Raw genomic sequence first — 72089 nt, forward strand, 5'->3', positions numbered from 1 at the left:
ATTAAAATAAAACTACGCGAGGTATAAATTATATTAGTTATTAGTTCATTGGAACTTTTAAATTTGGTTTTGTTTGGATGCTTTGAACTTTGAAGTACTTAATATATTTAATTTTGATGATTTCCTTGAGTTTAGTTAATTGTTACTATTTTTAATATTTGTTTAAGCTAATATGATTCTACGGTTTGATTTGGTGTTTCGGAATGTAATTGATCAGTTTGGTTTTATTTGGTTTAATAAAAACTTTGTTTGAAATTGGATTGAAAAATGGAAAAAAGCAAATTTGATTTAGTTAGAGTTGATGAATCGAATTAATATAAAAAATAAATTAAATATCAAACATACACCCCTACTTATTTCATGCTCGTCTAATTTACTTCATTTGGCTTGATCTTACAATACTATTTCCTCCTATACTAATCAAATGTGTTTCCTCCTATACTAATTAAATGTGTTTGTTTCTCTTGGCATATTCATATTAAATATTTTATAGGAAAATTTACCCAGAATAATCCAACCTATTCACGATTTTCCTACAATAATCCCAACTATCGATTAACCATGAATAATCCGAACTTAGGAGGGTCTTTGCCTTGGGTACACCCGGGTGACCTGCTACCTATTGTAGCAAGTCATTTTGAATATAAAAAAAAGATAAATATTTTAAAAAAGGGAAAATTTACCCAGAATAATCTAACCTATTTACGATTTTCCTACAATAATCCCAACTATTGACTAAATTTCAGAAAATTACCTGTTGCACCGGTAAAAACAAGAGCAACAACAGCACAGGTTAAGTGAGTCAATAGTTGGGATTATTCATGGTTAATCGATAGTTGAGATTATTGTAGAAAAATTGTAAATAGGTTGGATTATTCTGGGTAAATTTTCCTATTTTATATGTTTTTTTTTTTTTTTTCATTTGGTAAACATTTTGTCTATAGTGGCAAATCAAATAGAGCATTAAATGAGAATACAAGCAATGCAATAATATAGAATTTTGTATTATTTACTAAGTCGCCATTACCCCTATGAGAATATTAATGTAGACTTTTGGTTTATATCAACTTATGAGTGTTCCCCACTTGTTGGCTTGGTGTTATAAATAGAGCTTTTTGGCTATTCTTATAAACACAAACTAAGTAAGCGTAGCAACGCATATCACTGGCAATACTCTAGCTTTTTTGTAAGTTTTTTTCAAGTTCCTTCTGTTTTAAAACCTACTCTAATTACTATAAATCTTTGAGCTAATTTTGCGAGTTGCGAGAGACCATCTTTTGATGGGAAAATCTTTAAATAAAAAATCTATATGCTAATAATTTGCATTATTAGGTTATTTAACCCATGCATGAAATATATCTTGCAGTGAGACTGTTTCATACAAAAATATAAGTAAATCTTTTTAAGGAGATATTCCTTCCTATGTAATTGATTTATTTAACATAGTTTTAGTAATATCACTTTTTTTAAAAAAATAAATTTATTGTCCATATTTCATCTCATAGATTATACTTATTTATAAGGGCTTGTTTATATTATTGTTATTTTCTATTTTTTGGAATTTTAATTTTTAATTAATGTGATATATGCTTATAATGAATTAAAAAATAGTCAAAGTGATTGAAAACAAAACCACCTTAGCTTTTTTTTTTTTTTTTTTAAAACTAACGGGAAAATGGGAATAAAAGGATAAGAAATGTATACTTATTTGTTGGAAGCTTATCTCAAAAAATAAAAAAATAAAAAAATAAAAAAAAATTGTTGGATGCTTAATTATTCTCCACTTGTAGGTGATGCTTCCAAAGATTAGGGGTGAAACACCCATTTCCAAGGATGACTTGAAACCAGGAGATCACATTTACACGTATAGGACGGCCTACACCTATTGCCATCACGGTCTCGTTCTCTGTCCCAACTCTACATCAAAGATTGTTCACTTCTAATTTGTTGTTTTAAGTCAAAATTGAAAAATAAAGATAGATCATATATTGTTCTTCCTCGTTATGAAATAAGTTTTTGGTGAATTATGGAGATTGATTCTAGCTCTGTTTTAGTGATTTTGTCCCATTTAATTTTTAGATTATATTCACAGTTCATTCTTAAATTTGAATTTTAATATATAATTTAAAATACAGTTAAGTGAGATCCTGTTTGATTCGTCTTAACGCAAAGATTATTAATATCAAGTACTTTTTATAATTTTTAACTATGCACCGTTAGAGATATTAAAATTTCAAAATATGACTTGGCAAACGTGCCAAAATAAAATGGGACAAAGTCATCGAAATGGAGGAAACACTATTTATTATCGTTTAAGTTTATTTAATATATGTAAGCATGATTTTTTGTGAATCATATTATCGCATACGTTTATAATATAAATTTATATAATTTTTAGATATGCTTAGTTTAAAATAGAAATGATCAAAATAACTTAATAAATTACGCAAAATTTCAATTGTAGCAATTATAATGGAACTGAGAAATTATATGTTACTTGATGACTGGTGCACGTACATAAAGAAATTGAAGTTAAATTGGAAAAGGAATTGAAGATGAGGAAGAAGAATTTTTTCTTTTGACCAGTCAACCGTTATATTTAACGGTCAAATGAAGAAATACATTACTTGGTACTCTTTGGAAAAGAAAAAATTTTATTAGGTAATTTTTGGAAAAAAAATTTTATTAGGTACTTTTTGAAAGAAAAATTTATTAAGTAGTTTTTGACACTTTTCCCAATTAATTAACATATTTTAATTCAAACTAGTTATTTTCTAGTTAAATACCAACAAGTCAAAGTAATAATACTACTCATTTTACATCTGCGGATTTTTTTTCATTAATTTACTTCAACATATTGGTGCGACCTATGATTTTGAGTTTTGGATTCGCCACTATTGACAGGTATATACGAGGGCAATGGAAGAATAATACATTTCACGGGTGACATGTTGGGAGGAAATTCATTATCCTCATTCTCAAGTAGCTCGTCACATCACAAAAAATGCTCAAACTGCGGCTACCAATCAAATGTTATGGGAGTGATCCGTACATGTTTTGATTGTTTCCTCCATAAATTTAAAAATCTTTACCTGTATGTATATGGTAAGTGTGACCCACCTGAAGAAGTTTTAAGTCGTGCTCGTTTTCTCCTACAGAAGTATAAGGGGTTCGGTGATTATAGTTTAACAGAAAACAACTGTGAGGATTTTGCCATTTACTGCAAAACGGGATGTCTCTTGTTTGATCAGAATGGTAAACATGTGTCTAGAAGCACCCAGGTTCGAAAGGCAGGCCTTGTTATTGATGGAGTCACTAGCGCTATAAGTCCTCTTGGAGCTGTGCTCAAGTTGTTGAAGAATTCTAAGTATACAGAGAGGAGGATTTCTGTTGAGGTCTTTTATGATAACTATCGCTATAAAGCTTAGTCATTGGAGCACATTTTAGTGCTTCCTATGTTCCAAGTAATAAATTCTAGCTCACTTACAAATAAAGTAAGACTACTAGAACTCATGTTGAATAACGGATCCACACACACACATATATATATATATATATATATATATATATATATATATATATATATATATATATATATATATATATATATATATATATCATGTACGACTTTGTTTAATTAAATAAGACTGTTTGTACCTTGTATGTTAGTACGTTAACTATTTTTAACATCTTTTTCTATTTAGGGAAATAGATGCTCTTTACAAATATATAAATCAATACAACGTACATGTTAATTAAGATAAATCATAGTCACCAATGTTGTTTCTTCGTTTATTAATTGGAAGCAAGTGTTGGATGGTTTATCTCATATTAATGAAATAAAGTTGATGTGTATATTTTCAGAGCGGTCTTGAAAACTTTAGAGGCCTTGTGCAAAACTTTTATTTCGCACCTTATTTATAGTAAATATATTTATTTTATTAATATACTTAACATATTTCTTTTTTTATTAACTTTTTTATATACGAGAGAGTGGGCCCTGTGCGGTTGATCACCTCGCACACCCTCAACGGCCTCTCTGCATATCTTATAAGTTATGGGAGCCCTTTCTTTCGTTATTATATGATTTTATGATGGTATCTTTTTGACATATGAAATGTGTATGCCTCGCGTTACTCCAATAATATGTTTGAATTCACAATAGTTCCAGCCTAATTGAAGCCATAGTATCGAGTATCAACTACCGAGAAGGAACATCATTAGAGACTTGAATAATCTACAAGAAACTGCCATTTCAATGTTTTATGACAATGTCATATCCAAATAGCCAATTTTAGAAGAAAAGAAATTCATAAATTTGTTAGGGTATATAAATTAGTTGGTTAAAGTTTGCTATTAATATATCTTTTCTCCCATTGTTGATCAAGAATCACCTATCATTCATTTTTTTTTCTATTAACATATTACTATAATTACTGTAAATCATGTATGTGGGTGGTAGAACTTTGAGTATGATTGTGAGTAGGGTGGGTGAGTTCAAATAATCGAGTGGTTGGATGAGATCAAATTCATGGGTGAATAATCTTGCTTTGATGGGCGTGGGCTGTGGTCTGAGGCGGTTCTGGGCCGGTTCAAAATGCCTAACTACTTAGGGCGCCGAAAATAGAGCCAATATACTTAAGGTGGCCCTATGGTGTGATGGGGACATGGTTGGTGCATTGGTGATGGGTGGTGCACCAGTGGTAATAGGGTTACGATAGGTGGTGATCGAGGTCTTAATGGTTTGTCTAGCTAGTGTTGTTAGCTGGTGGTTGATGGGGCAGAGTAGATGAAGATGATGTGAGTGAAAAGATTAAATGCAGAGAAATAAAGTAAAGATTATAGTTTGGGTTTGGAATCCTGGTTTTATTAATCATAATGAAAGACATAAGCTGAAATTTATACATAATTTTAGAATCAAATTAGGAAACTAAATAATAAAGGAATCATTTATAATAATTCTGATGTCCTAAAATATATAATTTCCTACATTCCCCCTCAAGTTAGATCTTTGGGTCACCAATACCTAACTTGCATAACATTTGCTCGAATGCTTCTTATGTAATCGCCTTTATGAGAATATCAGCTAGCTGACCTTTTAATCTTACAAATGGAAGGATTATAATCTTATTTTCAAGTTTCTCCATTATGAAATGTTTTTTGATCTCAACATGCTTAGTGCGATCATGTTGCACTGGCTTTCCGGATATACTATTAGCTGCTTCATCATCGGAAAACAATTTACATGCCTTCTTTTGTGGAAAGTCAAGTTCACTCAAAACTTTCATTAGCTATATGAGTTCTGTTATCCCTTTAGCAATACCCTAAAATTCTGCTTCAACACTTGATAAGGCAACAACTTTTTATTTCTTGCTCTTCCATGTGACAAGGTTTCCTCCAACCAAAGTAAAGTATCTAGAAGTAGATTTCCTTTGATCTCGATCACTTGTACCTTTTGGATACCTTAGAATTCTCAAAATTGTTGTCATATGTTGTACCTATGGTCGGTGCATAAATCTACTTACGACTCCAACTACATATGCAATATCTGGCCGTGTATGAGAAAGATAAATAAGTTTGCCTACCATTCTCTGATATTTTCCTTTATCTGTCAACTTCTCTCCTTAAATTATCTGAAGACCATGATGGGCTATGATTGGTGTGTCTGCGGGTTTACAGTTTAGCATGCTAGTTTCTGCTAAAAGATCGAAAATGTGCTTCTTTTCGTGATACCTCCTTAAGATTTCAACACTTCAATACCAAGGAAAGTGTGATACCCCAGATTTAACTTGAAAAAGGATTGATAGACTACTCATATCAACAAGGTGCATCTTCTTTTCTAGGGATCTCATTTGCTAAGAACTCCACAGTTAAGCGTGCTTAGTGGGGAGCAATCTTAGGATGGGTGGCCTCCTAGGAAGTTTTCTTGGGTGCGCACGAGTAAGACCAGAGTGCGCTAGAAAGATTTGTGTTGGTCTGTATGGCCAGTCTACAGTCTCCATGAGTAGTTACCGGCGGCTCGAAAGGCCGGGGTGTTACAACTGGTACCTGAGCAACTCTGCGAACGTGGCTGATTGTGTGTTCAGTGCACCTAGCGGGGAAAAAGATCCTGAAATTACGGTGCAACGAGAACGTTGTATTCCTAAGTGGGGGTGAGTGTGATACCCCAGATTTAACTTGAAAAAGGATTAGTAGACTACTCATATCAACAAGGTACATCTTCTTTTCTAGGGAGCTCATTTGCTAAGAACTTCACAGTTAAGTGTGTTTGGTGGGGAGCAATCTTCGGATGGGTGACCTCTTGGGAAGTTTTCCTGGGTGCGCACGAGTGAGGCCAAAGTGCGCTTGAAAGACTTGTGTTCGTCTGTGGGGCCAGTCTATAGTCTCTGTGAGTAGTCATCGACGGTCCGAGGGGCTGGGTTCTACTGAAATACTTTAGTTATCCTAAGTCTTTTATCTCAAACTCAAGAGACAACTATTTCTTGAGAACACTTATTTCATCTTTATCATTTCATGTGCACATAGATAATCAGACATGTGATTCATTCATTCCGCTTCTTTAGGAACAACATATGGTTAGAATTGCTTTGCTACCAAAATTTTTCATTGCTACAGTTAACCTCCCAAACCATGCACTTGGAGATTGCATCAGATGCCACAATGCTTTGTTCAACCTACACCCTTCTCCTGAAGAAAAACCATTTAAGAAGCCTAGGGAGCTTTCATATACACCACTTCTTCTATTTTCCCATGTAGGAAGGAATTCTTCACATCAAATTAGTTTGGGAAAATCTTTGTTTGCAGCTATTGAGAACAAAATCTAGATTTTATCAATTTCGGCCACTAGTGAGAAGGTTTCGGAGCAATCTACTCCATAGGCCTGAGTATACCCTTCTACTACCAGTCTAGCTTTATACCTCTCAATAGTTCCATCAACCAAATACTTGATCGAGTACACCTACCTGCATCCTACTGTCTTCTTCCCTTTGGGCAATTCACACTTCTCCTATGTTTCATTTTTATCAAAAGCAAACATTTCCTTCTCCATTGCCTTTTTCCACTTAGGATCTCTGATAGCCTCTTCAACATTGTTAGGCACATCGTTAGAGTTAAGAGAAGCATTGAAGGCCACAATTTTCTGTGAAAGAGCTTTATTACTTCTAGATTGACTCGGTATCTAGATCTTTATGCCTTGAACTCTATATCATATCTCTTTGGTAGAATTCCCCTTATGCTTCTAAGGGGTAGCTCATACATGTTTGGTCTGTTGACATTGGTAATATGATTAGGAATATCATCATTAAATCGAGGAGCCTTAGAAATTACCTTGTGCGATTCAGGATATGCTCATCAGATAGGACTTAAGTGGGCTAAAGAGGAGATACTATGACTTCAAAGACAACATCGGTAGTTTGTTCTACCTGCTCTTTTAGGCTTGGATCAATCTTAATAGTGTATATTATGTAGCTTGGCTCATCGCTACTTATCGCCCCCTAAGGACCAAGCTTAGAATAGTAGTGTCGGTGCCACATCTAGACCTACCGATGTTGTATATCACTTATACCAACCCTATTAGGGTAACAACACCAAGTTGAGATACTATAACTTCAGACACTTATGTTGAGGATGGATGTATTATTACCATGATGGGGTTGGTATAAGATAAATTGGTTACCCTTATAAGCTTGGGATTATTATTATTTGTTCCTAAGGCCAAGGTTCTAATAAGAACCACCATCGTGGTATGCACCTCTACTTATGACGATCTGAACAGAACATGCAGCATCTTAGGTCGGAGATTGCCTTGAGATTAGCTCTCCCATGCGTATTCCTCTAAATTTATATACACTCTAGCAACCCCAAATGGACAGGCAATGATATAAGTTGGGGAATTGAAAGTCAAATATGACTAAATTTGTCAGAGCTTTTATATGATAAGATGGACTCAATGCTTGTTACTTAACCTATATAATGGATTGTATGAAGTCTTTGATGTGTGTTGATTGCAATGATGTTGTCATTCGACAACTAGCAGGTTATTTGTAGGTGGGTCTAAGAAGAGAGACAGGAGGACTACAGGAATCTGTGAATTAAACATTCCGATGCATTTTACTATTGTCAAATATTTTATGTTTTGTTGGATATTAATTTCTTTTCGCAAGTACATATTAGATTTTATTTTCGGTTTAGTGAGGCAAGATGATTCTCAAGATGTATTTGCTCTTGTTGAAAAATAAAATGTAAATAGTTGGTCATAGTTTATAGGATGAATTCGACATCGGGTCGCTAGAAGAAGAGGAATGTGTTATATGTAATCGCCATTAAGGTATCATATATAGCTTCTACGAATGATGTTAATGGCGGACCCTCAGACCCACCCCCAAGATGCATACCATCACTTTTGTATTTGTCATGTTGCTTCCAACTTGAATACTCATGTGAAGAATGTAGAGATGTAGAAATATCAATTGCCATTACTTATCAAATAATAAAAAGGGAACTAGTAGGGTGTAAGGCTCAATCGTCATATGATCAATGAGGAAGGTTTCGAATACATTAATGACATGAAAAAGAAAAATGATTATTAGTATTTGGTATTTCTAAGGTTTACATATTCATGCACTTAATCATAGCAACTAGAATTAAATTGATAAAATAATCATGCACATTAGTAAATCGTACAACATTGATTTCGTTATTGACTTACCAATTATTGATTTATCCAACACAACATATTACCATAAATCACACAACACAACATCATGTCAAAGTCCAATAAATAATTCATTCATAGGAAGAGATTGAATTAATTTTGTAAACATACAAGTATATGAAAGAAATATTATGTATTCTTAAACATCATTAACTTGGGATTAACTCATAAATTATGAATCTTATCTTATTATGCTAAAACCAAGAAAAACAAGAAATGAACCTCATTCTCTTCCTACTCTTGTTGGATCATTCCAAGCAGGCAAACACAGTATCGTAAGTCAAATCAATCAATGGCTTAACTTTCAAATCTTTTGCAGCGTTTGCTAAATCATAAAGTGCATACTGATCATTTTCGTTTACAAATTTTTTATCCCAAATCTTGAGTTCTTGAATATAATTAGGGTTATCCCTATTAGGGTTTTCCGCATGCTTTTTACAGTAGACGATAACTTTCGCTAGTACATCTCCGGTTACTGTCGGCACCAAAAACTTTCTTTGGTTGACAGGCAGATCTTTTAAATACATACGGAGTGTTTTGATTTGCACTGCCACGTTTTCTTCGATTTCGAAGGTCAATCCATCTGAGCTCGTTAGGGTTATCGTGTTCCTGTTCTCGGATGAAGAACAAGATCTTGATGAAGATGCCATTCTTAGAAAGATTTGATGAGAAAATTGGACAAAATTTAGAGGACAGATTTAAAAAAAATTGAAAAACAATAAAACTCAGAGAGATTCTGATTTGTAGGATAGTATTTATTTATATTTCTAAAAAAGGAATAACATGTTCTATTTATAACAAACTTCCTTAATAATGGGAAATTAGGGAATTATAGAACACTCAATTAACCCTTAATTTTCTACAGAAACTTCTTTTTCGACAATTACTCCGTCCGTTTTTGAAATACTCGCTATAGTTTGGTTGTGTGTACTATATATATATATATATATATATATATATATATATATATATATATATATATATATATATATATATATATATATATATATATATATATATATATATATATATATATATGTTTAAGCTTATTTTATGTATTGCGACTAGTGTGTAAGTAACAATATAGTCGAGTGAGATTTTGTTTATACCGTCTAATCACATACTTTAAAAATATTAACTTTTTATCATTTATAAATGTGTATAATTCCACATATAAATGAGCAAAATTATACATTGGATTGCATAAAAAGTCAAATGTAGCAAGTATAATGGAGTAGAAGAAGTATATAAGACACTAATTCTTAAATGAGACGGTCTCAGGGTGAGACCATCTCTATTGAGCTGACCCAATATATATTTTTTGTCTTAAATAATCACTTATAACGTTAAAGTGATCTCTTATAATTTTAATATAATTAATTTTAATAGTTTTAGAATGATTACTTATAACCTTAAAACGATTACTTATGATCTTACAGTAATCAATTGAAGAAATGGACTATTATATAGACCCGTCTCACGGTAAGATGGTATCATATAAGAAGAGTTGTATATAAGGAAGTGATCCTTAGAATAATTGTTTCTGTACAAGTGTGAATTTAAATTTCATTGTTTTTTTATATCAAAAAAAAAGATTTTATTATTTTATTATTTTTTTTACTAATGGGCTATTTGTATGGATCTGTCTCACGATGGGAGGATCTCATACAAGACTTATTTGCATGAGCTCATGTTATGCTGAGATGATCTCATACAAGACTACTTTTGTATTTTATAATTATAGTCTGTAGTACATTAATTGAACATATGAACTAATTGCCTCCAAAATATATAAACTGTAAAAAGAAATAAGAAATAGATTATCAATTTAGGTTTCAACCTTTACACTTTGTTGTATAACGAGGATAATAAGTTATGGATAAGTAATCTTATTTTAAATGCTAGCGCGGTTGTATGTGTAGCTAATGAATCGATCACAGGGAAGCTAGTTAATTAATTTGCTTAACTCTTTATTATTACATTATCCAAATTAACAAAAATATGTGATGATTTTTAAATTTACTACTACTAAGTATATTATAGAACTAAGTTACTGAAAAAGACTACTAAAATAAACTGAGTAGGAAATTTTTATTTTAAAACAATATAAAGACAGTATAGAATTTCGGAAATGACCTAATTTTGGTTTGAAATTCAATTCCAACTATACTTGTATAAAAATGAATCTTTATATGACTAAAAGCGATTTAATGAATCTCAAGACTTCTGCTATATCGATTAATATATCCTTTTAGGACGTTACTAGTTTTAATCTTCAATCTTTCCTTTTAGCCTCATTTAGCGACACAACAAAAGGTCAACGCGGGACATTTTAGCATCTTAAAGGGGACGCCATATGCTATTACTAATTCTTTGTGTTTTGTAGTGATATAAGACTAAATATATATTTTTTTGAAAACATAAGATTTAGCAACAAGTTCTAGACTATACATCTTTATTAACAAAACCCCTTAAGTTGTAGCATAAAAATCACAAATGTTCATATCGCATGATAAAAACTCGAATCATTTTCTCCTAAAAGACCGTTAAAAAATACCCGCCAAATCTAATATTGCTTAACGTGTGCAGATTCAACATAGGTGTTGCTCAATTAAAAACGGCTACAATCTAATAAAAAAGCGTTCACCAACTTCCGATCAAACTCACATTGATCTCAATTGTGTGCATAATCTTGATTGCTTTCAAATCCCTAATTTTTGTTTTTAAGTTATGATTGCGATCAAATGCACTAGAAGATCGTGGGCAAAACCAGATTGATCGAGCTTACATTTTTTATTTAATATTCATGATAACAATTATTATTAAACACTAAATTATTATACTATTGGAAAAGTCAACCATATATGCCTTAATCATTGACTAAATTATTAAAAATGTCCAGTATAATCATTTGTCTTGTACTATTCAATAATGCAGCTATTATTATATGCAAGCTGCCAAGCCATAAGAAGCTATTCATTAAGCTTTAGGAACCACAAAAACATTACCATAAAAAAGTGCAAAGTGCAAACTTTACGTTAATTAATTTCAAGTCTTGCATTGTTTTTGTGCGAACAGAAAACATTTTAAATAAAGTTTGAGATCAGTTAGTTGTTCAAGATCAATGGGAGTTTGCTGTTCAAGATCAATGACAGATATAGAACTTGGCCAAGGGACTGACATTGATACCAGCAAAAAATCTAAGTTTTATTTTAACCGATTAATATTCTTTTCTTTTAAGTCTCTCTTTCTATATATATATATATATATATATATATGTATGTCTTTCCTTAACGTTGTGCTTGAATAATGTTTTTAGAAGTAAAAGAATATAAGAGGATGGAGGAAAAGGGAGGATAGAAATGATTTGCCTGTTTGTCATTTGAATTTTTAATCTTTTTAAAATTAAAAGAAATATTTATTTTGTTTAAAATGTGTAAGAAATTTCTCATTTAATTTTCATCCATTTATTTTCCTTTCATTTCTTTTTGGTATGCGAAATGAGAAAAATGTAATTGGTCCGTTTCCTTTGCTTTTTTTTTTTTCCTTTTTTTTTCTAATAAAAGACGATATAAATCTACATTAAAATAGCTTTTACATTTTTGTTGTTAGATTTTCCTTAATGGTTTGATCAATATTTTATAAATTGTAATATAACGTAAAGAATTATTTTTGCTGATATTAGTTTTTTTTTTTTTTAAAAATAAAAATAAAATCCTTAATCTATGTTTTAAAGTTGTAAGATTGTGAAACAAACCTTTGTAATACCCAAGTTACGGTGGATTTGCTACAATGTGTAAATATAAAATTTTGATGTGTGTTGATTATTAAGTCCGTTGGAATGTGCAATATTGTTGTCATTCGACAACTAGCAGGTTATTTGTAGTTGGGTCTAAGAAGAGAGACAGGAAGACTACAGGAATCTGTGAATTAAACATTCCAATGCATTTTAGTATTGTCATAAATTTTATGTTTTGTTGGATATTAATTTCTTTTCGCAAGTACATATTAGATTTTATTTTCGGTTTAATGAGCCAAGATGGTTCTCAAGATGTATTTGCTCTTGTTGAAAAATAAAATGTAAATAGTTGGTCATAGTTTATAGGATGAATTCGACATCGGGTCACTAGAAGAGGGATGTGTTATATGTAATCACCATTAAGGTATCATAGCTTCTACGAATGATGTTAATGGCGGACCCTCGGACCCACCCCCAAGATGCATACCATCACTTTTGTATTTGTCATGTTGCTTCCAACTTGAATACTCATGTGAAGAATGTAGAGATGAATAAATTATCAATTGCCATTACTTATCAAATAAAAAGGGAACTAGTAGGCTGTAAGGCTCAATCTTCATACGATCAATGAGGAAGGTTTCGAATACATTAATGACATGAAAAAGAAAAATGATCATTAGTATTTGGTATTTCTAAGGTTTACATATTCATGCACTTAATCATAGCAACTAGAATTAAATTGATAAAATAATCATGCACATTAGTAAATCGTACAACATTGATTTCGTTATTGACTTACCAATTATTGATTCATCCAATACTCTTTTTCTTTATCAATATGTATTTTCTCCCAACATTGTTGATCAAGAATCACCTAGCTACCTTTCAATTTTCATCAACATATTACCATAAATCACACAACACAACATCATGTCAAAGTCCAATAAATAATTCATTTATAGGAAGAGATTGAATTAATTTTGTAAACATACAAGTATATGAAAGAAATATTATGTATTCTTAAACATAATTATCTTGGCATTAACTCATAAATTATGAATCTTATCTTATTATGCTAAAACCAAGAAAAACAATTAGAAATGAACCTCATAATTCTCTTCCTACTCTTGTTGGATTCCAAGCAGGCAAACACAGTATCGTAAGTCAAATCCATCAATGACTTAACTATCAAATCTTTTGCAGCATTTGCTAAATTATAAAGTGCATACTGATCATTTTCGTTTACAGATTTTTTATCCAAAATCTTGAGTTCTTGAATATAATTCGGGTTTTCCGCATGCTTTTTGCAGTAGACGATAACTTTCGCTAGTACATGTCCGGTGACTGTCGGCACCCGAAACTTTCTTTGGTTGACAGGCAGATCTTTTAAATACTTACGGATTGTTTTCATTTGCACTGCCACGTTTTCTTCGATTTCGAAGGTCAATCCATCTGAGCTCGTTAGGGTTATCGTGTTCCTGTTCTCGGATGAAGAACAAGATCTTGATGAAGATGCCATTCTTAGAAAGATTTGATGAGAAAATTGGACAAAATTTAGAGGACAGATTTAAAAAAAATTGAAAAACAATAAAACTCAGAGAGATTCTGATTTGTAGGATAGTATTTACTTATATTTCTAAAAAAGGAATAACATGTTCTATTTATAACAAACTTCCTTAATAATGGGAAATTAGGGAATTATAGAACACTCAATTAACCCTTAATTTTCTACAGAAACTTCTTTTTCGACAATTACTCCCTTCGTTTTGAAATATTACTCGCTATAGTTTGGTTGTGTGTACTATTTATATATATCATTTAAGCTTATTTTTGTGTATTGCGACCAATGTGTAAGTAACAATATAGTCGAGTGAGATCTTGTTTATATCGTCTAATCACGTACTTTAAAAATATTAACTTTTTATCATTTTTAAATGTGTATAATTCAATATATAAATGAGTAAAATTATACATTGTATTGCGTAAAAAGTCAAATGTAGCAAGTATAATGGAATGGAGGAAGTATATAAGACACTAATTCTTAAATGAGACGGTCTCAGGGTGAGATCATTTCTATTGGGCTGACCCAATATATATTTTTTTGTCTTAAAATAATCACTTATAACGTTAAAGTGATCTCTTATAATTTTAATATAATTACTTTTAATAGTGTTAAAATGATTACTTATAAGCTTAAAACGATTACTTATGATCTTACAGTAATCAATTGAAGAAATGGTCTATTATATAGACCCGTCTCATGGTGAGATGGTCTCATATTAGACGAGCTGTATATAAGGAAGTGATCTTTGAAATAATTGTTTCTGTATAAGTGTGAATTTAAATTTCATTGTGTTTTTTTTATATCAAAAAAAAAAGATTTTATTATTTTATTATTTTTTATTTTTTTACTAATGGGCTATTTGTATGGATCCGTCTCACTATGAGAGGATTTCATACAAGACTTATTTGCATGAGCTCATCTCATGGTGAGATAGTCTCATACAAGACTACTTTTGTATTTTATAATTGTACTCTGTAGTACATTAATTGAACATATGAACTAATTGCCTCCAAAATATATAAATTTGTAAAAAGAAATAAGAAATAGATCATCAATTTAGGTTTCAACCTTTACACTTTGTTTGTATTGAATAATATTTCATAGGAGGGAAACTCGAATCATTTTCTCCTAAAAGACTGTTAAAAAATACCCGCCAAATCTAATATTTCTTAACGTGTTGCTCAATTAAAAACGGCTACAATCTAATAAAAAAGCGTTCACCAACTTCCGATCAAACTCACATTGATCTCAATTGTGTGCAGCCCTAATTGGAAAAGTCAAACATATATGCCTTAATCATTGACTAAATTATTAAAAATGTCCAGTATAATCATTTGTCTTGTACTATTCAATAATGCAGCTATTATTATATTATTATTATTATTATTATTATTATTATTATTATTATTATTATTATTAATTTTTTTATTTTTTTTAAATTTTTATTTTTTTTATTTATTATTATTATTATTATTATTATTATTTTTTTTATTATTATTATTATTATTATTATTATTATTATTATTATTGTTATTATTATTATTATTATTATTTTTATTTTTATTTTTATTATTATTATTATTATTATTATTATTATTATTATTATTATTATTGTTATTATTATTATTATTATTATTATTTTTATTTTTATTTTTATTTTTATTTTTATTTTTACTAATAATAATAATAATAATAATAATAAAAACAAAAAAAATAAAAAAAATAAAATAAAATAAAATAAAAAATAATAATAATAATAAAAATAATAATAATAATAATAATAATAATAATAATAATAATAATAATAATAATAATAATAATAATAATAAAAATTAAAAAAAAATAAAAATTAAAAAAAAAAATTAATAGGTAACATCACGTGCAAGTCACGTGATGGTCAACCGTTACATTTAACGGTCAAACCCTAACAAAACATTAAAAGGTAGTCTTTCGCAAAAAAAGTATTATAAAAGGTAGTTTTTTGCAAAAAAATTTATAAAAGGTAGTTTTTTGCAAACTAGTGTATAGAAAAGGTAGTTTAAAATAATTTTCTATATATATATATATATATATATATATATATATATATATATATATATATATATATATATATATATATATATATGTGTGTGTGTGTGTGTGTGTGTCTTTTCTTACCGTTGTGCTTGAATAACGCTTTTAAAAGGAAAAGAATGTAAGAAGATGGAGGAAAAGGAAGGATAAAAATGATTCGAGTGTTTGTCATTTGAATTTTTAATCTTTTTAAAATTAAAAGAAATATTTATTTTGTTTAAAATGTTTACGAAATTTCTCATTTAATTTTCGTCTATTTATGTTCTGTTCATTTTTTTTGGTATACAAAATGAGAAAAATGTAATTGGTCCATTTCCTTAGCTTTTTTTTTTCCTTTTTTTTCTAATGAAACATAATATAAATCTACATTAAAATAGCTTTTACATTTCTGTTGTTAGATTTTCCCTTAATGGTTTGATTAATATTTTCTAAATTGTAATACAATGTAAAGAATTATTTTTGCTGATATTAGTTTTTTTTTTTTTTTTTTAAAAAAAAATTCAAAATCTATGTTTTAAAGTTGTAAGATTGTGAAACAAACCTTTGTAATACCCAAGTTACGGTGGATTTATACAATGTGTAAATATAAAATTTTAAAGAGAAATGTGGACTCTAATATTAAAGAAACAAAGCGATTGAATTATGTACGTTATTATTCATATTATTAAAGAGTTGAAATATGTAATATGTTCATGAGCCTTTTTACAACGTATCTAAATAATTGTAATGTTTAACAAAATCCTAAAATATATGAAATTATATATGAATAAATCCATCAATACAGTTTTTATTTTGCTATCTTCTTAGGATAAATCAATAATAAAAAATGAAGTATACCCCCTTTTATTCAGCTTATGTGTCTCATTTCCTTTTATAGTCAAGTCACATCAATTGTCCCCATTCTATTTTTGGTATGGGTTTTTGACTTTTATGTCCTTGGTAGCTTTATCTTATTTTTAATTATACTCTCCATTACCCATACTAATTTTCATGTCTTACATTAAAAACCCGTAATACCACTCTCTTTCCTACCTTAGGGTCCCAATTTTAACTCTTTTTAAAATCTGTGAAAAGTCAAATGGGACTCTTAAGGTGAATAAGAGGGAGTATTAATTTCTAGTTTGTTATATATCCAAAACGACAATACCACTAACCACATGAATAAATCATATAAAAATAGAGTAACTAATTAACGCTTACAACGTAATACAGTAATAGAGATTCCTTTTAGTTAATTTTTTAAGTTGAAGTCAATATCCGATATCATGCATAATTAAGGAAGTCCGGATCGTAGATCCAAACCTTGCACTTCAATAATGGACGTAGTCGAGTATAACTTGTAAATTTTATAGATTGTAATTCTATTATAATTATACTAGGATAGAAACCCGTACCATGCACGAATTTTAAATACGTTAATATTTTTTAAAAAAATTAGACTAATAAAATATTAAATTTTAGACTATTTATACTGTAATTATTGCCATTAAAGTGTTAATACATTTTTAAAAGGAATAATTGCATTACCGAAAATACGACAATAATTTTAGTTGATTAAATTTTAATTGCACTATATTTAATAGTTGAGATAGTCTGATTGCATACAGACAAATTACAATTGTCTGCTTTTTTGCATTAAAATATTTGTTGCCAAATTGACATTAAATTCAATAATCTTGACATTTTTCCTAAAATTCAAAATTATAATTATGGTGGTCTAACAATATCAATGATTGATTTTAATGATCTATTAAATAAATTTTATGTCATTTCAGTTTTAAAGAATAATTGCTAGAAAAAAAAAGCAATCATATACTTCCAGTAATTTCCTAAATCGCATTATAATTGAAATAAATGTAACTTATTATGCAGTATAATTTTCTACATAGTACATCATACATTTCGCAATATACTATTTTAAACAGTACATCATATATATTATAGTGTAATCCAATAATTTATCAAACTATAATTTTCTACAAGTACATCATATATTTTCTAGTATAATTTTTTAAACAATACATTTATATATAATAAAGTAATTGGAATAATTGTAATTTATTATATCCATTAATGTATAAATTTTTCCAAAAATGCAAATTCGTAAATATGGTAAATCCAAAAGTAAATGTCAATCACTCAAATTCCATTAATAAAGTCTAATAAAAAAAGACAAATGGCATGCTCACAATAAAACTACCTTATGCTATTATACAATAAAATTAATAGAATTTATGATTATAGTATAATCATCTTTAATATTTGTGGTGCCTAAATATTAATTCCATAAAATCAGTAGTAAATTTAGAGGTGTTCATTCGGGTGATCAAATTGGCTTTGAACGTATGTCATTAAGTTCGTTACGATTTCGGATCGGTTACATTTCAAATACGTGTTGCACCAGGTCACGCCCGAGTGGGGTTGATTAGTTTCGAGTTGGTTTAAGATCGGGTCTTCAGGTTATCGGATTTTCTCTAGTTCAGAGTCGATTGAAGTTCCAATTGAGCTATCATAATTCAATAACCAGTTTGGTTTTATCAGGCACAAATCGGGTTTAGACCTTACTTTTTGAGTAGGAGTCAGTTATGCGCTACTATCGTCCAGTTCAGTATCAGATTAAGTTGTTAGTCGATTATATTATCGGATTAAATTACTTAATTAGACTTGATATAGCTATTAGATTATGAAGTGATAATATGACCAAGTTAAATAATTAAAACTCTAATACATTAGAGTGAATGAAAGTAATAATATTAACTATCTAAGTCTAATATAGACTTATAGAGTAATGATTAAAACTCGGACAATTAGAGTTTATAAAATTATTGTATACAATGGATTAGCCATATTTTTATTACCAAATAGTTATAGTAAATATTAAAAACTAAATGATTATTTATTAGATTTGATATTAAGCTATTAGATTTTAAAGTGGAAGAAAACATATTGAATAGAATAAAAGAAAGTTATATGAACATCATTCAAGTAAAAAAGTAAATGGGACAAATCAAATTAGAAATACAGATGGAATGATTAAGTAACTAGTAACCTAAAGAAGATAACTAAATGCAAGAACATATAATACACCTATATCCACTACAAAATTAAAAGTAAATGACGACAAAGAGATTTAATTTATAGCCATCTTTGTCGCTAATAATATTTAGCGACAAATATGACGAAAAATCTTTGTCGCCACCCACTTTGTCGTGAATGTCGCCAAAATAAAGATTTGTCGTCACCTTTCTGCCACATTGACGACAAAACAAGCACTATGTCACTATTTTTGTCGAAAAAAAGATTTCGGTCTAGAAAATTCTCAAATCAAAATTTTTGGTTTGGTCTAATTTTTGATTGACAATTCTCTGTCAAAATTGAGAAAATTAAAAGAAGGCTCCGTCATAGTTGTTGTAAATATATTTATAATCTAATATTAACTTTAACTGTTACAAGTGCTTGGACGAGCAAGAGGGCAAGTGGAGAACAAGTTAAAGGATTTCGGAGGATACTTACCACTATACAAAGCAGCAGTTAGAAGTGATTGGGAAGTAGCTAGAAAGTTCTTAGATAAAGATCCTGAAGCCTTATCTGCTAAGATTACAAGAGCGTCAGAAACTGCACTGCACATAGCTGTTGGTGCAGGAAAAAACATCAAATTTGTGGAGTCATTAATAAAGAAAATGTCTCCTGAAGATTTAGCCTTAACTGATCAAAATGGGGAAACTGCTCTTTCTGTGGCGGCTGTTGTTGATAATCTTGAGGCTGCAAAATTGCTGGTGAACAAAAATCCTGAATTGCCTTATATTTTTGGGAAATCAGGGTTGCCTATTCATAGGGCTGCACAGTTTGGTCATAGGGATATGTTTTTGTATTTGTTGAGTGTTACAAGAGATGATATTGATCCTTCTCCTTTCATTGGAAAATCTGGTGGGATGCTTATTATTGCTGTTATTACTGCTGAGTATTTTGGTGAGTAATCCTGAATTTCTTCTTGCTTCATTTTATTAATTATATTGATCTCTTACGAGGAGGTACGGCCGGTTGAAAATATTTTACATGTGAGAAAGATCCCATATTATTTATAAAATTGTTAGTTGTAGACTTGTATATAATGCTTGGGGCGTCATCCTTCTAGTACCATATGGTTTTGAGAAATAGTGAAGCTCATCTAGTGCTGTATGCAAGTCAATGCTCATTACCCGTGGGTTTGTGGGCCCGAGCCACCGAATGCCCCGTGGGTGTGTCCACAACGAGTGGGATCATGAACGGGCCGATCATGTGACGAATAGTCACGACCTAACATGGTATCTGAGCCGATAGTTCGATTAAAATTTAAAAATGATAGGTCCGAAAAAAATGGCGTTCCTACCCTATTTAATTAATCCCACACAAGCGAACTTGACGGGGGTTCACAAGTGAGGGGAGTGTTGGGATTGTTTATCCCACATCAACAAATTGAAGCTGGTGCACGCACTTTTATAAGCTATTGAAGTTCTTCTTTCCATTGTCATATATTTTAGGATGATATATATCTACTTGACTTATGAAGTATGTGCATCTCGTGTTTCCCTGTTAATATGATCGCATTCACAATAAATCCTGTTTAATTTTACACGAGTATGGTTTGTATGTCATCTACCCCCGGACCTTAGCTCTATAAGCGAAATTTACTAGGTATGATGGTTTGGTATATTAAAGGTTTAAAAAAAACTAAATATCAATTATTAATTCAATTATTACTATTCGTTTCATATAATTTGACAAAAATCATTTAATTATTATCAAATGTGTTTGATATAAATATGTAATCAAATATAAGTTCGTCTAAATATATATTAATTAAAAGTTAAAAGATATTAATATTCATCAAGAAAATTATCTTGTTTTATATGAATGTAATTTAAACACATATTTGTCTCCTTTGGTTGAGTATTTTTCCGCTACCGCTTTTAAATTTTGAGGAGAAAAATAATTATGTAGTACCGAAGTGTGTCATTTAGAATAATGTATTATTTTAGTATACTCGTATATATATGTAGCACATAATTCAAGGTCCTATGTATAAAAATTGGTAATAAAATACGTATACTATTTTAATTAAATTTATGTTGTTTACCATGTAATATTAGTCCTAACGATTGAATTGATTAAATTTGATCTAATAAACTTTGTAAGGTGAAAGTTCAGCTTATCTCATGCAAGTTTTCGAATTATATAATTAAAATCTTAATGATCTCTGATTTAATATTGTTGTGCATGGTTTCTTATAAATAGATATTGCTCTCAAATTGGTCGAGCGCTACCCAGACATGGCCACAACCGAAGTACCGGATATGGATTCCCCCTTAACCGTGCTAGCAAGCAAGTCTACAGCTTTTCCTAGTGGACAAACACCCACCTATAATCCCGGTACTTCTTTAATACTCCTTCCCTCGTTTTTATATGTTCTTCTCCAATAAAATTTACAAAGTTTAGTATCAAATTTTGATTATGATTTTTCATCGATTTATATAAAAAACATATTCATGTAGGATCTTTAAAGATTCATCTTAATATATATGTTTAAATATCAACTTGTTAGAATTTTTGAAAAATCACAATTAAAATTATTTGCGAAAAAAGTTATGGGAAGAACAATGAAGACAGAGAGAGTATTTCAAAACTAATTAAAGATTATTTAGAAAAAAATAGGATAATACCACTATTTTTTGATTTAATACATTTTGTGTGTGTTTTTTGGAAAGTTTATCATATCTTATAAGTCATTGGAGTCATTTCTCCCATTGTTATATGATTTTGAAATAATATCTCATTGGCTTATTATCGAAGTATATACTATAGGGGTGCACAGAGTCCGTTTTGGTCTAGTCTGACAAAAAATCAAACAAAACAAAAAATTTCGATATGTAAATTTTCTAGATGGGACCGAACTGTTTAAATTACTAGACCGGACCAGACCGATTCATTCTACAACATTCTGATCTACAGTTTTTTATTTTTACATTTTTCTCCAATTTAATATATGTATTTATGCAAATATTTCGAACCCCCAATCATCAAATATAATAATATGTAATTAGTTGATTGCATCAACATAATTCAAGTATATAATATTACTATATAAAATTAGCTACACCTCGAAATATCTAGATAGCGACCTTTTTTTTATTATTGTTTTTGGTCACAGTATGGTTTACGGTCCGTTCTGGTCTGGTTTGAAAAATAAAACCTACTACCAGACCGCAAATCGTAATTTTTTTTTGAAAATAATCAAACTATACCATTTAGATTGTAGACCACACAAATTATTAAAATTACAGTTTGTTCCGATTTGGTTTTTGGTTTAAATCAAACTTTGTTCATCCCTACATGTACACCTCGTATTTTCCCGATTATTTTGTTGAACTTAACATATATATCTCTAAATCACAGTTAAACTTATTTGGAACTGCTGGCAAAAAAAACAAATACATCGTAATGCAATTTTGCTTACCAGGAGTTTGAGTGACGAGATTTTACAATTAGATGATGCGAAAGCTTTTGAAATGTTTCGAGAACCGCTACTTATTGCAGCAAAATTAGGCACTCATGAGATTATAGAAGAGATTGTAGAAGCATTTCCTCCGGCGATTTGGGCTTCAGATGATGAGAATCGCAACATATTTGAATTGGCTGTCTTGCATCGTCGAGAAAATGTTTTCAATCTTATATATCAAATGAGCAATTACAAGCATTTAATAACAAGGCACACCAACAAAAATGATAACAATAACATATTACACTTGGCCGGCCAATTGCCAAGTCCTGATCGACTTAAACTTGTCTCGGGTTCAGCATTGCAAGTTCAAAGAGAGCTGCAATGGTTTGAGGTTAGCTGTGATACCATGTTAAGACTACAGAAGGAAAAAAAAAAAAAAAAAAAAAAAAAAAAAAAAAACTCACGTTTATAGTTAGAGCATCAGAATATGTTGCGTATACTCTATCTAACATGTAGTTTGCATATATTTGCAGGAAGTAAGAAAATTTGTAGAGCCTGCTAGAAAAGAAGCAAAAAACAAAGATGGAAAAACCCCATGGATGGTTTTTAGAGAGACACACCAAGACTTAATCAAAGACGGAGAAAAATGGATGAAAAGCACAGCAACTGCATGCACAGTTGCCTCCACACTTATAACAACAGTAGTTTTTAGTGCAGCAATTCGTGTTCCTGGCGGCGAATCGAACGATGGATACCCCAAATTAAGCCACCATTGGTGCTTTCGCGCATTTGCTGTCACAGACTCAGTCTCTCTTTTCACGTCAGTCACTGCCGTTATATTGTTTTTGTCAATCCTAACTTCTCGATACTCTGAAGGAGACTTTCATCTAGCTCTTCCTAGGAGGTTGATTTTTGGATTGATGATGCTTTTTATTTCGATAATAAGTATGACTGCAGCCTTTAGTTTTGCAATCTACCTTTTGTTTGGATATCACAGGTCTATAATTGTGATTATAGTGGGTGCTTTGGCTGTAGTGGGAAACTTGGCTTGGAATATGTTGCCTTTACTTTTCCAATATTTTAGATCTACTCTTTGCTGTGGCATTTTTGGGAAGCAAAGCGATCGTATACTTCATTGATTACTTTTTTGTATCCTTATTGAGTAGTTTTATTCGTTAATTAGTTAATTTATGTAAAAACTCTAATTTTTGGGTTGAAGTATTGTGATTTTGCTTGTTTATGCAAACGGTTATGAACGTAATTCATTTGTAATCATCGTATCAAAACAGGCACACAACCTGTCTCTTAAGATCAATTCCATGAAATTCTGCTAAAACTGTATCTGTATTCTGGTTTTCTTTCTTTCTTTCCATTCTTTTCTGTGCAATCATGGTAGAAACTAGAAAACCAAAATCAAAATAAAAAAAACCCAAATAAGTACAACCCATTATACCTTCATCCTTCATATGTATCTACCACTGTGAGTGTGGAGACGCTGCAAGGTGTAACAAACTATAGAGGATGGAGACACTCTATGGAAATAGCTTTGTTTATAGAAAGGAAGTTGAGATTTGTTATTGGAGCAGTAACAAAGGAAGAAAATAATGAGGCAAGAGTTGTTCGTTTCACAGGATAGTGATTGGTAAGGTCTCTTCATGATATGATTACTACCTCAAGCAAGATACAATAAACCAATCTACAACGAAAACATAATATGTTGTGGCTAATGAAGCTTTAAATTAAACAATATGGCTAAGAAAATTAATGTCATACTCCCTCCTATTCAGCCTAAATGTCTCATTTAACTTTTCACACTTGTGGAGACAATATTTTAATCCTTAATATCTTATTAAAAATTATAAAAAGTTGATATTAATAATTTTTGTATTGAGACGATTCAAATAAGATCCCACATGACTATGTTTTAACTTATAGATTAAGAGTAAAATACAAATTAAGAGTGATAAGTGAATAGTGCTAAAAATCAAATGGGACTTAGGCTGAATAGGAGGTATAATATATTGGTGAAGTGAAGGAGGAGCTACAGCTATCCACTGTGATACTGATTCTGCAATAGCAATTCCTAAGAATCTATTTTTTTCATCACAAGACAAAGAATATTAAGTATTACTTTGTTAGAGATGCTCAAAATAACGGTGAAGTCAAGATAGTTAAGATTGATGGAAAAGATCAATTAGCTAACATTTTTACCAAAGCGCTTTCAAAGGGAAGATTCAAAAAACTCAGAGGCTTACTTAAAATGAAGACCACAAGTCTATAGGAGGAGTGTTAGTAAACTATTCATTTAGTCTCCCTCATTAATAAGTTCATTTATTAAGTAGATTAATTAATAGGAGCATGAATTAGTTAAGAGTTATGAGTACTTAAAAGCCCAAAAGGTTGCTTGGTTTTCATATCACAAATAATATTTCCTCCATTTTCTAATGTTCTTTCCATTTGAAATATTCCATCATAAGGAGAAAGACATTTTATTAATGTTTTTAACACATATTTAGAAGATAAAATATATCTATGTGACATCTCGTTAGATTCCTCTGAATGTATATATTTTTATTATGTATTTTTTATAATGGAAAGAAAAAAAAAAGAAGGGATAAATTAGTTTTAATGTCAATGATCAAAATGGAACATATAAAACATTAATTATTAGGATATATAATTAAGTTTGAGCCGGTAGAGCCCAAGGTCATATTAAGCCAGGGTTTGAGAATCATTCTCTTCCACCTTCTGAAAAGATTCTCGTCAATCGCCATTTACGTAAAGACTAATTACCCTTTCATCCCTAATTGTATAGCATTCTTTTGCGTTACTTCAACATAGACATTTATTCAAATAAAATTTGGCCAAATAATTGCCCATCAAATCGCCATATTACAAAATTGTTTTGTTTTTAAGGTAGTTTTTGGTTCGGCCCGTTTTTTATGAGGCTATCTCACCATGAGATGGATTCATATAAAAGATTTATTAGTAAATATTATTAAAAGAATAATGAAATAAACTAAATTTCCACTTGTATGAACCATTTAAAGCCATTTCATACTAGAACGACCTTAATAAAAAATTAGTATTTTTTATATGAAAACTTGTCTTGAATTTATGATATTTGTTAATCGCTTTTTTTTTTTAACAATAAACATATTCTTTTAGTTAAATTTTTTTAAATTTCATTTGTATTTTATTTGTTTCTAAATTTTTTTTGTATGACAAATGTTAGCTTTCACATGGGGAAAAGTCAATGCAAATGACAAATGAAATGATCTATAGAATTAGCTGGCACGCGTAAGTGGGATTATTTTTCTGTCTTGTTCAATAGACATGGGATCTTGATTTACTGGAATATACTATTTTTAATTCAAGTTGAATGTGAAATCTCATTTAAGAGAGTTTTATTACGTTTTTATTTTAAACTAAATTAAAATAATTTATATATTAATCAAAGTATTTACGTTCTTACTTAATTGTAAATGAAAACGATGATGTATTAGAGTTCGAACATTGTGTTTTAAACTCCAATATTGCCAAGATCGAATGTATGAAGTTTAGTGACAAACAAATTACGCTATCAATGATATCGATGTTTGTAGCAGAAAGTAAAGCAATAAAACGACACAAAAATTTAACGAGGTTCACCCAACTTAGGCTACATCCTCCGGTGTGTAGTATCTCTTATATTATCAAAGGAGTTCAAAGAACTCTCAAATATGGAGAATTACAATAGAAAAGAGATATAGACTAGTGTTTGGCTTGGGGTATATTTTTTGTGGATGTTTACAATGTGAATGAGAGCTCTCTATTTATAGGAGAGATCACACTAAGTAACATTAAGTATATTAAAGCTATGAATAAATGATAATGAAACATCCCCAAAAACTTGAAGAGTCAAAAACACCATCCTAGGAGCATCAGTAACATTAATCCATACTTTAATCATCATCATAAAGCACAATCATCAAGACTCATCTTAATACACTCATTCACGACATACTTATGGAATTCCATCTCAAGAGTCACCACATAAATGCACACACCAAATATACACTCAAGTCACACCATTCATAACAGTAAATTCTCATTAAGCATGTCATTTTTAAGATACTATTAATATTATAAGACAGTTGCTCCTATATTTTTTAAACTTATTCTAATGATTATTAAAGGGAGGACAGTATGTCACAACTACCATCATCTCCTAAGCAGGTTGTCATCGCGACCAAGTCACTTAGATTTCATCCATTCTTTTGATAATTCAACTTTAAATATCTTCTTTTATATGTCATGCATCCTTGTTGTAAATTTTCTTAATAATGAAATAAATGAAAAAATAATGGCAAAAAATCTAATACGTTACTCTCCTAAAGATTAAATTTGTTTGATTGTATTTTTTTAGTAAGAAAAAGTAAACCAAGATCATTAGACTTTGTTGTGCGACAGCGGAAGCAAAGATCGAAAAACAATAATAAAACAATAAAGATTCAAACAAACAATAAAGAAAATCACACCGAGAAATTAACGTGGTTTACTATCAACGTGATAGCTACATCCACCGGCACCGAGAATAAACTTTTCACTATAAACCGGGAGATTATAAGATGAACACGAGAAACCACAACGATGGCTCTCCAAGCTTTTTCTCTCTTAGTTTTCCTCACTTTGTGTTTTGCATTGCATCTCATCCTAATTCTAATTACATGGGGCCTTTATATAGTATACCTCATAATAAAAAGAAATTACGGCTAAGAAAATACAAAAAACCGTCAAAGACTAAGAGTAACCGCCCAAAAAACGTGCCAAGAAACCGCCATTACGCGAGCCTTGTAAAACTACACGAGCCGCGAAACAGAGGTAGAACACACTCCGCGCCCCGCGGATTGGGACAGCAGATACTCCGCGCCCCGCGGAGTTCACTCTGTTCGAGTCACCACATTTCAGCAATCTCCACCTTGACGAGAACACGTAGTCAACCACTACCTTATCAAACCATAGTGAAGCAAAACCATTCTCAAGCCGAAACCCGATGCAAAGCTCAAGCATAAGCCATACATTCCGACAAGTCTCCAACCAAGACCCATCCCGATAAGTCTTCAACTAAGACCCATCACATACTCGTTTCCAAGTATAACAACTTATAACGCTCAACTAGCATCACAAGTTCACTCATAATGCTCTATCTGCATCACGAGTACACGAGGCAAGCTCCACCTTGAGGTTGTGCACACCTCCACCTGTAAGCTCCCTCACACCGCCTCTAAGGGCCTATGCTAATGAATCCAGCATAGTAAAGAATCTACTAGGACTGTCATACCATCCTACCTTCTTTACCTCTATCTTCATGTACGTGCATTCCGAATGAAATCTGACCACACTGTGCTTCTCCCGAACATCAAGTACCTGATCACTAAACACACAATCGTAGTACAAAAAAGCCAACCAAGGTTGATCACAAAGAACCATCACCGAGATCAAGACATAATCAAACTCAACGAACACAACCCAAGCTTCAATCGATGTAACAAAGCACTTAGTATCATTCTCGTACATAAGAAACACAACAGCTGATCCAAGCAAACCGTAGAGAGAACAAATCTCTACCTACCAGTGCCCCCACCCAGGTTGAGTCACAAACCTACAAATGACACTTCTGGCATGCGCAAAACAAGTACACATCACAGCATACTTCAAACACCGAACCATTACTCTAGACATGTAGACCGACTTAGCCTCAAAATGAGGTGATGTAATTGAGCTAAGTAACACTACCAGTCCATACAACAGTTCCCACACTCTGCTCATACGTAAACTCATAGCAAGCCACTGCGCCCGCTCACTATACTCTACAATGTGCTCATAAGTTGGAGGTCCAAGTGACTCCATAAAAATGGCTACCAACCTTGCCAATCCCACAAGGTTCAATGCATAACCTTCCACACTTATAGCAACCAAAACAACACTCCCTACAACCAACCTATTAGACTTCTCGAGAACACATATAGGCTTTTCTTGAAACCCTTTAGATCGGCGGAATGTTCCCTGTACTGACTCCTTTAAACTATCCACAGAGATAAAGATAGCACCAGAAATCACAGTCAGAGAGATACCTGGGGTAGCATCAACACCATCAATCTGGGGTCGAACAGAAATGGATGAGGAGTTAACCTCATACTCCACCTCAAACTCGGTACCACTATCACCATAACCAGCTGCTGCAAATATGAGATAGCACGATACCCTACTGAGCCACACCACACACATACTGGGCAAATCTAATCCCATGTGTAAACCCCAATCGAACAAACTAATCCAGTATCTACTCAACAACCAAGTACCAGAGAGCATGCATAAGACTTTCCCTAACAAGGTCCAATTTGCTATTCCTGTAACACCGTTCTGCAATGGTGTTATCCTATAGGTATGATGTCACAAAATACCTAAAACACAGAACATAACAAATCCACAAAACGAACTATCCAAATGTAGCCAACTAACCATCTTACCATACAAGTGATCATGAGATTCAATGTTAAGCTCACACCCGTGTTTAAACCCAAACACACAATGCTTGTCTTCCTCAAGGTAGGCATCCTTGACACTTGTAAGACGATTCTCAATGGACAATTCCAGCCCTCTACTTTCACCCATATGACCATGTCTATCATAAATTGTCATCTCCTGGTGACAAGTAGAAGCACTAACTGCAGAACTAAGCAGCGTAACACCCTGAAAGACATACAGGGATTTCACCTTGACACCCTTAAGTATCAAATCCAAACCCTTAAAGAAACTCAATTCCCCTGCTAAACTCACCCTTGAGCCCCATATCATCTAAGGTCCCAAGCGATATCAAGTTCTTCTCTAATGCAGGAACATGCCTCACCTTAGTCAAAGTAAGCCTTCTCCCATCACTGGTCCGAAGTCTCATGGAACCAATATCTACTACTTCACATGGAGTACCGTTAGCAATCGTAACTAAAGCCCCAAAACAAGACTCATAAGTATCAAACTAATCCCGACGAGGACTCATATGGAACGAACTACCAGAATCAAGAATCCAGCTATCAACCAAATCACTAGACTCAACACAACTAATCAATGCTAAATCTTCCTCCGAATCATAGCTCTTGTTCTGTTTACTTTCGACTACTGTGGCATGAGATTTATTCTTTAATTTTGGACATTTAGACCTAAAATGTCCTGGTTCCTGACAGTGATAACATATTATGGTCTTAGTGTTGCTAGACCCATCTCTACTATTACAAGCATCCGACCTAGCACCATTACTATTGTTAGATCCCTTATTCTTTCTAGAATTTCTACCCGACCTAACAACTAACCCACTGCCATAATTCTCATTATCACCTGTCGCCTTTTGACGCAACTCCCTAGTATAAAGTACTGCCTTCACTTCTTCTAGGGTCAACGAGTCTTTGCCAACCACAAAAGACTCCACAAAGTTCTCATAACTATTCGGTAGAGAAACAAGCAATATTAACGCTGCATCCTCATCATCTATCTTAACTTCTAAATTACGCAAATCTAGTAAAATAGAATTAAGATTTTCTAGATGATTTCTTAATGGCGTACTTGACTGCATCCTGAGACTAAACAAGCAATGTTTCAGTAGCAATTTATTGGTTAAAGATTTTGTCATGTAAAGTGACTCCAATTTTAACCATAATTCTGCGACCGTCTTCTGATCATCAACCTCCGTGATGATATGATCATCAAGACTTAGTAAGATGGTAGAATGAGCCTTCTCTTTCATCACTACTAACTGTTCATCAGTCCATCCGTCTCCAGATCCCGACGTAGATGCCGCACTCTTTGGATCAACGGACACCAAATCTGCAACTGCTTTAATAACGCCTTCATCTTAATCTGCCATAGCCCAAAGCTATTCTTTCCATTAAATTTCTCAATCCTTATTGTAGAATCTCCTACCATTGTTTCCTTCAAAAACTCTTCCTAGGATTAAACCTGAGCTCTTGATGCCAATTGTTGTGCGACAGCGGAAGAAAAGATCGAAAAACAATAATGAAACAATAAAGATTCAAACAAAAAATAGAGAAAATCACACCAAGAAATTAACGTGGTTCACTATCAACGTGATAGCTACATCCACCGGCACCGAGAATAAACTTTTCACTATAAACCGGGAGATTACAAGATGAACACGAGAAACCACAACGATGGCTCTCCAAGCTTTTTCTCTCTTAGTTTTCCTCACTTTGTGTTTTGCATTGCATCTCATCCTAATTCTAATTACATGGGGCCTTTATATAGTATACCTCATAATAAAAAGAAATTACGGTTAAGAAAATACAAAAAACCGTCAAAGATTAAGAGTAACCGGCCAGAAAACGTGCCAAGAAACCGCCATTACGTGAGCCTTGTAAAACTACGCGAGCCGCGAAACAGAGGCAAAACACACTCCGCGCCCCGCGGATTGGGACAGCAGGTACTCCGCGCCCCGCGGAGTTTACTCTGTTCGAGTCACTACATTTCAGCAGACTTTAACTACGGTAATACTCATTCTATTTCACAACAAATAATAGAGCTAATTATGACATTTAAGGTGTTAACATTATGTTATTTGTCAAATATCACCAAAATATTTGGTGACACTTGTAGAAAGTGTCATAAATTAAGATTGAAATATTTGGATAATATTTAAAGAATAATGACATTTTGATAAAATGACAAAAATATCTTGTCACTATTAAAGCCTTTTTTTTTTATAGTGAATTTGCTACAGTTTTTATTTTTATTTGTCTCACTTTATTTTCTATATTTGTTTTTACGATAATGAACCCTATAAATTTGAAAATTTTATTTAATTGCAATTCTATTCAAAAAATCAAAATATTTGTCTAATTTTTCCAACTACATACTACTCCTGCTCCTTAATATTTATATAAACCCCCTTTGTATGTAGCTAACTTATGGGGGCAAATAAGTATATAATTGGATGATTTTATAAAACTTGGGTTTAAAACCAACCACTAAAATAAATTAAAAATTGATATAAAAATTTATAAAATTTTAAATATAATTTTGTGATTGTTGATGATAACTAGAAAATATCTATCAATTTTTGGAAAATATTTTTATAAGTTATTTTTTATTCTAAAATATTTTATATGCATTTTAATCGTTTTTTAATTAGTACAAAAACAAAAGACTAATATTATTTTATACCTTATTATATTCCCATTTTGATATTTTTGATAATCTTTACAATCTATATTTATTTTCCAATAACTTTAATTTAATATTTTTATATTACTTATAGGGGTGAAACTTATTCGGATTAAAACCGCAATCCAAACCAAACCAAACCGAATAACAAATATGGTTTGGTGATTTTTTAAATTTGGTTTGGATTAGGTTTGTAAATTTAAAAACCGAAATAATTAGGTTTAGAATTTTTAAAAACCGAAAACCGCATTACTAGACCGAACACCGAAATATTAAGGGTAAGACCGTAATTTTAAAACCTAAAACAAAAACCCTTATTACCAAATACCAAGTTACCAACACAGGCTGTGTAATAATATATGATTATTACCAAATACCAACAATTATCATATAATACCAACACAGGCACAACAAAGCAAATTCCTGAAAGCAAATTATCATATAATAGTTATTCGGTTCAAAAAAATTTGGTCTGGCGGTTTGGTTCGGTCTACACATATAAAATGCGGTTCGGTTCGGTTCGGTCTAGAAACTAATTTGGTTTGATATTGGTCTGAAAATATGGAGACTGAATAAAATATGGTTCGATTTGGTTTAGATGAAAGTCCAAACCGTAGACCGAACTTTCACCCCTAATTACTTATGATAATCTAACATGTTTCCAACTAACTTTATAAAAAAAAAAAAAAACTAATTATTATTATTATTTTAATTTCCGTTCACATTCCGTGTGAAAACAAATTTAAGGAATGTTTCCATTTAAAAGTTTTCTTTTAAAGCACTCCATTGTAATTACGGCGAGAGATAAACCCATATAGCTCGAGAGAGGTAAACGTTAAGAATCTCCGATTCGATCCAATGGCTGAATTAGTGGTGAACTCTGCAGTTGAATACATTGAAAGCATGATTCTTGAAGAATCAAACAAAGCAGACTTATCCGGTGTTGAATCTGAAGCCAAAGCGGTCCAATCGGAGCTCGAAAGCATAAAAAAATTGGTGACCAAAATCCGATTGCACAACAATGAAGTCCGCAACAAGGAGCCAGTCCGCACCATCTTCGACAAGGTAATAAAAATGGCGTACGAAGCAGAGGATGTTGTCGACACCTACGTTTCCGAAACAGAGTCATCCCGAAACTTAATTCTAGGGTTTAACAAACTGTATCGGGCCCATCAAACCACGAAGGAGCTTCGAAAACTTCGATCCTCCATGAACGAAACAAAAAGGTTTATGGCGGATTCAATGGAAGGCTCAATCAAAGGTGTACGGACTCGTGGGTCTGAATCTCCTAAGTGCCATATCCAATCTGATAAAGAATATGCTGTTGGGATCGATTTCGATATCGAAAAATTGGTGAAGATTTTAATCAACGAGAAGGATTGTGTTGATGTTCTTGCGATTTTGGGTATGGGTGGTTCGGGAAAAACAACTCTTGCTAGGAATATATATAATCATGCTAAGATCAAGAAGTATTTTAAGTATCAGGCTTGGGTTTCGATGTCGCCAGGATGGGTTCTTTCTGATGTAATGTCAGAAATTTCAAGACAAATCAATGATCAAACCGGTTTATTTGATGGGTTGTCTGAATTTTTAATGAATGGTGTAAGAAGAAAGAAATCTCTGATTGTGTTGGATAATGTATGGGACTGTGATAAATTGCATGACGAATTGCTGCCCAAAATATTCCAGCGTGATGATGGTGGTGATGCGAATGATGAGCGTATTAAGATTTTAATCACTAGTCGGCATCGGCATGAGCATGACACCACTCTGAAATGGTGTTTTCATGTGATGGAGCTTCTAAGTCAAGAAGATGCATCGGATTTTTCTAACAAGGTAAGATCACGGCCCTGCCCCATTTTAGTGGTATTAAAGAATGGGAATGGGAAATTTCATATTATTCCTATGTTAATGAATTTTTTTATCAAAAGGTTTTTTGTTTTATAAAATATGATTACCATCTAATACCACCTCTCACAAGCATTGGAATAAATTTTATGAAGGAAATGTGATGATTAAAGTTAAATAAATACGACCATTAAAGTAGTCAAGAGTTTTTTTACTAAAATTACACTAGTTTTTCATTCCCATCACCACACCGTTTATAACCACCTATTCAACGGGTCGTTAGAGTTAAAAATGATTATGGGTATAAGGTTCTAATGAATCCCTTTAAGACTCGACTCTAAATTTAGGGTTTGAGTTTTGAGGCTGCGTTTAAGTCATGAAAAAATAAGAGGATTTGGTAAGGTTCTGATGATTTGAATCCAGGTCTTCAGAACTAGACCTGACCTAGTCATGACCTATCTTATATTTATTTTGACCGAAGTTAATTCAAATTTGACATTAATGGGTTTTAGACCTTAAAATCAATTGTAAATATAGTAGAGTCTGAATAATAAAATTGAGACTCATTTATAACCTTTGATGCGTCAGTCTGATGGAACTATTTTTTTGTCGAAATTGTTCAGGCTTTATGAATCCGATCTAAGTCTTGATCCACAAATTTGTTCAAGGCCAAGGTCCGCGTCTTGTTAGATCTTACCCATACCCAATTCATAACCATTCCTTAATATATACTCCCTCCACTAACGTCCTATTTGCTTTTTGGACACTATTCATCTCGTACTTTTAATTTGTATTTTATTATTAATCTACAAGTTAAAACATAATCACATGGGATCTTTTTTGATTCGCCTCAATGCAAGGATTATTTATATCAACTTTCCATAATTTTTAATAATGCACATTTAGAAATATTATGGATTGAATAAGTGCATTGGATAGAATGCATAGAGTAAATGGGACATTAGTGCTGAATTGGAGGGAGTAAAAATTTGTTGGTTCAATCGTATACATCTTTTTATTTTTTATGGCTTTGCTTAGGTAACAATTGGTGATGATGAAGATGAAGATGAAGAATATGTTGTTGGGATCGATTTCGATATTGAAAAATCGGTGAAGATTTTAACCAACGAGAAGGATTGTGTTGACGTTCTTGCGATTGTGGGTATGGGTGGTTCGGGAAAAACAACTCTTGCTAGGAATATATATAATCATGCTACGATCGAGAAGTATTTTAAGTATCAGGCTTGGATTTCGATGTCGCGAGGATGGGTTCTTTCTGATGTAATGTCAGAAATTTCAAGACAAATCAATGATCAAACCGGTTTATTTGATGGGTTGTCTGGATTTTTAATGAATGGTGTAAGAAGAAAGAAATCTCTGATTGTGTTGGATAATGTATGGGACTGTGATAGATTGCAAGACGAATTGCTGCCCAAAATTATCCAGCGTGATGATGGTGGTGATGCGAATGATGAACGTATTAAGATTGTAATTTAATTTGAAAAAAAACCAGACCAGACCATTTAAACCGTAGACCAGACCAAATACTAAAATTCCGGTTTGATTTACGGTTTAGACCAAACTTTGTTCAGCCCTAGCTGTTTTATTGAAGGGCCACTGTTTTGTTTCTTTAAATACCCCCATTCCCATCCAAACCTCACCATTTCTCCAAGCCTTCACCTTCTTATCACCCCCGAAACGTAATAAAATTCCGATTTTTTGCCTCAAAATTACACAAAATACAATATTAAACATATGAGACAAAAATATCAAATAACACTAGCAACACTACCTTAAACCCACTAAAACATCACACAAGGAGCAAAGAAAATAACTTGAATAAGTGCAAATAATCGCACTTATCGTCTATTATAAATCCTTTTTGACAAATTTATGCTTAATTATTTTTAGGAGGAAAGAAAAAAAAAACTTCTAGAAAAAGACAATGTCCTTCCGCCTAAGAAATTGATGAGAAGGATCTTTGAAATGTAAGTTTAAACGACCTTTCTTAATCGTTTCTTGGAAAGAACCAATTTAAAGATGAATAAATCTAGGGAAATTATTTTTGCATTTTATCAATGCTACTTCTAAACTTTTTCGATTATCAATGGTATTCTCGTGTTATTGAGAGTCTTACAACCGTAACCTTTTCTAATTTTTCCATCCAAAACCGTCAAAACCTGTTAAGTTTTTTCTTTTTTCTTTTATTTTTCAATTTAAAATATAAAGGAAAAAAAATAAAAAAGTTAACGGTTTTGGATGATTTTAGACGGAAAAAATTAGAAAAGGTTACGGTTGTGAGACACTCAATAACACGAAGGTACCATTAATAAAGTACAAAAATTGATAATTTCCGATAAATCCAATATAGGAGTATTACTTTAATTGTAGTTTACCGTTTAAACTCCTTAAAACACGGGGTTCTTGCCAATAGAAGGGGATTTATACTGTACATCGTATGTAATGATCAAATAGTCGTCGTCTTCTCTCCAAATAGCTAAACATAGAACTCATCAACACTCCAAAATGGCTGATGCATCGTCTATGATATACATTGCAGCCGAACACATTGAAACCTTGATTGATGAAGGATTTATTAAGCCAGATTTGTTTGGTGTTCGATCTAAAGTTTCGGCCGTGTTATCCGAGCTAAAGAACATTGACAGAATCCTGTTGAATGTTGCTGCTAACAACGAGCAAATTCGCTCCGTATTAGCTGAGTTAGGAAGAAAGGCTTTCGATGTCGAGGATGTTGCTGATACCTACGTCTTTGAAATTGAGTCATCCGTGAACTTAGGAAGTGGGGTGACTAAGATGTACTGCGCCCGTAATACCTACAGAAAACTGCACAGGCTCCACAAGGGCATTCAAATCGTTACGGAGCAACTGCACAGCCTCCACAACCAGTTGCAAGAGCGCGACCATGTTGGTGGCGGAGCAGAGTGCTCGAACTCTGTCAATTTTGATTGCCACCAAGCTCAGAACAAAGTTTTAGTCGGCATAAAAGACGATGTGGAGAAGCTGGTAGAAAAGCTAACACTGCATCATGGGGAGGAAGATCATGATCATGATCTTGATGTTTTAGCAATTATAGGCATGGGTGGTTAAGGAAAAACAACTCTTGCTAGAAACATCTATAACCACCCTAAAGTCAAGAAGCATTTTTCGCATCAGGCTTGGGTTTCTCTTACTCCTGAATGGACTGTTGATAATGTTATGTCTGAAATCGCTAATCAAATAAACAACAAGAGAAGTATGATTGATGCTCGAGAGCCTGATCAAGATGCACTGGGTACGATGATGAGAAATTTAATCGATGGTTTGGCTGCATTTTTCCTGAACGGTTTACGGACAAAAAAATGCCTTATTGTGATTGACAATTTTTGGGATTGCGACTCCTTCCAAAACACCGTACTCCCAAAAAATTTTCTGCTTAATCACGAAAATCCTTCTTTGAATTTGTTTGAGAAAACAAAGATTATAATCACAAGCCGTATTCATTATAACCAGTATATAGAAAACTCCTTAAAATGTATTGTCATGAGGTAAAACTTGTTGGTAAAGAAGATGGGTACGATCTACTATACAGAATCGTATTTAATTGTACAAGTTCCGATGTTCGAGCCAAGGAGCACCCTTAGCATCCGAAATGTTAAAAACATGTGGTGGTCTACAATTAGCTATATCGACGTTAGGTAAGCTTCTTAAGAACAAGGCTTTCGATCAATGAATGGGAAAGGGTATCTTCTCAATTAAAATCAATTGACAAGTACCCTTCTGTGAAAGAAATTGTGGGTATAATGAGTTACTAAAATTTGTGCTACAATTTAAAACCCTGTTTTCTCTATTTTATGCTCTTCCGGAACATATCCCAATCAAGGCAGAGACAATTGAGGATGAGAATTTTGAGATGATTCCGATGAGTTCACGGCGAATTGCTATACATCATTGGTTATGAATTTGCTTAATTACTTCGCTTTGTTTTTTAGCTAAATTACATGACGAAATCACTGAAGTCTTTTATTTTTTAAGTATTAGAACAAGTATAATATACCATTTTAATTCCACACGTAAACGTTATTCGATTCTCGCTTACTCTTCCATTAGCCTAATATGTAAAATAATTTATTTACGCATGTTTTTAACTTAAATTGGCCATAATAATTTAATCTTATTTCTTTAAATAATTTAAATAGATTTTTTATGAACCATAAAAAAATTTGATTATTATGGGTTTTTTAAGAGTGTATTCCAGTAACATATATATTATCGACCTATATAAAATAACTCATTTTCCAATAAAAATGAAATAAAATACAATATTTTTTTTTCAGTTCTAGAAAAAAAATATAAGAAAAGTGGTCATTTCATTTAATGAATTGTTTTCTATGTTTATCTTTTGATTTAAATAATTTTAGATTTTATTTTATTTTCCCATTTTTGTGGTAATAAAAAATTTATTACAATTGGGCAATAGTATTATTTGGTAAGTTATCCTAAAGTTGAAATTCTTTATAACGAATAAAAAGTACGAATTCTAATATGCAAATTAGTGAAAGATTAGATTATTATTTGCATTTTTATCTTTTTAACAAGCAACATGTAATCTATTACATGGCCCAGAAAACTTAAATTTAATAATGATTGGCTTTTTAACCATTGCTTATCTAAAACATTATTTATCTAATTTTCCTTTCCAAACAAAATTAAATAATAAGGTTCTTAATAAACCTTAATTTTACCTCTTAGTATATGACTTTTTAATATTGAAAGCTTCTTCAAAGCACATATGTAGAAAATGAAAAAATAAATAAAAATTTAATTCAATTCTTCTTCATATATTCGAATGATGACCAAGTTAGAAATTTATAAAAAAAAATACGCTGCCGACCTTAATGTAAGCCACGTCGAAAAGAAAATCTTTTACTTGCTGACAATACTAGGGAAAGTGTCGTCCGTGGTTGTTCATACAATTTGTTAACTATGACTCCCGTCTCATTCATTTTACTGGTCGAATTTACTTTTTATTACTATTTATTAATCTCTTTTGATTCGTATTTTATTTTTAATTTATAAGTTAAAATATACTTAACTAGGGTCTTCTTTTATTCGTCTCAATGTAAGGATTATTAATATCAAATTTTCATAATTTTTAATTAAATATAATTAGAGATATTAAGAGTAAAAAATAATTCCTCGACAAGCACAAAAAAGTAAATAAGACAAGTAAAATGAATTAGAGGATATACTACTTAGTCATCCTAAAAATATATAGAAATTTTTTTTTAACCAATTATAAATAAATTAATAAATAAATGAATAATTTACTTATAGAAATATCGGCTTATTCATAGGAGAATAAACTTCTTGACGTTGAAATCCAAAAGTGCATACCCTTTGTTGGAAGCACAATTATGCCTCCATTAGAGAACATAAAACTAGAACAAACAAGGATATATCCATAACAAAATTAAATAATGTCAGACAATATAAATAAAAATTTATTGGATAAATTACCTAGAATAATCTAACTTTTTCATGATTTTTCAACAATAATCCCACCTATTGATTAACCATGAATAATCCCAATTTTAGGGGTATTTACCTAGAGTAAACTTGGGTAACCCGATGACCTGGTATAGTAGGTAATTCACCTAAATAGTAAACTGAAAATTAACTTAAAATTAAAGAAAAATTTTGAAAATTTACATAAAAAGTATTGAACAATAAAAAAGATCATAAAATTTTTTAGACATTTTTCTAACATTTTTTTTGACATTTTATTTCAATTTATCTTTTTTTAAAAAAAAAATAAAACTTGCTATAACAAGTCATCTAGTTACTGAATTTACTCTAGAAAAATACTCCTCAAAATTGAGATTATTCATGATTAATCAATATGTGGGACCAATTATTGGAGCTTTTTATTTCAACAAAGTCAAACAAAATTTGACAAAAGGTTATAGGACGATTGTATAATCATTTTAACTTCTTTTTATATATAACGATTAATGTGAAAGCAAAATTATAATCAAGTAAGATCTTATTTGAATCGTCTATTCGTATATATTTCTAATATTAATTACTATTTTTCAAATTTTTAATTATGCATAATGCAATATACAAATAATTAAAATAACGTGTCAGATTGCATAAAAAGTCAAATAATATAGCAAGTATAATGAAATGGAGTAAGTATTAACAAACATAAAAAATATTAACTCACTTAATTAAACTACTAAGTTTAAATGAGTGATCCAACACATACATATATATATATATATATATATATATATATATATATATATATATATATATATATGTGTGTGTGTGTGTGTGTGTGTGTGTGTGTGTATGTGTGTGTGTGTGTGTGTGTGTGTGTGTGTGTGTGTGTGTGTGTGTGTGTGTGTGTGTGAAAGTATCATGTACGACTTTGTTTAATTAAATAAGACTGTTGTACCTTGTATGTTAGTACGTTAACTATTTTTAACATATTTTTCTATTTAGGGATATAGATGCTCTTTATAAATATATAAATCAATACAACGTACATGTTAATTAAGAAAAATCATAGTCACCAATGTTTGCTTCTTCGTTTATTAATTGGAAGCAAGTATTGGATGGTTTATCCCATATCGATAAAATAAAGTTGATGTGCATATTTTCAGAGCGGTCTTGAAAACTTTAGGGGCCTTGTGCAAACCTTATTTATTTTATTAATATACTTAACATATTTCTTTTTTATTAACCTTTTCATATACGAGAGTGTGGGCCCTGTGCGGTTGATCACCTCGCACACCCTCAACGACCTCTCTGCATATCTTATAAGTTATGGGAGCCCTTCCTTTTGTTATCATATGATTTTATGATGGTATCTTTTTTACTTATGAAATGTGTATGCCTCGCGTTACTCCAATAATATGTTTGAATTCACAATAGTTCCAGCCTAATTGAAGCCATAGTATCGAGTATCAACTACCGAGAACGAACATCATTAGAGACTTGAATAATCTACAAGAAACTGCCATTTCAATGTTTTATGACAATGTCACATCCAAATAGCTAATTTTAGAAGAAAAGGAATTCATAAATATGTTAGGGTATATAGATTAGTTGGTTAAAGTTTGCTATTAATATATCTTTTCTCCCATTGTTGATCAAGAATCACCTATCATTCACTTTTTTCTGTTAACATATTACTATAATTACTGTAAATCATGTATGTGGGTGGTAGAGCTTTGAGTACGATTGTGAGTGGGGTGGGTGAGTTCAAATAATCTAGGGTGGTTGGATGAGATCAAATTCATGGGGGAATAGTCTTGCTTTGATGGGTGTGGGCTGTGGTCTGAAGTGGTTTTGGGCCGGTTCAAGATACCCAACTACTTAGGGCGCCCAAAATAGAGCCAATATACTTAAGTTGGCCCTATATGGTGTGATGGGGATATGGTTGGTGTATTGGTGATGGGTGGTGCACCAGTGGTGGTAGGGTTACGATAGGTGGTGATCGAGGTCATAATGGTTTGTCTAGCTAGTGTTGTTAATTAGCTAGTGGTTGATGGGGCAGAGTAGATGAAGATGATGTGAGTGAAAAGATTAAATGCGGAGAAATAAAGTAAAGATTACAGTTTGGGTTTGGAATCCTGGTTATATTAATCATAATGAAAGACATAAGCTGAAATTTATACATAATTTTAGAATCAAATTAGGAAACTAAATAATAAAGGAATCATTTATAATAATTCTGATGTCCTAAAATATATACTTTCCTACATTTCCCCTCAAGTTAGATCTTTGGGTCACCAATACCTAACTTGCATAACATTTGCTCGAATGCTTCTGATGTAACCGCCTTTATGAGAATATCGACTAGCTGATCTTTTAATCTTACAAAGGGAAGGATTGTAATCTTATTTTCAAGTTTCTCCATTATGAAATGTTTATTGATCTCAACATGCTTAATGCGATCATGTTGCATTGGCTTTTCGGATATACTATTAGCTGCTTCATCATCGGAAAACAATTTACATGCCTTCTTTTGTGGAAAGTAAAGTTCACTCAAAATATTCTTTAGCTATATGAGTTATGTTATCCCTTTAGCAATACCCCAAAATTCTGCTTCAACACTTGATAAGGCAACAACCTTTTATTTCTTGCTCTTCCATATGATAAGGTTTACTCCAACCAAAGTAAAGTATCTAGCTAGTAGATTTCCTTTGATCTCGATCACTTGTACCTTTTAGATACCTAAGAATTCTCAAAACTGCTGTCATATGTTGTATTTATAGTCGGTGCATAAATCTACTTACGACTCCAACTGCATATGCAATATCTGGCTGTGTATAAGAAAGATAGATAAGTTTGCATACCATTCTCTGATATTTTCCTTTATCTGTCAACTTCTCTCCTTAAATTATCTGAAGACCATGATAGGCTATGATTGGTGTGTCTGCGGGTTTACAGTCTAGCATGCTAGTTTCTGCTAAAAGATCGAAAATGTACTTCTTTGCTGCGGTTTCTAACAATCGTAGAAAATTTTCAAATTACTACCATCACTAATTAAAAAAATTTAGACGTCAAATTCGTAATTAAAATGGGATTAATTTCTCTGACTGTTACATTGTCATTGGTGGTATTGTGTTCATGGTGTACATAGTGTTTATTTTGCGCAATTATTCATTCATATTCTTTATACTTGTTTGTCGGTGCTTACACGCTCTTTGTAGTGTTTAATGCACTTATTTGCTGCGGTTTTGAGGGATGACCGCAACAAATAATTTATTTTTTGCTGCGGTTTTTAACCGCAGCATTTAAATTAGGTCATTTGCTGCTATCACTATTGCTTGGGGCCAAAACCGCAGCAAATAATGGCCAAAAAACCGCAGGAAATGAGGTTTTTTCCACTAGTGATACGATGTCATGCATAATCAAAGGTACGATAACTTTTGACATTGAAACTCAGGCATTATTCTTTCTCATAAAGATAGCTCACATTCCTTTCAAGCTTCATCGACAATCCTCTCATAACCCTTACTGACTTAATCATCGAGGAGGACCCCTAACAGAGTTCATCAATTGTGTTTCCTCTTCAACCTCTCAACACAAACTACTATCATTTCTTCAGTAGGAAATTTTGCAAACATCTTAAACAAATCATCATCCCAATCCAGCCATTGAACCTCATTGTTATACATATATTATAAATATGGATTGTAAAGGCACTTTCTTCCCTGCTTTAATGCAATCACTTTCCCAATTCAAAATCAAGTCTAAAAGGGTCTCTCTATCTTTATCATAAACAGTTAAATCTCTTTTATTATCCTTTCATTTAAACCTTAGGACCACTTGTTTCTCCATTCTATAACAAAAAACAAAGTGTTATCGTAGCAATGCCAACCCTAATTTTGCAATCAAAATTAAATAATCCCTAATTATGCTAGAAAAAAATACAAATCCTCTCTACTGTGTAAATTGAAACCCTAATTTTGCAAAAAAAAAAACTAAATAATTAAACGAAATAGAGGAAATAACTCATACCAGATGACGAATGGTTGAGATTATAGATGATGAAGATGATAAACACAACAACAAGGAGAAGGAGATGGAGATGAAGATGATGAACACGAATGCTTCACAGAGATTTTGGTTGAAAGAGAAGATGAAAGTGACAGAGAATTTAGATGGAATTCAAAATGAAGAAGATGATCTCCATCAAATATCACTAAAAAAAGAGGAGGGAAGTTGGGATTTATTTGGGACATTTATGACTTTCATCAGAACTTAAGGGAAAATAAGCGTTTTTCCCTCCATAATGTTATTGTTATTAATTGTTCAATAATTGAGTGCTACATTTGTGGAAAAAATATTTAAGAATTGCCACCACTTACCTTTTGCAATAATTGGTGGCTTGGTGTCTACTATATAGAATATCTCGTAAATTTAAAATACAACCAAATGGTATTAAAAACAAACAAATTGTTATGATAAAAAATGTATCAACTCAAGCTTAATTATTGATAAAACTATAAATTTACATATAAAAATCAAAATATAACACATATATCATACATAAATAAAACAAAACTACGAAAACAATGAAGTTATACAAATACCTTAAATAAAATTATAAATTTATAAATATCAAAAAAAAATATCATATATAATAGTCATACATAAATAAAATAAATAAATAAATATAAGAACAACAAAATTATATAAATAATATACCTTATATTTTAAGAATATTTTATCCTTTCGTAAAGAAATACAAATTTTCGAGAACTAAATTTGGGAATTGATAGATAGAGAAGAAGGAATTGGGCTTATTAAGAAAACATTCATCTGTATTTGTAATCGATAATTTCCTCAAACATAAATTTGAAATTCATTTTTTTCAAGCTTTCAACACATTAGCAACAAAGTTAGCGAGAGAAATAGCATTTCTAAAATTTGATTTATTTTACCATTTTGGCGACATAACCTCTTTGTCTCTAGCCTTAGTGACAAAATTGACGACAAAAATGCTTTATCGCTAGCAGACTAAATTGCGCTGAAAGGACTTTATTTAACTTAACGTAAAAAGATAAATTAACTTTATAATGCATTCTAGTGTTAATTCAACTTAAAAAAGAGATATATGAAAAATCAAATGTACATAATCTGATTTAGTAACTATAACGTAACAATTGTTACAATATTTCATTACTCAAACGTTATTAAGTGCTCTCATATAGGTAGAATTCAATGGCATGTAATCTTAGCTTGTAATATGCAAAATTAACAATAATGCGAATCAACTCTAAAACATAAGAGAACAATCAACCATGTACACCAATTAGTCCAAAATCTAAAACCTAAAAAATGATATCACTCATCTAATCTACACCTTCATCCATAATCATCCCATGTTGTTCTAAAATCATATAAGCCAAAAAATGACAAGTAAAATTAAGCAAAGACTTAATTTGCAAATAGTTAGCAGCATTAATAACATCAAAAAGTGTCTTCTGATCAACCATCACAAATTCTGTATCCCAATTGATGAGTTTTTCATCATCATCGTCGTCGTCATCATCATCATTACTTGGTTTTTCCACGTGTTTTTGGCAGTACTCAATAACCTTCGACAGAATCACTGTGTTTACTTCTAGAAGAATAACTCGATAATCAGAGTCTTCTAGAAGGTTCTTGATCATCTCACTCTGCAGTGCCACGTTTTCTTCCACTTTGAATATCTTTCCTTCTGAACTAGACAGTAATATCATCTTCTTGGAAAAAGATGAAGAAAAAGAAGATACCATTGTTTTAAATCTTTCAAAAAGTGTTGAAAGTGGCAGACAGAAGAACATACGTAAAGGGTATGATGATGATGATGAAAATGATGATGATGATCTTGATCCTCCTGATCTTCCCCTATGAAAGAATTTCCGAATTATTTCTTCATCATTTTTTGATCTAAAATCATGGTTCTTGATATTAAAATTCCTCCTAATCTCCTCCATTGATCTCCCCTTCATCATGTCAGCCATTGTTTGGCAAGTAAAATCAAGTAAAGACGGAAGTTCCAAAGATTTACCAGCAAGAATAAGTTCAAAAAGGGTATTCAGATCAATTTCATTTACGAATTGTTGATCCCAATTCTTGACCTGTTGAATATAATTCGGGTCAGTACTATTAGGGTTTTGGGCATGGGCTTTGCAGTACTCAATGACTAAGGAGGGAATGTCTCCGGTTATGTCCGGGAGAAATTCTAAAGAAGTGTGGATGGCCGGCATTTGATCGGCGACGTTTTCGTCGATAATGGAAATCTCTCCGTCTGAGGTATTTAGGATATTCATGTTGTTGGGTGAAGATGAAGGTAAAGAGGACGAAGAAGAAGAAGATGAAAGTAATGGCAAAGTTGATGTCATTGTTATGGAATTTGAACAAAAGTTGAGAAAATAATAGAATTATTGTGTTTGAATAATATGACATACATGAAGCAAAGGGGAAAACTATGTAGGAGTATTTATCATCATATTCATAAGAAGCGAAGCCAAGGGTTGATTACAATCTCGTCCACGTGTGACAATTAAAGAAATTAGTTATATTAAATTTTGCCCAAAATTTTGAAATTATACAATATCTTTAACCGCTTGCACGTAGGGCTACCGATTGAAATTTATAAATGACTAAGACTTTGTTTAGTTTATCTTATACTAAGCAAGAAAAATAACCAATAAAATAAATACATTTTAATCACAAAAAATAAAAGCAGTTGTAATTATTAAAAATAAAATTTAATCAACTTTTTGCATTGGTGTATTAGCAAGGATTCTCCTAGGAGTATTGTTTGTTTGTGGCAAATCTTATAAAGCAGGTTATCTACTACGAATAGGCGTGATTGGGGTATTTAGTGTGACAATTTATGTGTGTTGTGTCAGCAGGATAATAAATTCAGATTTAATATCTGCAGCACAATTTCTGTGTTTTTGGGGAATTAGGGCTCCCAGTTACTCATGTAGCTCATAATATTGTTTTTTGGTTGCTGCTAGGTTTGATGATAATTGTAAGAGTTGGCTTATTGTTTAGTGTATTTCGGTGTTGTAGTTGGTTTGTTTTTCGGTGTTGTAGTTGGTTTATTGTTGCTTTTGGTTTAGTGTAACTTTTCTATCGTGTTAGGAAAATGTTTGTTTTATGCCCTAGGTTGTTAAAAGTTTATTTGGGAGTTTATATATATATATATATATATATATATATATATATATATATATATATATATATATATATATATATATATATATATATATATATATATATATATATATATATATATATATATATATATATATATATATATATATATATATATATATTCTCTCTTTTTTTTGAAAATAAAGCAACATCTTATAAAAGCAGATAAAGACAGTTAAGGTACATCAAAGGAGAAATAAGAGGTCTCATTCTCCTCAAGCACAGGGAGAGGAGGAGAGGCTACAGGAGCAAATAAGGAGTCAAAAGTTACATCATAACAAAAGACTAGGTGTTTAAAGTCAAAGATGATAATATCGATAATACAGGACGGAGAGACTGGGAGTCTAAGAAGCCTGAACTTTTGCGGGATTTTCGTTCGAGCTTGGTGGGAGAGACAGTTAGCGACATGGACTTCCCGCCTTAGGACATGACGAACTTCCTTCTTCTGGTCCCAGTTAGGGAGATCCCTGCAAAAGGTACAAAGTGAAGAATATATGTCCTTAATTGTAACACAAACTGTTAAACTTTCCACAGCTACATTCAAATCCGAGGCAATAGTAAACTCAGTCCAGGAGAGGAGTTCTGCAACCATAAAGCCAATAATAATAGCTAGAAGTTCAGCCATGTTAGTGTCAAGAGCACCGACAGATATTACTTGCCTAAAAAAGGTACTATATAATATATTTTATGTTTTTTTTTATTTTTTTATTTTGAGTTCTTCTAAAAGACATTAATTATAATTTTAAATTTGATATTGGCTTAATATTGTATTTTGTGAGTAATCACACATAAATTAGTTATTCATCAAATTTTTGTTTTTGGATTGATTTCAAGTTCATTTTCTTTCAAAATGAATATAAATTAGATACCAAGTTGAGTTTTAATTAAATTCAAACTAAACAAATGCTCAAACACATTTGGACTTTTTCGGATCTTGAAAATTTTCACAAAAGATATATGATAAAATTTTAGAATACATAATAAATTATTTTCAGAAAAGAATATTTATACAAAAAGAATCAATATATTGCATTTTGGGGAATCAATTCTTATCGGACTTGCAGTAAATATCAACTTTATTACTAGACAAGATCCCATATTTAATTTTTTCTTTTCATTCCCATTCTACCCTATAATAAAAAAATAATTAAATTGGGGAATAAACAAAGAAATCTTAAATAAAAAAACGAATTAAATTGTAGCAAGTCCATATTAAAAAGATGATGTGAAGTTGTAATTTTAAACTCAGAGTTACCAACATTTTCTAACAATATGCATAATATAGTCAATCAAAAAAAATTCTTTATTTTTTTCTAAATTAATTATTAATCAGAATTTAGATAATTATTTTCTTTTAGATTAAAATAAAGTAGAAATATTCTTGTCTTGTATGCTCATAAGAATATCGCAAAAGATGAAATGTTGATTCATTAACATCCTTTTATATTTTATATTTTCTATTAGGTAGTTTTCGAGACTTTTCCCCTCTTTTTACTCCGTCAATTCTGATTTGATGTTCCCTTGTAAAATGTTTTGTTAATTAAAAAAACTAGAATATTATGTATAGGAGTTTAATAAGGTATATAGTGGATACAAGCGTATTAACAATGTACGCAAGTCGCTCATCAACAAGTGTAATGCAACACTAAAATTCTTGCCGATGAACCTTAGCATATTGTGGAGCCGAAACGACACACCATGCAGCAGCTAAATACAGTACTACTACCTAGGGGTTCTTATTAATTAAATACTTCTGTTTTTTTAATCATGCTGCATTTTATCATCTTACACTATTCATCAACAAAATTTGACTGTTATATTATCGTTAATTATAAATTAAAACATAATTATATGAGATTTTGTTTGAATTGTCTCGATCTAAAATAGATTAATTTGTTGTTTTCACAAATTTTTGATAAATATAAATAGAGATATTAATAATTAAAAACAATTAAAATTGTGCATTAGAGTTGTGAAAAATCAAATGATACAAGAACAAAGGTGCTATCATTTATAATCTAATTTGATTATAAATGATTGTGTTAGGTTTTGAACGTTAGTAGCAACATATAATCTAATTTGATTTCCCGATTCATTTATAATTGGAAACGAAGAGTAATCCACCGTTGTAATGAATATTTAATGCTTTCATTAAGATTACTTCATCATTGCCTATTTATTGCAAAAAATTATTATTGAATTGACTTTAATCTTTGATTTGATGAATTAATTAATAGTAAAGGTTGATGGTGCTCCCTACGTTCTTTTTTTTTGTACACTTTACTTTTTCACCTATTTTAACGTAAATTTTTAGCCTCTATATCTCGTAGTACAACATCATCATCATCATCATCATAATACCCAGTGTATCCTGCTTATAGAAAACTATGGTAAGGATCTGGGGAGGGAAGAAAGACGACAGCTCATACCCATAAACGAGAGTGCGGTCAAAGAAAGAAACCTGCAACTTACAAATAGAATACGTACAAATAACTAAAAATAAAGATAAAAGTAAAGAAAGAGGTAAAGAGCAATAATCAAAGGCAACGAACAATAACAAACGATGGGTCAAAGGGGTGAGTTTAGTAATCTAAGACGTGGATAAGTGGTATGCAAATTTTATTTAACCGCAAGCGTACAGTGTACGTGTAGTTGCGAGTCGAACACAAAGAAGCAAAGACAAGAAACTTGCTAATTTTGATCAATTATATTGCTCAAGGGAAAAATATGTTTGATTGGTTTTTAACTAATAAGCTAATAATGCAATGAAAATGTGGATTAAAGCTATATAATGAAGAGATCTAGGATATTGGGAATTTCCTAAAGTCTTATATGATCAAATTCTCATTAGTGTCTATACCGAGGCTGAATTTCCAACGGTTGAATTTTTAATTTTGTTTCAGGCCACAAATGGTGGTGGCGTTGTTGGGAGAAAAATTGCTGGTGAACGTAAAATCAATAGGAAAAATATTGCTGATGAACCTAAATTTCCCTGCTTTTATTTTCTTCTTTGAAAATTTGCAGCTAAATTAGCTACAATTGTTAATTGAGTACCTTGATTCTGGTACTACAGAGAAGATAGAGAAAAAAATGGAAGAATAGAAACACGAAAACACTAGTAGTGGAGGAAAAGGGATTTTTGATAATCTAATAAATATATTGGTTGTAATTATTTTTAAAAAAATTTTAAGACATGTTATAAATTAAAATTAGATATATCTAGGCATGGCCACGGTCCGGGTTGGTCCGGTTCCGTTCCGGTTCCATCCGGTTCCGGTTCCACCCGGTTCCGGTTCCATTTGGAACCTGTCGCGAACGGTTCCGGTTCCGGTTCCGGTTCCGGGCGGTTCCAAACGGTTCCTTGGCGGTTCATGAGGCGGTTCCGGCGGTTCCAACTCACGGGACGGGCGGGTCGGACCATCGGTTCCATTTTAATTTTTTCTTTAAATTTTTGTATAATAAAAAAATACTATAATATCGCGGACGTACCTTTGATGATTACTTGATTATTAGCGAAATTCATTGCATGTCAAGTTGTCATCGTTATTGAAATATTTACTAAAAAGAATGGAAAAAAATAAATTAATAAGAAACGAATCAATGATAATGTCGATAAAGATGATTAATAAAAAAAGAGGGAGAAAATGGACTTGAACCTAGTACCCAAATGAATACTAAGCTGCCTACGTATCCCGAAGGAATCAAAGCCCACGTAGTTCTTTGTCATACCTTTTATTTATAGTTGTTGAGTGTTGATTCATCGTTGTCGCTTGTCGGATTGATCCTATTCGTCTTCGTCATCATCATGTGGTTGATTAGATGCTTCCGCTGACTCTCCTCCTGACGATGATGAAGTTGTATCCATCATCATCCATGGATCATCATCGTCGTCTTGATCATCATCGTTCCTTAGTCCTTGTGTTCGAATCTCAGCTTGATCCCAATCTTTCTTGCAAACACATATTTGAATACTATGTGGAGCAAGACGAGATCGCTTTTCATCCAAAACTCTTCTACCTGCACTAAAAGCAGACTCCGACGCAATAGTTGACGCGGGAATTGCAAGGACATCCTTTGCAATTCTCGATAAAATGGGAAATTTAACAGATTTTTCTTTCCACCACTCCAAAATATTATAGACACTTGGGTCTATTTCAAAGTGGTGTTTAAGATAACTATCTAGTTCTAAATATGTGGTCGAGGAAGAAGAAGATCCTACAAAACTATCATCTTGAGTCATTATGTTAGCTATTACTGAATTATAGAAAGTGGGACGAGCCGAAACGCTAGCACGCCTAGACATATCGCGTTTCGGGTTATATACACTAGCGTAAAAATCATACAGTTCAGCTAAATATTTTTTACATGTTCCTACATAATATTGTACATCAGAAGACGGGCGATCTAACGATTGATAATAAAATCCTATTACTTTAGTTAGGACCTCAGTTTTAAAACGTGGGTCCAAAATGGTTGCGATTCCATAAATATAAGGAAAATCGGTAAAATATGATTTCCATTTTTCCATCATATCTGCAAGAATCGGCCTTAATTGTGGGTTAGTATCTTCATGTGTATGTTTAAGTAGATGATAAAAAATAGTAATACATTCACTTATTACTAAGTGAACGTTCGGTTCATAAACATAAGAAAAAATCTTAGTCGCGTGGTCATACGCTTCTAATATGTTATGTACACCTATTGCTAATTCCCAAGTTGCATCAGCTATGAAACTATCTGTATACTCACTATATATTTGTGTTATTACTGGGCGATAAGCAATCGCCTTTCTTAATAAATCGTTGGTTGAGCCCCAACGTGTAGGAGTATCTAATGACCAATACACTTTTTTAAGTTGGTATTGGTCACATAATTGTTTATATCTTCTTTTTATCTTTCCGGTCCTAAGCCATTTCACTATATCCCTAATTGGTTCTAATAATTCACTTAATTGTTTTATGCCTACTTGACAAGATAAGTTAACTATATGCGCACAACAACGTATGTGTAATAAGCTACCCCCAAGGATTAAACTAAAGGCAGGTTCGTTAAACAAAAGTTCTATACATTTAATGTTTGCGGTTGCATTATCAGTTGAACAACAAAATATTTTATCTAATAAGTTCCATTCTCTACATATCTCTACTAATCTATATTTTATGTTTTCACCGGTATGTCTTTCTGGCATTGTCTCAAAAGCAATTATTCTTTTTTGAATAATCCAATTTCGATCTATCCAGTGTGCTGTTACACACATATAAGGTTCTAAATGTGGGGGAGCAGACCAAATGTCAGTTGTTATGCTAACCCTACCATTAAACGATTTAAACATTTCAACTAATTCATAGCGCATTGATTCGTATAATTTAATTGTGCGTCTTTTAAGAGTGCTCCTAGGGATTGCTCTATATTGTGGTTGCAATTGTTGTCTAGTGAGACGCTCGTATGCCCTACTTTCACCGTGGTTAAAAGGCAATTCATCACAAATTACATACCTAGAAAATTCATCAATCATGTCATTACGATTATATCTAAAAGGCATACCTGTGTTGGGAATGTCCCATTGTGTCTGTCGGCTTCCACTTGTGGTCCCGCTGCCGCTTGCTGCATGAGTTTCTTTTGTGATTCCATGCTTCTTTGCCAAATGTTTGTTAAAAGATCCCGTTCCACCACCTAACACGTATTCACAAAACACAGTAAATAAATGTTTATAAAATATGAATATATAATGTATGAATATATTATGTATGTATAAAAAACTTAAAAAGTATTTACCTCTGGTGAAACTGTATGAAACTAAGGGCTTTACTCCTTGACTTTCACAAATTTGACAAGTGCATAAGAAAATATCTGGATTCTCGGTTGGTTCTTTTGTGAAATACGACCACACATGTGAAACAGCTCTACCACTAGGAGGTGGCATTGCCGGAAAAGGTTGTCTTACTGGTTCATCTTCATCTAAATAAATAATTTAAAATTATAAAACTAAAATTAAATAAATAAATAATTTAAAGTTTAATTAATTTGAAGAATAAAATTATAAAACTAACCGATAGTTTGAAAATTGACTCGTTTACCACGAGCTTGTCTTTGTTGTTGTTGTTCTCCTTGTTCTTCATGTGATCTTGTTGATGACTGTCGAGATATATTTATCCCAATTGGGGTCGTTGGTTCCTCTTCTTGTTCTTCTTCTTCATCAATTAGTATTTCTCTTTCCATTTCTTCTGCATAATTATGTAGCTCCGGGTCGTACCCTTCCGGATAATTATGTTCATAATTATAATTACTAATGGAGGGTGTTGTTGATACCGACGGAGTAGAAGTGGCCTTTCTTTTGGACGAACTGGAACCTCCCAATGATTTTGCCACTTTAGTAACTTTTTTTGTGGCTTTTTTCAAAAATGAAGACATGATTGATAATATTGAAGTAATAATAGAAATATAGAATTAAGAAATAAATAAATAATTAATTATCTAACTAACTAAATTAAGATATAATTAAAAGACTAATTATTTAATTAAGAGAATAATTGCGTAATTAAAGAATTAAGTAGAGAGAGTAGGAGAAGAGATGAGTTGTGAATGAAAATGATTGAAAGTGATGAGTATATATAGAGTATATCCCAACGGCTATAAACGGTAACAAACGGCTAGTTTTTTGGCGAACCGGTTCCATGGAACCGGTGGGCCGGTTCAACCGGACCGGTCCCGGTTCCGGTTCCGGTTCCACGGAACCGTTGAGCCGGTTCAACCGGACCGGTTCCGGTTCCGGTTCCAGAACCGGTTCCATGGAACCGTTGGACCGGTTCTCCCGGACCGGTTCCGGTTCCAAACCGCGGGTTTTTTTACCCGGTTCACGACGGTTTTTTCCGGCGGTTTCACGGTTCCGGTAATTTTTTTCCGGCGGTTTCACGGTTTCGCGGTTCGGGGCGGTTCGGAACCTGTCGCAAACGGTTCCGGTTCCGGATCCGGTTCCAAGCGGTTCGGGACCGGTTCGGTTCCGGGTAACCCGCCCCGTGGCCATGCCTAGATATATCATAATAGGTTAGCAAAACCTTTTCAAGTTTTAATATCTACAAAAAAATTGAATTTATTGTAATATTACATCCTAATTCAAAAATATAATATAAATATTTAAAAGTAAATTTTTTTACAATTACAAAATAAACTGAAAATGGAGGGCTAGGAATACTCTAGAAAACAATTTTCATTTTGTCTAAAACAAAACTTAATTCTCAATAAAGTACAAATTTAATCATATCAAGTGGGAAAATGAAATAATAAATCTAATTTTGTACTACCGGCGTCTATTTTGTCCGTTGAAATATGACCGTCCAAATTGTAAAATTGTAAAGTTATAAATTAAAATTCTACGAATCTAATAAGATTCCATATGAATATATTTTGTCTTGAATATCTATTTTAAAAATCGAACATAAATTGCTCTCTCATAATTAAAATGGAAAAACTTAAAATGGACAAACAAAAAGAAACGAAGAGAGTAATGTGATCATATTATCAAGCTAACGTGGATGAGAAATTGAAAAATAACTTCATAGGATTCTGAGAAAACTATAATATGGGAATAATCTGTGTTGTTCTTTCATTAACTCCAACCAATATATATAATACAAGGCCAACTCTAGACACTTACTTATGGTAACCGTAGAATTAGTAAAAACCGTCACCAAAGATAATGAAACTGCTGAAAGTGTGATACGGACAGAAGGTCCTCCGCGGGGCGCGTAGAACTCCGCGGGGCGCGGAGAAGGTTCTGATCTAACATCGCGGGGCGCGGAGTGCACATATCCTCAATAGATTCACAAGTATTGAAATAGGAAAAAGTGCAATCATATACCAAGCATCATACAATATCGAGTCTATTAATGAGTAAAAACATTTGATACTCTTACACCTAAGAATCAAACACCAAAAACATAAGATACATTTCTTATTTTTTGCCTTTTTTCCGTCTCATGGAGCATTTAGATTCTTTAATCAACTTTGCTTTTTTCTTTACGTTTGTTGTTTGTTCAAATATTTTATCATGGAAACTTACCCTTGTTAAATTTTGTTGAAATTAGATAGTTAATAATTAAACTACTCCCTACATAAGACTCATTTACGCTAAATAAACATTAAAACTCCGACTACCTTGATAACAGGCAATTATATTATCTATATTACCGCAAATATCTGAGGTAATGATATGATCTGTCCGCATCTTTCAGAAAAAAGAAAAACTCCCATTCAAACCCTCCCTTGTGCGGAATACTGTAATTGTCCTTTACCTTTTTATTCCTTATTTCAACATTTTTCTTTTTTCAACTTGTGCTTTTAGTTTTTTTTTTTAAAAAAAATTACAATTTTGTGGGTCATAACCTTGAAAATTCAATCATAGACCTAAAAAAGACCCAACCCAAAATATTAAAATTACAACTTCACATCATCTTTTTAATATGGACTTGCTACAATTTAATTCGTTTTTTTATTTAAGATTTCTTTGTTTATTCCCCAATTTAATTATTTTTTTATTATAGGGTAGAATGGGAATGCAAAGAAAAAATTAAACATGGGATCTTGTCTAGTAATAAAGTTGATATTTACTGCAAGTCCGATAAGAATTGATTCCCCCAAATTCAATATATTGATTCTTTTTGTATAAATATTCTTTTCTGAAAATAATTTATTATATATTCTAAAATTTTATCATATATTTTTTGTGAAAATTTTCAAGATCCGAAAAAGTCCAAATGTGTTTGAGCATTTGTTTAGTTTGAATTTAATTAAAACTCAACTTGGTATCTAATTTATATTCATTTTGAAAGAAAATGAACTTGAAATCAATCCAAATACAAAAATTAGATGAATAACTAATTTATGTGTGATTACTCACAAAATACAATATTAAGCCAATATCAAATTTAAAATTATAATTAATGTCTTTTAGAAGAACTCAAAATAAAAAAATAAAAAAAAACATAAAATATATTATATAGTACCATTTTTAGGCAAGTAATATCTGTCGGTGCTCTTGACACTAACATGGCTGAACTTCTAGCTATTATTATTGGCTTTATGGTTGCAGAACTCCTCTCCTGGACTGAGTTTACTATTGCCTCGGATTTGAATGTAGTTGTGGAAAGTTTAACAGTTTGTGTTACAATTAAGGACATATATTCTTCACTTTGTACCTTTTGCAGGGATCTCCCTAACTGGGACCAGAAGAAGGAAGTTCATCATGTCCTAAGGCGGGAAGTCCATGTCGCTGACTGTCTCTCCCACCAAGCTCGATCGAAAATCCAGCAAAAGTTCAGGCTTCTTAGACTCCCAGTCTCTCCGTCCTGTATTATCGATATTATCATCTTTGACTTTAGACACCTAGTCTTTTGTTATGATGTAACTTTTGACTCCTTATTTGCTCCTGTAGCCTCTCTTCCTCTCCCTGTGCTTGAGGAGAATGAGACCTCTTATTTCTCCTTTGATGTACCTTAACTGTCTTTATCTGCTTTTATAAGATGTTGCTTTATTTTCCAAAAAAAGAGAGAATATATAACTGTCTTTATCTGCTTTTATAAGGTTTTGGGGGATGACCGCAACAAATAATTTTATTTTTCGCTGCGGTTTTTAACCGCAGCATTTAAATTAGGTCATTTGCTGCTATCACTATTGCTTGGGGCCAAAACCGCAGCAAATAATGGCCAAAAAACCGCAAGAAATGAGGTTTTTTCCACTAGTGATACGATGTCATGCATAATCAAAGGTACGATAACTTTTGACATTGAAACTCAGGCATTATTCTTTCTCATAAAGATAGCTCACATTCCTTTCAAGCTTCATCGACAATCCTCTCATAACCCTTACTGACTTAATCATCGAGGAGGACCCCTAACAGAGTTCATCAATTGTGTTTCCTCTTCAACCTCTCAACACAAACTACTATCATTTCTTCAGTAGGAAATTTTGCAAACATCTTAAACAAATCATCATCCCAATCCAGCCATTGAACCTCATTGTTATACATATATTATAAATATGGATTGTAAAGGCACTTTCTTCCCTGCTTTAATGCAATCACTTTCCCAATTCAAAATCAAGTCTAAAAGGGTCTCTCTATCTTTATCATAAACAGTTAAATCTCTTTTATTATCCTTTCATTTAAACCTTAGGACCACTTGTTTCTCCATTCTATAACAAAAAACAAAGTGTTATCGTAGCAATGCCAACCCTAATTTTGCAATCAAAATTAAATAATCCCTAATTATGCTAGAAAAAAATACAAATCCTCTCTACTGTGTAAATTGAAACCCTAATTTTGCAAAAAAAAAAAAACTAAATAATTAAACGAAATAGAGGAAATAACTCATACCAGATGACGAATGGTTGAGATTATAGATGATGAAGATGATAAACACAACAATAAGGAGAAGGAGATGGAGATGAAGATGATGAACACGAATGCTTCACAGAGATTTTGGTTGAAAGAGAAGATGAAAGTGACAGAGAATTTAGATGGAATTCAAAATGAAGAAGATGATCTCCACCAAATATCACTAAAAAAAGAGGAGGGAAGTTGGGATTTATTTGGGACATTTATGACTTTCATCAGAACTTAAGGGAAAATAAGCGTTTTTCCCTCCATAATGTTATTGTTATTAATTGTTCAATAATTGAGTGCTACATTTGTGGAAAAAATTTTAAGAATTGTCACCACTTACCTTTTGCAATAATTGGTGGCTTGGTGTCTACTATATAGAATATCTCGTAAATTTAAAATACAACCAAATGGTATTAAAAACAAACAAATTGTTATGATAAAAAATGTATCAACTCAAGCTTAATTATTGATAAAACTATAAATTTACATATAAAAATCAAAATATAACACATATATCATACATAAATAAAACAAAACTACGAAAACAATGAAGTTATACAAATACCTGAAATAAAATTATAAATTTATAAATATCAAAAAAAAATATCATATATAATAATAGTCATACATAAATAAAATAAATAAATAAATATAAGAACAACAAAATTATATAAATAATATACCTTATATTTTAAGAATATTTTATCCTTTCGTAAAGAAATACAAATTTTCGAGAACTAAATTTGGGAATTGATAGATAGAGAAGAAGGAATTGGGCTTATTAAGAAAACATTCATCTGTATTTGTAATCGATAATTTCCTCAAACATAAATTTGAAATTCATTTTTTTCAAGCTTTCAACACATTAGCAACAAAGTTAGCGAGAGAAATAGCATTTCTAAAATTTGATTTATTTTACCATTTTGGCGACATAACCTCTTTGTCTCTAGCCTTAGTGACAAAATTGACGACAAAAATGCTTTATCGCTAGCAGACTAAATTGCGCTGAAAGGACTTTATTTAACTTAACGTAAAAAGATAAATTAACTTTATAATGCATTCTAGTGTTAATTCAACTTAAAAAAGAGATATATGAAAAATCAAATGTACATAATCTGATTTAGTAACTATAACGTAACAATTGTTACAATATTTCATTACTCAAACGTTATTAAGTGCTCTCATATAGGTAGAATTCAATGGCATGTAATCTTAGCTTGTAATATGCAAAATTAACAATAATGCGAATCAACTCTAAAACATAAGAGAACAATCAACCATGTACACCAATTAGTCCAAAATCTAAAACCTAAAAAATGATATCACTCATCTAATCTACACCTTCATCCATAATCATCCCATGTTGTTCTAAAATCATATAAGCCAAAAAATGACAAGTAAAATTAAGCAAAGACTTAATTTGCAAATAGTTAGCAGCATTAATAACATCAAAAAGTGTCTTCTGATCAACCATCACAAATTCTGTATCCCAATTGATGAGTTTTTCATCATCATCGTCGTCGTCATCATCATCATTACTTGGTTTTTCCACGTGTTTTTGGCAGTACTCAATAACCTTCGACAGAATCACTGTGTTTACTTCTAGAAGAATAACTCGATAATCAGAGTCTTCTAGAAGGTTCTTGATCATCTCACTCTGCAGTGCCACGTTTTCTTCCACTTTGAATATCTTTCCTTCTGAACTAGACAGTAATATCATCTTCTTGGAAAAAGATGAAGAAAAAGAAGATACCATTGTTTTAAATCTTTCAAAAAGTGTTGAAAGTGGCAGACAGAAGAACATACGTAAAGGGTATGATGATGATGATGAAAATGATGATGATGATCTTGATCCTCCTGATCTTCCCCTATGAAAGAATTTCCGAATTATTTCTTCATCATTTTTTGATCTAAAATCATGGTTCTTGATATTAAAATTCCTCCTAATCTCCTCCATTGATCTCCCCTTCATCATGTCAGCCATTGTTTGGCAAGTAAAATCAAGTAAAGACGGAAGTTCCAAAGATTTACCAGCAAGAATAAGTTCAAAAAGGGTATTCAGATCAATTTCATTTACGAATTGTTGATCCCAATTCTTGACCTGTTGAATATAATTCGGGTCAGTACTATTAGGGTTTTGGGCATGGGCTTTGCAGTACTCAATGACTAAGGAGGGAATGTCTCCGGTTATGTCCGGGAGAAATTCTAAAGAAGTGTGGATGGCCGGCATTTGATCGGCGACGTTTTCGTCGATAATGGAAATCTCTCCGTCTGAGGTATTTAGGATATTCATGTTGTTGGGTGAAGATGAAGGTAAAGAGGACGAAGAAGAAGATGAAAGTAATGGCAAAGTTGATGTCATTGTTATGGAATTTGAACAAAAGTTGAGAAAATAATAGAATTATTGTGTTTGAATAATATGACATACATGAAGCAAAGGGGAAAACTATGTAGGAGTATTTATCATCATATTCATAAGAAGCGAAGCCAAGGGTTGATTACAATCTCGTCCACGTGTGACAATTAAAGAAATTAGTTATATTAAATTTTGCCCAAAATTTTGAAATTATACAATATCTTTAACCGCTTGCACGTAGGGCTACCGATTGAAATTTATAAATGACTAAGACTTTGTTTAGTTTATCTTATACTAAGCAAGAAAAATAACCAATAAAATAAATACATTTTAATCACAAAAAATAAAAGCAGTTGTAATTATTAAAAATAAAATTTAATCAACTTTTTGCATTGGTGTATTAGCAAGGATTCTCCTAGGAGTATTGTTTGTTTGTGGCAAATCTTATAAAGCAGGTTATCTACTACGAATAGGCGTGATTGGGGTATTCAGTGTGACAATTTCTGTGTGTTGTGTCAGCAGGATAATAAATTCAGATTTAATATCTGCAGCACAATTTCTGTGTTTTTGGGGAATTAGGGCTCCCAGTTACTCATGTAGCTCATAATATTGTTTTTCGGTTGCTGCTAGGTTTGATGATAATTGTAAGAGTTGGCTTATTGTTTAGTGTATTTCGGTGTTGTAGTTGGTTTGTTTTTCGGTGTTGTAGTTGGTTTATTGTTGCTTTTGGTTTAGTGTAACTTTTCTATCGTGTTAGAAAAATGTTTGTTTTATGCCCTAGGTTGTTAAAAGTTTATTTGGGAGTTTATATATATATATATATATATATATATATATATATATATATATATATATATATATATATATATATATATATATATATATATATATATATATATATATATATATATATATATATATATATATATATATATATGTATATATATATTCTCTCTTTTTTTGGAAAATAAAGCAACATCTTATAAAAGCAGATAAAGACAGTTAAGGTACATCAAAGGAGAAATAAGAGGTCTCATTCTCCTCAAGCACAGGGAGAGGAGGAGAGGCTACAGGAGCAAATAAGGAGTCAAAAGTTACATCATAACAAAAGACTAGGTGTCTAAAGTCAAAGATGATAATATCGATAATACAGGACGGAGAGACTGGGAGTCTAAGAAGCCTGAACTTTTGCTGGATTTTCGATCGAGCTTGGTGGGAGAGACAGTCAGCGACATGGACTTCCCGCCTTAGGACATGATGAACTTCCTTCTTCTGGTCCCAGTTAGGGAGATCCCTGCAAAAGGTACAAAGTGAAGAATATATGTCCTTAATTGTAACACAAACTGTTAAACTTTCAACAACTACATTCAAATCCGAGGCAATAGTAAACTCAGTCCAGGAGAGGAGTTCTGCAACCATAAAGCCAATAATAATAGCTAGAAGTTCAGCCATGTTAGTGTCAAGAGCACCGACAGATATTACTTGCCTAAAAATGGTACTATATAATATATTTTATGTTTTTTTTATTTTTTTATTTTGAGTTCTTCTAAAAGACATTAATTATAATTTTAAATTTGATATTGGCTTAATATTGTATTTTGTGAGTAATCACACATAAATTAGTTATTCATCTAATTTTTGTATTTGGATTGATTTCAAGTTCATTTTCTTTCAAAATGAATATAAATTAGATACCAAGTTGAGTTTTAATTAAATTCAAACTAAACAAATGCTCAAACACATTTGGACTTTTTCGGATCTTGAAAATTTTCACAAAAAATATATGATAAAATTTTAGAATATATAATAAATTATTTTCAGAAAAGAATATTTATACAAAAAGAATCAATATATTGAATTTGGGGGAATCAATTCTTATCGGACTTGCAGTAAATATCAACTTTATTACTAGACAAGATCCCATGTTTAATTTTTTCTTTGCATTCCCATTCTACCCTATAATAAAAAAATAATTAAATTGGGGAATAAACAAAGAAATCTTAAATAAAAAAACGAATTAAATTGTAGCAAGTCCATATTAAAAAGATGATGTGAAGTTGTAATTTTAATATTTTGGGTTGGGTCTTTTTTAGGTCTATGATTGAATTTTCAAGGTTATGACCCACAAAATTGTAATTTTTTTTAAAAAAAAAAACTAAAAGCACAAGTTGAAAAAAGAAAAATGTTGAAATAAGGAATAAAAAGGTAAAGGACAATTACAGTATTCCGCACAAGGGAGGGTTTGAATGGGAGTTTTTCTTTTTTCTGAAAGATGCGGACAGATCATATCATTACCTCAGATATTTGCGGTAATATAGATAATATAATTGCCTGTTATCAAGGTAGTCGGAGTTTTAATGTTTATTTAGCGTAAATGAGTCTTATGTAGGGAGTAGTTTAATTATTAACTATCTAATTTCAACAAAATTTAACAAGGGTAAGTTTCCATGATAAAATATTTGAACAAACAACAAACGTAAAGAAAAAAGCAAAGTTGATTAAAGAATCTAAATGCTCCATGAGACGGAAAAAAGGCAAAAAATAAGAAATGTATCTTATGTTTTTGGTGTTTGATTCTTAGGTGTAAGAGTATCAAATGTTTTTACTCATTAATAGACTCGATATTGTATGATGCTTGGTATATGATTGCACTTTTTCCTATTTCAATACTTGTGAATCTATTGAGGATATGTGCACTCCGCGCCCCGCGATGTTAGATCAGAACCTTCTCCGCGCCCCGCGGAGTTCTACGCGCCCCGCGGAGGACCTTCTGTCCGTATCACACTTTCAGCAGTTTCATTATCTTTGGTGACGGTTTTTACTAATTCTACGGTTACCATAAGTAAGTGTCTAGAGTTGGCCTTGTATTATATATATTGGTTGGAGTTAATGAAAGAACAACACAGATTATTCCCATATTATAGTTTTCTCAGAATCCTATGAAGTTATTTTTCAATTTCTCATCCACGTTAGCTTGATAATATGATCACATTACTCTCTTCGTTTCTTTTTGTTTGTCCATTTTAAGTTTTTCCATTTTAATTATGAGAGAGCAATTTATGTTCGATTTTTAAAATAGATATTCAAGACAAAATATATTCATATGGAATCTTATTAGATTCGTAGAATTTTAATTTATAACTTTACAATTTTACAATTTGGACGGTCATATTTCAACGGACAAAATAGACGCCGGTAGTACAAAATTAGATTTATTATTTCATTTTCCCACTTGATATGATTAAATTTGTACTTTATTGAGAATTAAGTTTTGTTTTAGACAAAATGAAAATTGTTTTCTAGAGTATTCCTAGCCCTCCATTTTCAGTTTATTTTGTAATTGTAAAAAAATTTACTTTTAAATATTTATATTATATTTTTGAATTAGGATGTAATATTACAATAAATTCAATTTTTTTGTAGATATTAAAACTTGAAAAGGTTTTGCTAACCTATTATGATATATCTAATTTTAATTTATAACATGTCTTAAAATTTTTTTAAAAATAATTACAACCAATATATTTATTAGATTATCAAAAATCCCTTTTCCTCCACTACTAGTGTTTTCGTGTTTCTATTCTTCCATTTTTTTCTCTATCTTCTCTGTAGTACCAGAATCAAGGTACTCAATTAACAATTGTAGCTAATTTAGCTGCAAATTTTCAAAGAAGAAAATAAAAGCAGGGAAATTTAGGTTCATCAGCAATATTTTTCCTATTGATTTTACGTTCACCAGCAATTTTTCTCCCAACAACGCCACCACCATTTGTGGCCTGAAACAAAATTAAAAATTCAACCGTTGGAAATTCAGCCTCGGTATAGACACTAATGAGAATTTGATCATATAAGACTTTAGGAAATTCCCAATATCCTAGATCTCTTCATTATATAGCTTTAATCCACATTTTCATTGCATTATTAGCTTATTAGTTAAAAACCAATCAAACATATTTTTCCCTTGAGCAATATAATTGATCAAAATTAGCAAGTTTCTTGTCTTTGCTTCTTTGTGTTCGACTCGCAACTACACGTACACTGTACGCTTGCGGTTAAATAAAATTTGCATACCACTTATCCACGTCTTAGATTACTAAACTCACCCCTTTGACCCATCGTTTGTTATTGTTCGTTGCCTTTGATTATTGCTCTTTACCTCTTTCTTTACTTTTATCTTTATTTTTAGTTATTTGTACGTATTCTATTTGTAAGTTGCAGGTTTCTTTCTTTGACCGCACTCTCGTTTATGGGTATGAGCTGTCGTCTTTCTTCCCTCCCCAGATCCTTACCATAGTTTTCTATAAGCAGGATACACTGGGTATTATGATGATGATGATGATGTTGTACTACGAGATATAGAGGCTAAAAATTTACGTTAAAATAGGTGAAAAAGTAAAGTGTACAAAAAAAAAGAACGTAGGGAGCACCATCAACCTTTACTATTAATTAATTCATCAAATCAAAGATTAAAGTCAATTCAATAATAATTTTTTGCAATAAATAGGCAATGATGAAGTAATCTTAATGAAAGCATTAAATATTCATTACAACGGTGGATTACTCTTCGTTTCCAATTATAAATGAATCGGGAAATCAAATTAGATTATATATTGCTACTAACGTTCAAAACCTAACACAATCATTTATAATCAAATTAGATTATAAATGATAGCACCTTTGTTCTTGTATCATTTGATTTTTCACAACTCTAATGCACAATTTTAATTGTTTTTAATTATTAATATCTCTATTTATATTTATCAAAAATTTGTGAAAACAACAAATTAATCTATTTTAGATCGAGACAATTCAAACAAAATCTCATATAATTATGTTTTAATTTATAATTAACGATAATATAACAGTCAAATTTTGTTGATGAATAGTGTAAGATGATAAAATGCAGCATGATTAAAAAAACAGAAGTATTTAATTAATAAGAACCCCTAGGTAGTAGTACTGTATTTAGCTGCTGCATGGTGTGTCGTTTCGGCTCCACAATATGCTAAGGTTCATCGGCAAGAATTTTAGTGTTGCATTACACTTGTTGATGAGCGACTTGCGTACATTGTTAATACGCTTGTATCCACTATATACCTTATTAAACTCCTATACATAATATTCTAGTTTTTTTAATTAACAAAACATTTTACAAGGGAACATCAAATCAGAATTGACGGAGTAAAAAGAGGGGAAAAGTCTCGAAAACTACCTAATAGAAAATATAAAATATAAAAGGATGTTAATGAATCAACATTTCATCTTTTGCGATATTCTTATGAGCATACAAGACAAGAATATTTCTACTTTATTTTAATCTAAAAGAAAATAATTATCTAAATTCTGATTAATAATTAATTTAGAAAAAAATAACGAATTTTTTTTGATTGACTATATTATGCATATTGTTAGAAAATGTTGGTAACTCTGAGTTTTTCGCCGGCTTTTTTACAAATATTTTTTAATTTCGCATGTTGACCTTTAACTGACAACTTTTTCATGTGGTAGAAAAGTTAATAAATTTTGGTTAAATTCAGTATTTATTTCGACGGAATATCAAAATATATGGTCAATTAGGGTGATCACGACATTTTTTTTTTGAAAAAAGTCATTATGTTGGGTAAAAAAACGTAAACTTAACGAAAAAACTTCCCTTTTGTCTACCATTTGGAAAAGTTGAAAGGTTAAGGTCACCACGTGGATTAAAAAAAATATTTGTCTACCACGTACAAAAGCCGAAAGTTCAGGGTTAAGAGATGGAATTTTCCGCATATATATATATATATATATATATATATATATATATATATATATATATATATATATATATATATATATATATATATATATATATATATATATATATATATATATATATATATATATATATATATATATATATATATATATATATATATATATATGTGTGTGTGTGTATATATATATATGTGTATATATATATATATATATATATATGTGTATATATATATGTGTTTATATATATATATATATATATATATATATATATATATATATATATATATATATATATATATATATATATATATATATATATATATATATATATATATATATATGGGTATATATATATATATATATATATATATATATATATATATATGTGTGTGTGTGTGTGTGTGTGTGTGTGTGTGTGTGTGTGTGTGTGTGTGTGTGTGTGTGTGTGTGTGTGTGTGTGTGTGTGTGTGTGTGTGTGTGTGTGTATATATATATATATATATATATTCTTCGATCAATACATTAAGTTCAAAAATTTTGTCAGTCGTAACCAAAAAATTAATATCTAATATATAGTATTCAAAAAGAAAAATCATTGTTATGATATTACAATAAATAACTAAAACCAAAGTAAACATTTTCATAACTACCTTTTATTTGGATGCTTGTATATGGTACTTATAATTGTCGTATATATTCCTTTGGTGGCCACGTGAACGTAACATAAAAGGTAGTAATTTATTTTTTTAGTGTCGTTACAATGCTTTGTGTGACAATTGTCTCTATCATCATTGCTATAAAGGAATTTTTTCACATCATCATTGCTCAAATTGTCTCTATCATAAGTTAGAGTCTTTCTAAAGTGCTTGGAAGATAGAGGTAATGAATATAACAAGTAAATGACTAAGTCTTCATCATCAAGTTGTACTTAAATGTTTTGTAAATCTATAACAATTGAGTAAAGCTCATATAGGTGAGGTTCAAAATGAAACACCCCGACCCCTCGGACCACTGGTGATTACTCATAGAGACTGTAGACTGGCCCCACGGACCAACACAAGTATTTTCAGCGCACTTTGGCCTCACTCGTGTGTACCCGGGAAAACGTCCCACGAAGTGATCACCCATCCTAAGATTGCTCCCAACCAAGCACGCTTAACTGTGGAATTCTTAGCTAATGGACTTCCATGAAAAGAAGATGCACCTTGTTGATATGAGTAGTCTTATGAATCCTTTTTCAAGCTAGATTTGGGGTATCACACTCACCCCTACTTTAGAATACAACGTCCTTGTTGGACCGTAGTTTCAGGGTTGCTTTGATACCATTTGTGACACTCCAGCCCCTCGGACCACTAGTGCTACTCATGGAGACTGTAGATTGGCCCTACAGATCAACACAAGTCTTTCCAGCACAATTTGGCCTCACTTGTGCGCACCTTGGAAAACTTTCAGGGAGGTCACCCATCCTAAGATTGCTCCCCACTAAGCATGCTTAACTATGGAGTTCTTAGCTAATGGGCTTTCATGAAAAGAAAATGCACATTATTGATATGAGTAGTCTTATCAATCCCTTTTCAAGCTAAATTTAGGGTATCACACAGAAGGTATACCTTTCTCCAAGAAATAAATCGAAAAGTCTAATCTTCAAGAGTGATCTATTTGTGACACTCTCAGCCATGTAGAGTGACTCCGATTTCTCCCAAATTCCCTTGGTTGTAGTTCTTTGAAGACCTCTCTTAACACTTTGTTGGAAAGACACAATTGGATTGCTGATAGTGCTGCCATATCTTTCTCTTCCCATCTCGTTTCACTCATGCCTTTAAGCCTTTTCCCACACCCGCAATGGCCTTTTGCACACCATTTTGTATAAAAATGGCTTTTATTTTGTCTTTCTATAAACCAAAGTTAACACTCCTATCAAAATTCTCTATGTCTAGTTTCATTGTAGATATTTTTCACCAAAAAAATGATTTTTGAATCACCGTAACATTAGTATGCCTCTGATACTAATTGAAATAAGAGCTTGATTAGAGTCTAGAGTGTAAAACGCAAACTCTACTATCACTAAGATTGAAGGTATGAAGAACCTTGATGAACAAATTACTCTTGCAATGAATTGACAATGTAAGTAGGAAATAAACAATGCAATAAGGACACAATGCAATAAGTATATATATATATATACTTGTACATCTGTATGTTAAAGATGGATATCATTTCACATCTTTTATGAGGTAGGGCATTGTGTCTTATCAAAAGATGCTTGAAAATATACTTTTATTGTTTATATTATATCTAGATAGAGTTTGATAATATATAGAGTTTGATAATATATCAATAATATAAAATAATGTTGAAGAATTTATTCTCTATCAGTTTAATGTCTATTGCTTCATTTATATTGGTTAGAAAGGGAAGAAAATAAGAGAAAACAAATGAGATTATAAGGTTGTGCTTTTTCTTTATGGTACCAAATTAACGATATGGGTATTAACAAAAGAATTTGAAGAAATTAAAAAAAAAAAAGAAGATTGACTGAGGTTGCATATGGTGTGGCATAGCCAACCAAAGAGGGCCAAACAGTGCATTCCATGCCTGTTACAGGTGGCCACATCAGTGTGACCATAGAAACTATTGTAAAGGGGTTTGAAGATTTCTCACTCCCGGTTCCAATGCCAGAATGGAGCCTTGAGAAACTATCAGACGCCGTAGGTAGTTTCGTCACATGGCCATATGCTTGGGTCCGATTCACTACCAAGGTAATAATCATTTGTATCTTATTTATTTTTATTATTTTAATTGCATGCTTACACTAATTTAATTGTATAAATTGAAATAGCAAAAGAGTCCAAAGGTTTCTAAGAGAGAGATCGTTTCCTCATCAAAGGTGTCGACTGGTTCAAATTCGGTGGCAATCACTCCAATTTTGACTGATGCGGACCTAAAAGATCTCTCATAAGATTGCAAATGGCTGCACACATGTGCATCTCGCATGCGTGAGGAGGACCCAATCGTTCTACCCCTGCAGAAGGAACAATTCTGCGTTGTTGAAAGCTCTTTTGTAACTATTGGTCCTAATGACATTGGACAATTTTTGAGATGAGACATGTTGAATGTAGCTCTTATCCCTGTCTACATGAGGTGATGTTCATTATCTTACAATTTAGGCATTATTATTTAATTGTTTTCATAACAGAATTACTGACAAAATTTTTCTTATTCGTGAGTTTAGTGCGGCTTACGAGGAGCTAAATTATTGCGAACCTCTTATAAAAATTGGATAGTCATGTCCTGAATCGATTTCGGGTACTAAAAGCGTAAATAATCCAGATGACATCAAAGCTGTAACATCTCGGAATAACTCGGGTCGTACGAAAAGAGAAGATGACCTTTTAAAAAACAAGATAAGTATTATCCGAGTCAAACCGGGATGTTAGAAGGCAGTTTAAACGGATTTGAAGTTAAGGAAAGCTTGCGGACCGAGTTCTATTTGTGTTATTATGAACTACTAGATATAAGAAATTCTTAGCAGCGGATAAGAATGAAAGTTAAATCTACTTATTACAACTTGAGAACGAAATTCGCCTCATAAAACCAAATGTTCTTTAACTTATTTTAGAAGTTCTTATCAAGACTTCTATATCCTAACAATTTAATTCTTCAAGGGTCAATCCTCACTCTCCAGACCTGCAACTTAACTTACTGCTAGTCATTGCCCAGATAGGAAACAACATCATCGCAGGGTCGTTAAGACCAAAAGTACACGTCAGCAATCGTCGCATATCAAATAAATAATAATACAAGAGTAGGTAATAATTTAATAGCTGACAATTCACATAACCGTACGCTTCGATCATGCTAATTAAGAATAATTATTTTCATGTAAAGATTAGTCAGCCATACTGCTGTACTATCCAGCCATACTGCCGGTACACTCCAATCTCCATAAGTGAGACAATACATTAGGGGGAGCTAACCCCTAAGCAAGTCTCTACCATAGACACTCGCCTTACTTCGGTGCCTATGGTTAAGTATGCATACCCTCGCGGTGGCTCATAATGCCCCCATATACCGCGAGTAATTCATCTCCACCAATTGACGTCATACTACGTCCACTTTAAGGTTAGTGAGGTCATACTACCTCTGCTTATCAAAACAACGTATAAAAATAATTTATTCGAAAGATAATATTATTCGTACTATATATCCATACTTTACTTTTGTATACCATTATTATATGATACATCGGACTAATGCGAACTTCGCTGCGTGTACATACCTTAAGCAAGATAACCAACTCACAAGCGTCTTAATCAATTCCCGGTCACGAATCGACTTCCTACAAGGTTCAATCGTATTTGGGAAATAAGCACACATACACATTTTCCTCAAATCATCCATAACACACACATACAATTACATCCATACCTAGAATACTACACACAACATGAACATCCATCACATACTATAACATGGTAAATACACAAAACAGAACAGCCTATACAATCTTTCCAGAAACTTAACTTAAAACTGTCAAACTGAAAATCCGACTTCACCGTTGCGTCCGGAAGGCGTCAAAACCCCCGTGTACCAATTTTCATAATTTATAACATAGTATAAGTATTTTTAACCTAATTTCTAAGCCAAAAATATTCCAAAAACACATTTTTTTTCACCATTTTCAAAACCTATGGGATTTTATTTTTTTTATTTATCACAAAAATATAAATTTCAATGCTTTATTTCCTATTAAATCTAAACAATAAAATTTACATAATTTTCATGATCATATACAAAATAAATTTTTAATTAATTATATATTTTTTTCTCAAAAATAATTCTTTTTACACAAATGTACACATCACATATATACATGTATATTTCTCTATCAACATTATAAATTTTTTCTATTAATCAACAAAAATATATTTCCATCACCACATACATTTTTTTTTTATATGAGCAATCATTTTTTTTTATGTATATATATATATATATATATATATATATATATATATATATATATATATATATATATATATATATATATATATATATATATATATATATATTTTCAATCATTCATCAGACAATTCTTCACACACATGTAAACATATCTAAAACCCTGAAAAAAACCATACATTAATTTAGATAGAAAAACATCATACTTTCACACATGAATTTTAAAATCATGAACAAATCATAAACTATAAAATAACACACATAAAAATCATAGAAATTTAAATTAAACTTAAAAATAAAAACTAGATTAAGAATTACTCACAATTGCTCAAGAATAAAACACCAAAATTGATGAATCAATGGAGGATTAGGCGTGAGGTTTTTGAGAGTTTTGGGAGTGTTTTCTTACTTGCAATGGCTTGAAATGAAAAGATGTAAGGAAAATTAAGAGATTAAGGAAATAAGGCAATTAAGGGAAATTAAGGCAATACTTATGGAAGGCAATAATTCCTCAATCTTTTAATATATCCTAAGAAGTTACAAATCCCCCTTAATTCCCCATATGGCCGGCCAAATGATTCAAATTCCCTTTTTTTTTTTTTGAAATTAAAGATAGGTTAGAAAAAAGGTTTGGACTTAAAATGGTTTTAATTGCCTTAACAGTTGAAGTCTCATGATCTAACTTACTAACAAAATAAATAATAAAAAGAAATATATTCTTCTAAAAAGAATAATAATAATAATATTACTAGCAAATCATTTAATATATCGGAAAAATATCGGGGTGTTACAGACTACCCCCTTAAAAAGGTTTTGACCCCAAAACCTCAACGTACAAACACAAAACGCACAACAATCAAACACAAAACACACAACAATCACACACATAAAACGACAAAACAAGCACACAACAAAGAAATAGATCAAAATAACTCAAAAGCGCGCAAAATCCTACCGCTTCCTACCCCCCTTAAAAAGTTACGTCCCCGTAACTTACTAACCTGAGGGAAAAGGTACGGATACTTCTCTCGCATTGAAGCTTCTGTTTCCCAAGTTGCCTCTTGTGACCGATGATTGGACCATAGAACCTTAACCATTGCAACATCTTTTCGCCGAGTACTGCGAACCTTTCTATCTAAAATCTGAACAGGTTGCTCTTCATAGGTGAGGCTTTCATCAAGCTCTAACGGTTCCGGGTCTAAGACATGCGAAGAAGCCGCAACATAACGTTTTAACTGGGTGTTGGCCTCTTAAGGTTTTGATGATGACTTCACTTGTAAATAAACAAACATATTTTTAGAGATTATTTTGTAGGTATATATCCGATTTAATTTGAATCGTTGATGAAGCCTATGACTTGATTCGTGGAAGCTGTACATGTCTCAAATATCCAAGAAGTTGGGCTATTACTTTAGAAGACAGTTTACTGTTCCTAGAGTTGAAGTTCTGACGAAAGTTGTAGATGGAGACAGTGCGCTGTTCCCTACGATACAGGTCTGATGAAGACATTGACTGAAAGTTACGAGAATTACGTTTTCTGTTTTTAGTTAATGTAAAAGGTTAAAATTTAATTAGTTGCTTAATTAAATTTATTTATTAATTGGCAAAATATTTTTAATACGCCTAAAAACATGGAGAAGACTAATTCCTTGTTTATCTCCTATAAACTCGGACATCCAAGAGACTTGTTCTCTACTTTGAATTAGTCTCCTACATTTTAGGATCTTCCTTTTATCCATGTAGTTTTAACCGTGCAAGTTTACAGCAGTTATGTTCCACTCCTACTTTCAACTAACTTCCCACTTTCTTTGGGAGCAAGTAAGTTATGGAAGTCGTGGGATGAGTGCACCTCATTGAGAACGTGGGCTGAGTGCACTGATTGTTGTTCCCCTTATAAAAGAGGGAAACTACGGTTCAGCTGGGTATGCATTGAGAGTGTCCATCTAAGGGAGATTAATTGAGAAAAATATTCTAAGTTTTTAATGCCAATTAATTCATTATATTTTTCTTGAGCAACTACTTAATTTTAATCTTAGTAGAGAATGGCCTTGTAAAGGGTAATTGAGTGTTTTTGTTGTAATTAGACTTATGGGAAGTCTAAGGGAATAGAGAATAGAAACGTGAGAAGAGAAAGAGAAGGAGAGAAGAGAAGAGAAGAGAAGTAGGCCTAAGTAGAGAAGCTTTGAGTAAAGCATTTAGAGAATTGAGAAGCTTCAAGTGAAGCAAACATTGTTTTGTGTAATTGTAACTAATTGCCTAAACATAGTGAGAATTTTGAA

The 72089-nt window shown here is 31.6% G+C and overlaps 6 protein-coding genes across 6 annotated transcripts; 3 read left to right on the forward strand and 3 right to left on the reverse strand.

The window, feature by feature from the left end:
• The first annotated feature begins 1146 nt into the window (after nt 1–1146).
• LOC130823155 (protein LEAD-SENSITIVE 1-like) lies at nt 1147–3533 on the forward strand. The gene is made up of 3 exons (XM_057687778.1): nt 1147–1186; nt 1791–1896; nt 2905–3533. The coding sequence occupies exons 2-3, from the start codon at nt 1794–1796 to the stop codon at nt 3426–3428; spliced, it is 627 nt and encodes a 208-aa protein (XP_057543761.1). The 5' UTR covers nt 1147–1186; nt 1791–1793; the 3' UTR covers nt 3429–3533.
• A 3473-nt stretch (nt 3534–7006) lies between these two features.
• LOC130823236 (SKP1-like protein 7) lies at nt 7007–9363 on the reverse strand. The gene is made up of 3 exons (XM_057687861.1): nt 8981–9363; nt 7192–7264; nt 7007–7138 (listed from the first exon to the last, which is right to left on the reverse strand). The coding sequence occupies exons 1-3, from the start codon at nt 9361–9363 to the stop codon at nt 7007–7009; spliced, it is 588 nt and encodes a 195-aa protein (XP_057543844.1).
• Nucleotides 9364–13527: 4164 nt separating this feature from the next.
• LOC130823237 (SKP1-like protein 7) lies at nt 13528–14046 on the reverse strand. Its single transcript, XM_057687862.1, has one exon. The coding sequence runs from the start codon at nt 13969–13971 to the stop codon at nt 13528–13530; it is 444 nt and encodes a 147-aa protein (XP_057543845.1). The 5' UTR covers nt 13972–14046.
• Nucleotides 14047–19249: 5203 nt separating this feature from the next.
• On the forward strand, nt 19250–23706 carry LOC130823238 (ankyrin repeat-containing protein NPR4-like). The gene is made up of 4 exons (XM_057687865.1): nt 19250–20058; nt 21364–21498; nt 22522–22958; nt 23101–23706. The coding sequence occupies exons 1-4, from the start codon at nt 19770–19772 to the stop codon at nt 23704–23706; spliced, it is 1467 nt and encodes a 488-aa protein (XP_057543848.1). The 5' UTR covers nt 19250–19769.
• An 8868-nt stretch (nt 23707–32574) lies between these two features.
• Nucleotides 32575–35358, forward strand: LOC130823156 (disease resistance RPP8-like protein 3). The gene is made up of 2 exons (XM_057687779.1): nt 32575–33616; nt 34667–35358. Exons 1-2 carry the CDS (start codon nt 32639–32641, stop codon nt 35123–35125), a joined length of 1437 nt encoding a protein of 478 aa, XP_057543762.1. The 5' UTR covers nt 32575–32638; the 3' UTR covers nt 35126–35358.
• Nucleotides 35359–44434: 9076 nt separating this feature from the next.
• On the reverse strand, nt 44435–45575 carry LOC130823157 (uncharacterized). The gene has a single exon (XM_057687780.1). It carries the CDS (start codon nt 45532–45534, stop codon nt 44500–44502), a length of 1035 nt encoding a protein of 344 aa, XP_057543763.1. The 5' UTR covers nt 45535–45575; the 3' UTR covers nt 44435–44499.
• Between the last annotated feature and the right edge of the window lie 26514 nt (nt 45576–72089).

Source organism: Amaranthus tricolor, chromosome 9 (assembly GCF_026212465.1).
Source record: "Amaranthus tricolor cultivar Red isolate AtriRed21 chromosome 9, ASM2621246v1, whole genome shotgun sequence".
Lineage (NCBI taxonomy): Eukaryota > Viridiplantae > Streptophyta > Magnoliopsida > Caryophyllales > Amaranthaceae > Amaranthus > Amaranthus tricolor.

Coding starts and splice junctions, on each gene's coding strand:
- LOC130823155 (XM_057687778.1), top strand. CDS start 1,794: ATGCTTCCAAAGATTAGGGGTGAAACACCCATTTCCAAGGATGACTTG. Junction 1,897..2,904: donor CTACACCTATTGCCATCACG/GTCTCGTTCTCT, acceptor CACTATTGACAG/GTATATACGAGGGCAATGGA.
- LOC130823236 (XM_057687861.1), bottom strand. CDS start 9,363: ATGGCATCTTCATCAAGATCTTGTTCTTCATCCGAGAACAGGAACACG. Junction 7,265..8,980: donor GATTTGACTTACGATACTGT/GTTTGCCTGCTT, acceptor CAATGTCAACAG/ACCAAACATGTATGAGCTAC. Junction 7,139..7,191: donor GATATGATATAGAGTTCAAG/GCATAAAGATCT, acceptor GCTCTTTCACAG/AAAATTGTGGCCTTCAATGC.
- LOC130823237 (XM_057687862.1), bottom strand. CDS start 13,971: ATGGCATCTTCATCAAGATCTTGTTCTTCATCCGAGAACAGGAACACG.
- LOC130823238 (XM_057687865.1), top strand. CDS start 19,770: ATGTCTCCTGAAGATTTAGCCTTAACTGATCAAAATGGGGAAACTGCT. Junction 20,059..21,363: donor TATTACTGCTGAGTATTTTG/GTGAGTAATCCT, acceptor TCTTATAAATAG/ATATTGCTCTCAAATTGGTC. Junction 21,499..22,521: donor AACACCCACCTATAATCCCG/GTACTTCTTTAA, acceptor TCTAAATCACAG/TTAAACTTATTTGGAACTGC.
- LOC130823156 (XM_057687779.1), top strand. CDS start 32,639: ATGGCTGAATTAGTGGTGAACTCTGCAGTTGAATACATTGAAAGCATG. Junction 33,617..34,666: donor CATCGGATTTTTCTAACAAG/GTAAGATCACGG, acceptor GGCTTTGCTTAG/GTAACAATTGGTGATGATGA.
- LOC130823157 (XM_057687780.1), bottom strand. CDS start 45,534: ATGACATCAACTTTGCCATTACTTTCATCTTCTTCTTCTTCGTCCTCT.